Consider the following 55,049-nt stretch of genomic DNA (forward strand, 5'->3'; position numbering starts at 1 on the left):
TATTTTATGAATACTTTTGCGATATTGAAGATAGCAACTTGATATTTGGCATGCATGTGTATCTCATGGAGCTGCACATTTTGAGTGCTGAAAGGTCAAGGTCATCCTTCAAGGTCAAATATATGGGTCAAAATTGATCATGTAATGTCACTTCTGCAATATTGAAGCTAGCAATTTTATATTTGAAATGCGTGTGTATCTCAAGGAGCTGCACATTTTGAGTGGTGATGGGTCAAGGTCAAGGCCATCCTTCAAGGTCAAACGTCATATAGGGGGACATTGTGTTTCACAAACTCATTTTGTAAACTTTGTTTTTGCCCCCGAATAAATACGCAAACACAGCACATGTGCTGACTTTTCGGTTGAACGCTACAACGCTGTGAACAGAAAGTCAGCCAAGTTCCAATAATTACACGAGTTGAATATAAAATCCTGATTGGAATCCAGTTGTAAGTAAATATTTTATCGATTCATCTTGATTTTGAAACATAACTACGATGAAATACACTAGAATCGTATTAAACTAGAATACGGACTGAACAATGGTCGATCGATTTATCATACCACCACATTGATATCTTCCTGATCTATAGAGAATAACATGTTACTGTCTGATCTTTTTGTAATATATCAAGGCTTAGAATACTATAACGGCGAGGCTGGCCGAGCTGTTATTTTATTCGCGCCGAGCCTGATATATTACAAAAAGATCAGGCAGTAACCGTAGTTTCTGTTTATAGCGATTTTTTCATTATTTCTTAAAAATCGGGGACGTAGAGGTATGAAAAACAGAAAAACAGGCTAGTGCCTGATCTTTTAGTAATATATCAGGTTAAAAAGCTAAATGCCGACTTGTCTTCCATATTTTAACGCGTGACCTCATTTAGTTTTTAAAGTATAAAAATAAACAATGGAAATTAACTATTATGTGTGGATCAGAAAGTGTGGTTCTTGTGAAATGCACATCCCCTCAATGGAATCTACATCCTGAACTGGTTCACATATCAGGAAAATTAAAGAACGCAAATTAACAAAAGGGAATAGTTTAAGGGTCATTACTTCAGGAAGCCTGATGGGATTTGGTTTGGCCTGTAATATTGTAATTAACATTAACAGGAAATTTGGCGAGGATCCAATAAAAAATGGACGTTCAGACAGTGCAAAAACTAAAGCTCCCCTGGGAGCATACAAAATCATCCCACAGCACCAACACAGTTGAATTGAAGAGCACGCCTTTGATATATCATAGCAACATTTCAATTGCATGGTCATAACGTTTTGGTTAAAACGAAACCTAACAATGAATCAGTAGCCTATTTACCGTAGCAACCATGCCAATACAGAACAACTTGATTCCAGGCTTTCCCCATAATTTTAAGCACAGTGGAATCCTTTTGCCTAAATTTTGAAATCAGGGCCTGAATATCAAAAAATGGTACCTCTGTCCATGAATATTCAATAGAAGAACATCTCTTAACCCACATTTCAAATAAATTGTGTGTGATTGATTAAGCTCTGAAGTTATTTAGAAATTAATAGAAGACCCATCAAGAACAAGCGATGTGTTTGTGAAACACCAAGTCCCCATATATGTGACCTTTGATCTTGAAGGATGACATTGACCTTTCACCACTGACAATGTGCAGCTCCATTACATACACATGCATACAAAATATCAAGTTGCTATCTTTAATATTGCAAAAGTGTACATTAAATTAGCGATTTTGACCCATACATTTGACCTTTGACCTTGAAGGATGACCTTGACCCTTCACCACTCAAAATGGGCAGCTCTATGAGATACACATGCATGTCAAATATGAAGTTGCTATCTTCAATATTGCAAAAGTAATTTCAAATGTTAAAGTTTGCACAAACAAACCAACACACAAACCAACCAACAGACAGGGCAAAAACAATATGTCCCCCACTATACATGTAGTGGTGTGGGACATAAAAAATCCAAGCAATTGCCAACTATGTGTCTATTTTCCTTCACGCAATCAATTGGAAAGGCCTGGACATGTTTTTGTATTGATTAAACCACCTGTGGGAACTTTAGTGTAAACAGAATAATATTGTCGGAGATTAACATGCAATGACAATATAGCAGATCATATTATGTCGCAAGAAAGCATGCCATAACAATTGCAACAGTGAAAAATAGCATTTCTAATCATTATTTTTTATTGATCTATATATATCAATACATTTTGTACATACATGTAAACAAGCAAATTTGATTCATTGATATCCCCTGCCAAATAAATTGTGTTTATGAATTGGCGCAAATCAATTAATACAATGTATAATCCTTAAACAAAGTAAGGTGTAGGTTAAGTATTGATAATGCATAGCAATTTCTGATTGATATTTTTACACCCATGAAATTTCACAAGGAAAGCGTGTAGCCTGTCTCAGATATAGCCCTGAAAAGTTACATCGTATAAAAACAACAAAGGTCAATATGAATAACCCTTCTTTAAGAAAGTTTAGGGTTATGGTTGTTGTGCATGCACTTCTTCCCAATGATTTCTTCACTCAATGGAGTTTCATGTTGAAATCTTGTATCATATCAGAGGAACATGTGTATATCCCTGAAAAGTTACATCATACACAAACAAAAGGGTGCAATAACTCTTATTTTAAAAAGGTGTTGGATTATGGTAATTAAGCATGGCACTTTTCCTAATTTATATCAATACATCCATAAAGTTTCATGTTGCAATCTTGTATGGCATCGGAGATATAGCACTGAAAACTTTCATCATACAACAAAGGACAATAACTCTTATTTAAGAATCTTAACAAAACATAGGGCACTTATTAAAGAAAGTGAAGGGCTATGGTTCTTATGCATGACACTCCTAATCTTTGATATCTATACACGGATGAAGTTCCATGTTAATATCTTAAATAGTTTCTGAGACATAGCCTTGTAAATTTGTGACAGACAGACAAACCAACAAACAATGCCAATTCCATATCCCTCTGCCTTAGGCGGGGGATAAAATATTAGATCAACTGTATTTGTACAAACATTGGAGGACGCAGGGCCACGACACCCAAAAAAATCCCAACCTACCCCCCTTGCCCCCCTACCCATGACCATTTGTTCATCGGATCACATCATAATACAGCTAATTGTATTTGAAATTCAATAAATTAACTTGATTAAAAAAATGAAAATAGTTTTATTTATTTAAGATCAATATTGTTTATGAAAATACATGTAATGCGAAATATATAAACATGCTTATTTGAAAATCTGGCACAAGGATCTGATATAATAACTGGGTGCACTAAAGAGCCCTTTTTACACAACAACACCGTACTTGTTTCTAATCCTAGCTGGAGCACTGTTATAGTGTTAACATCGTTAGAAAACTCAAATGAAATTTACTTTAAAATGCTCTTAAAATGTTTCACTTTAGAGCTTTATATACAGTATTCCTTCACAAAATTCTTCTTTGTAACTGCTGTTTGAAATTCGCTCCAAACTTCGCAGGAACGTAAATAATAAATTACATAGGTGGTACATTTTTGCAGAATGTTGACACTTTGTAAATGGTGACACTATGTTAATGTCAATGTTCTACTTTATAATATCTGTTCCAAACATAACTCCTCTGCACCTGCAATGGTCTGCTACAGTCCATATTTTCTTGCTGTACCCATTTAATTTTTTAATATATATTTTATCATCAGTTAATGCTTTTGTGGGGTAATTATTTAAACATGCACATATTTCATAATCCTTGATAAATTAGTCATTGTCAAACACTGCACAAAAAAAGTTCAAATATTTGACAATTGTTAAATTGTCTAACGGATACAATTTTGTAGAATGATGTTGAGTTTTGAAACATTCACAATTTTTAGCTCATTTCCTCTTTTGGGTTACTTATTTTGACATGAGGTATGCAGCTTCGCCACACACTCCTAAAGGAGCCTATGCCAAGTACTCTGCGCTTGGATTCCTGACATGCCTTTTCATATTCCCGATGAACGATGACCTTGGTAAGGCCTGCAGGCAACAATATCGGTATCTCTTTCTCTTGGCTCTTTGGTTCTGCAGTCATCGGTTGTCCATGTGACTCGACATAACGTATTAGAAAGTCTACGCAATATTCAATATCGTTATATTGCAGGGCATTATGAGGCTTTCGTCCCCTATTTCCATGGACGCGTGGCACAAACCCATTCTTATTAACATGTGCCTGTATGGATGATAAGGATTTCTTTCCAATGCCATTCAAATAGCAGAATATTGGACGACATACTACTTTGCCATCAAACATAAATCTATATCTTATTCTTTTTCGTATTCCTGTTCTTGTTCTAGTAGGTGTTGACTGTTCCATTGATTCAAGAATGAACATTTCTTTTTCATGTTTGTCCAAATCTTGCATGGACAAAATATGATCTTCGATTTCAGATTTGGTGAATTGTTCCAAACAGTGTCTCTTGCAAGAACATTTAGTCATGTCATCAGATTCAGACTCGGTTTCAGATGACGACTCTTCTTTTACAGATGAAATCTTCCTCTTAGTTGACCTCTTGCCCTTCACAGATAACCTTTTGTCCTTTTCATCTGAAATCTTGCCGTTTTCAGATGACATGTCCTTCTCAGATGAAATCTGGCCATTTTCAGATGACACCATGTCATCAGATGAAATCTTCTCCTTCTCAGATGAAATCTTGTCCTTCCCAGATGAAATCTTGCCGTTTTCAGATGACATGTCCTTCTCAGATGAAATTTTGTCCTTCACAGATGACCTCTTGTCCTTCACAGATGACCTCTTGTCCTTCGCAGATGAAATCTTGCCAATTTCAGATGACATCATGTCCTCAGATGAAATCTTGTCATCCTCAGATGACACCTCTTCTTTCAAAGATGAAATCGTGTCGTTTTCATATGAAATCTCGGTGTTCTCAGATGACACCTCTTGTTTCACAGATGAAATCGTGCCGTTTTCACATGACACCATGTCGTTCTCAGATGAAATCTTGTCGTTCTCAGTTGACATCTCTTCTTTCACAGATGAAATCATGTCGTTTTCAGATGACATCTTGTCGTTTTCAGCGGACATCTTGGATGTTATATTGTTTTCAACAAAACCAGCCACTGCTCTTCTGCCGGCCCAGCGGTTAAAAGTCTAAGAAACCTGTTAATGGATAAAACACACGTGATTAATACGTCAATGTATGTACATGTAGGGTATTCCTGGACTTTAAAACCAAACAAGTGTATGTTCTTTAGATTAAGCTCCCTCAATGCCATGTACATTATTTCCCATCGGTCTGTCCCTTCTTATTGGCTGAGAAGGTTTGATTCTACGCGCATGCTAAGTTTATAAATAGTTTCTGAACGGAAATTTTAAACTTATTAATAATATAACTGAACTATTTAAATAAATTATTAACAGATAATTGACTCATCATACGTTAATTTTATAAAAACTACTTATAAACGGTAAAACCTTAAAAAATATTAAATGCGGTCTGAAAATAATAGCAAAACCAGTCTCTAGTTAACATGCCCAGCTTTCCATTGAAAACCATAAAACATGTGAATGATCATTGTAATAATTGTACATCAACATTAAATTTCCAAAAATTGTAAGATTTCAACTGATGTGCATTTTTGTGGTTATTTCAAGTGGACACTGCAACCCTGATTGGAAGGTATGGATCCATCATAAGATGAGAATAAGTGATCATAAGACATATGATTTTGGTACCTAATTCGGGATTTTCGAAACTACATAAGTTGTCTCCCATTCGGGTGTATTTTTCATTAAACATTGAAATAAACATTGCAGAAAAAGTGTCGATATTGCTTATATTCGTCCTTATCCGCACTTTTCGGTCATATCCGCGGATATGAGTCATATACGCATTTTAGACGGACCGCTTTTTACCCGGGATACTTGTGATACCTAAATGTACCCGAATGGGAGACAACTTTTGTAGTTTTGAAAAGACCGAATTGACCAAACCATACTTTGAATGTCAGTATTTGTTTGATATGATCAAAAGCAGTGAGGTATTTGTTAAATGAATTCGTATTTCTGGCATTTTTCCACCCATTTTGAGAAAGAAGACTGGTCAAATTGGGATTTTTTAAATCGATTATAGTGGCAACTTTTGGATTTTTTTACCGACAAAAAGGACCAACATGGGATTTTTTTTATACACAACAGGTATTTTCAAGGCCATTTTGGATCAAAATCATGTAAATTATGGTTATATATTTTGTTGGTTGTTTAAAGAAAATGTGAGATATAGATTCTATAATCATATTAAGTTATAAGACACTTAAATTCTTTGTATTCAAATATTATTTTATTTTTTTTGGGGGGGGGATTTTTTTATTTCGGTTTGGAATCGGGTCTATTTGCTTTGAAATCTGGTCCGTTTTACGGCCTTTTTACCATAGCAGAAAAAATCCTGTACTTATACAATCTTATAGTAAAAGGTTACTTGAAATAAACTTTGCCCTAACTAGTTTAAATGATATATCACAGAAACAGAGACACAGATACGGATCATTTGCTTGTTATTGCGTTTTGCTTTTGAACAAATAATTGAAACAAAATGTGTTAGTGAAACACTATGTCCCTCTATATTTGACCTTGAAGGATGACCTAACCCCTGACCTTTCACCACTCAAAATGTGAAGATCCATGAGATACACATTCATGCCAAATATCAAGTCGCTATCTTTAATATTGCAAGTGTACATTAAATGAGCGATTTTGACCAATAATTTATATTTGACATTTGACCTTGAAGGATGAACTTGACCTTTCACCACTCAAAATGTGCAGCTCCATGAGATACACATGCATGCCAAATATGAAGTTGCTATCTTCAATATTGCATAAGTTATGAAAAATGTTAAAGTTTGACGCAAACATTCAAAGCAACAAACCAACAGACAGGGCAAAAACAATTTGTACCCCACTATAGTGGTCTGGTGGGGGATATAATAAAACAAGAGATGTGTTTGTTAGAAACACAATGCCCCCAACAGCGCCGCTTTGCTTTACTAATGTTTGTTTTATCATTTGGCAGGTACAGATAATTATCTCCTTTTGAAGCTTATTACTTCCCTTCGATTTTTTTACCTTTGACCTTGACCTTCCACCACTCAAAATGTGCAGCTCCATTAGATGCACATGCATGCCAAATATCAAGTTGCTATTTGAAGCGACATAGAAGTTATGAGCATTTTAGAAAACTTAACGCAATGTGTGAAGGAGAGACAGACAGGCAGATGGACAGACGGACGCTCCGATCACTACATGCCCTTCTTCGTGGGCATAAAAATCAATCATAAATAAAACTATCATGAAAATGGAATTGCAACTGATAGGTGTTGTTTTAGGTGTACTGTTAAGGACGTATGCTGCAATTTTAATGCAAATTTTGCTTCACCTAGAATTTGATATTTTTTGTTATTTAGGTAGAATAATTTATATTTGACATTTGACCTTGAAGGATGAACTTGACCTTTCACCACTCAAAATGTGCAGTTTCATGAGATACACATGCATTCCAAATATCAAGTTGCTATCTTCAATATTGCAAAAGTTATGGGCAACGTTAAAGTTTTCGGACGGACGGACAGACTGACTGACGGTCAGTTCAACTGCTATATGCTACCCTACCGGGGGCATAAAAAGAAATCAGTAGGTCATCGGGGTCGTTTGTTCACAAATGCAATTTTACTGCTTGTATTAATATACAGTTGGAAAACACAGTGAAAACCATGTACATATACGTGGTATAAGTCAAAACACATACTAGTACATGTATTGCTGTATGCCAATGAAAAAAAAAATAGATTTCAATGTAAATGAGAACACACGTTATTTGTAACAAGATCAGTAAAAGTAGTTAAATGCAGCATCCAACTTAATTTGTTTTTATACAAAACTTTTAAAGGGACATATCGACGGGATTAGTTGTAATTATTGACATGACTTGACCAATGTTTTTTATGTATTCCAATGCAAAAGAGGATTTTAATTTAAGTGAAAACACAAATTATGGGTAGCAAGATCAAACAAATATAAATTTATACTGAACCAAACAAAAAACACACAAGATAATTGAAAACATTCGAAGGAGAATACCACTTGTTTTTGCAATTCTTACCGATTTAGTGTTGTATGCAAATGTAGATTCGAATACAATGAAAATACAAATGATAAATGATGTATATCGAGATCATTACATTAGGTTAATTAAGTAATCAATTAAAACCAATACGTATACAATACACTTAAAGGGGCATATCAACGGTATTAATTCTAATTCTTGATATGACTTCACCAATTCACGGCATATCATTTGTATGAATTAATGTATATAAACGCAGTACTATATTATTGGAATTGCTAGGAAAATATATATGAAAAACTATTTTATCTTAACAGTTCGTGTACGATAAAAATCTAATCCAACACAAGTATTGCATTTTTAGGAAAACGTTTACATACTACTAAAAAGTTCGCATGTGAATACAGATACTACAGAAGGCAATTATGGCGTATGTGTAAAGCAATTATTCACTACATACACGAGCTTCGTTATATGTAATGAGTTTTTTAATATTACAATCAGTGTTTTTTTTCATTCAAAATCGGGTCCGGTAACCGGACCCATTCCCAATGGGAAAAAGTATATATTTTTCCCAAATGGGAGCTAAAAATTCCCAATGAAAGGTTTCAAAAAAAATAAAAAAAATTAGCTCTCAATATTTTGTTCATCTACCATCCATATATAAGTTCAACATTATTAAATATAATACTGGACACACTTGTATCCTCAATTTTGAAGCATTTTTTAGCAAAACAACAACAACACTAATTTACCAACTTTAGTCAAAACGACGCGAATTTTCCCAATCCAAAGTAACCCGGCCCCATTCCCAAAACGGTGAGAAAAAACTGATAATAATCTATTACTTGTTGATACGCAACTGTAATGTAATAATACTGAAATCGGTATTTTAGTTTTCAATTTACAATGACTCAGATATTTTAAAGTACAGAATACATTTTAAGAACGTACGCGGTAGTTTTAATTATTTTTTATTACATATAGCATAATGTTTGATAGATACATCTTTTGCTGATATTAAAAAAATCGAGCATGACGGGTGTTCTTATTTGTTTTATTGACCTTCGAATTGACTATTTCAACGTGTGAGTTCATCTCGCAAAAATGCCTTAAAAACAAAACTGAGCACACAAGTGAAAAAACTGTTGAACATAATTTAATTCTCTGCGTCGATTTATAATTATTATTACAATTTCGTTTAATATCATTAAACATCAAATGGATATCAAAAAAGTTAATCGTAAAGGTAAAAAATATATAATTGCTTACCACCAACTTTTAATACCTTCCCGCATAAAGATTTCATTCCAATTTACCCAAATGGCTCAAGCAAATTCGTTAAATTGATATCCCCCGCAACATTTTTTGTGACAGACGGGCGGACGAACTGACGAACGGACGGACAAGGCCAATTCTATATCCCTCCGCCTTTAGAAGGGGATATTTACTAAGTCACCAGACTCTTGTTCACAATTACAATTCAAAATACAACTCGCATTCAAACCATAAATGCTAAGTTACAACGCATCACGACTTAAAATGTGTTTAAGCGTGTCACAAAAAAGGATGTCACTAAATTTAGGTAGAAAGATTTAGGCTGGTATTTCATCTGTCCGTATCCGCATCCGCAAAAAAATAGAACAAGTTGAAATGCACTGCGCTTATTCCATTCATCCGCATATCCGCACGCGCAATAGGCGTCCGCTAAAGCGGGCATTCTAATGCGGTTAAGATACGGACGGCATTCAGCATGATGAGGGGGCTGTCATCTAAAAAATCAACTGAAAAACTAATCGAATTCGTGAAAAATAACCCGGAATTATACAACCAACTCAGGTCTGCATATCGGGACTCTGATTTCACTTCAAATTTTTGGAAAAGCATAGCCAAGGCACTAGAAGATGTTTCAGGTATGTACCATTTGTATTCTTTTACGGACATAATGATGATTTGTACCTTATATCTACTTAAATTCACGCTTGTCCTTCACAATAATTATCTCCTTTATAATTTTCAGTTTTATCCATATAATAAGAGAAAGATAGTGATACGTTCGACGTATGCGAATAAATGGAATATAGCGTCCGTGTTATGATTTTGCGGATACGGATAGATTGAATACTTAAAAGCCTTAGATTGCATTGCAATCCTGTAATAAGACGTTATGAGTGTACATGTATTATAAATGGGTTGCGGGTGCGGTACCAGCGTACGTTCAAATACAACAATGTGTTTTAATCAATTGCTTACCAAAAATAAATACAGTGTTAGTTTTTTTTCGAATCATATTGTTCAGAGAGAAATAAATTAAGCGAAAAATATGCAAGTATTATATACACGTGCGGCAAGATGCACCAACATCCGCACATGGTTCAGAAGTATCAGAGCGTCGTTGATGAACATTTTAAATTCATCAGATATTCTATGTAGTAAATTATCTCAGACAACACTAGATAAAAGTTGATATCGTAAGCCGTTGTTTGAGAAATTAAAGTGTTCCGAAGTATTTTAAGCATAATAACATGAAACGTTCATAACGATTTTTATTATATTTTATATATAACACATATACTTTGATGGCATGTTTAAATATATGGTGATTCAATGACAAATTGCTTATTTTGAAGGAAAGCTATCCGTTTTATGTCGTACTTGCGACAAAACATTTTCAGTTATTAGGAAGTATTGACTGTTTTCTGTAAAGAGATTCTTGGTTGTTGTTACAAACACGCGATAAAAGTTTTTTTGTAGTCGCAGGAATGATGGTCGATTCTTACTGTGTTATTTAGGGGCTACAAATTGTTTATCAATCTTCTAAACTTCATAATCTTTTTCTTGGTATCATTCCATTATTGAATATGCAATGCATCCCGTTTTTATTCGAATATCCGAAAAAGCATACACTTATTGCGCAACCGGTGTTACACTCAAAACCAATTTGCATAAAACTAACCCTCCGCGTACGTCCTTTAATAACAGTTAAGGTTGCCAACATCATGCAGATGTAATTGTAACAAACACTGGTCCACTATTTTTTCAACCAAGTATACAGTTAATAAATTCGCAAAAGCAAACTTTAACCCAATGCCAAAGTAATTTAGTGCAATAGTTGTTGAAAGTACTAGTATATATAACAAGAGTTGTCTCAATCGGAAGTCATATACCCCCGAAAAACGCTTTTTCGAAACCTAAACGCAGATTTTGAATTCTAAACGCGGACCCTTAATTCAATGTCAATTTGTGTGCGTATGGAAAGTCCTTGCCCATATACACATGCATACCAAATATGAAGGTTACATCTGAAGCGACATAGAAGTTATATGCATGCCAAATATGAAGGTTACATCTGAAGCGACATAGAAGTTATGAGCATTTTTCGAAACCTAGACGCAAAAGTGTGACGGAAAGACAGACGGGCAGTGCGATCACTATTTACCCTCTTTCGGGGGCATAAAAACCGGTTTGGCTGCTTAACACTGCGAGGTTAGGAAACTTTCATCAGACGCGTGCGCGCCCAGTAGGTTACAATTCATTACGTGACCAAAACCGTCAATAAACAATAATTGTTACAAGCAACCATTGACAGTGTGAATTTAAAACTAGAGCTTTGTCACAGACGTGAGGTGTACCCCCACATGACGCATTGACAGACTATTTTGCATGCTGTCTTCACAAAACAAGAAATCTAAATGGTGATTTTTAAGAATTATTATGCCGTTATTATTTATGGCCATTTTGACCTTTGAACTCTTGAATTCTTTCGCATGACACGCCGTCCAATAACTGTGAACAAAATTTATGTACAGTCATTTTAAAATATCACAATGAATGACATAGTTATGGCCCGGACAAGCTCATTAATGGCTATTTTTCACTTTTGAACTCCAAGTGTGACCTTGACCTTGAAGATATCGACGTAATTCTTTCGCATGACACATTGTCCAATGACTGTGTTAACCAAGTAATTTTAAAATCTAACAATGAATGGCATAGTTATGGCCCGGACAAAATCATTTATGGCCATTTTTGACCTTTAAACTCATAGTGTGACCTTGGAGATATTGACGTAATTCTTACGCGCAACACACCGTCCAATAATGGTGAACAAATGTGCCAAATGATTTTTAAATCTCACAATGAATGACATAGTTATGGCCCGAACAAGCTCATGTATGACCATTTTTGACCTTTGAACTCAAAGTGTGACCTTGACCGTAGAGATATCAACGCAATTCTTTCGCGCGACACACCGGCCAATGATGGTGAACAAATGTGCCAAATGATTTTAAAATCTCACAATGAACAACATAGTTATGGCCCGGACAAATTTATGGCCGTTTTTTATATTTGAACTTAAAGTGTGACCTTGGAGATATGGACGTAATTCTTTCGCGTGACACACCGTCCAATGATGGTGAGCAAATGTGCTAAATGATTTTAATATCTCACCATGTTATTGCCCTTATTAGCTAATTTATGGCCATTTTTGATCTTTGAACTCAAAGTGTGACCTTGACCTTGGAGATATTGTTGTCTTCACAAAAAACAGCGGACACCATGCTCAATGTTTAAAACGCATTAAGTGACCCCGTGACCTGGTTTTTTACCCTGCATGGCCCATGTTTGAACTTGACCTACACATCATCTAGATACAACGTCTGACCAAGTGTGGTGAAGATCTGATGAAAACTACTTGATTTACACAGCAGACACCATGCTGAATATGTAAAACGTTCTAAGTGACCCAGTGACCTAGTTTTTGACCCGGCATGACCCATATTCGAACTTGACCTAGACACCATCTAGATACAACTTCTGACCAAATTTGGTGAAGATCTGATAAAAACTACTTGAATAAGAGAGCGGACACCATGCTGAATGTTTAAAATGCACTAAGTGACCCCGTGACCTAGTTTTTTACCTGCCATGACCCACGTTCGAACTTGGCATAGACATCATCTAGATACACTTTCTGACCAAGTTTGGTGAAGCTCTGATGAAAACTTCTTGAATTAAAGAGCGGACAATATGCTGAATGTTTAAAACGCACTAAGTGACCCAGTGACCTGATTATTGACCCGGCAAGGCCCATGTTCGAACTTGGCCTAGACATGATGGAGATACAACTTCTGACCAAGTTTGGTAAAGATCGGATGAAAACTACTTGAATTAGAGAGCGTTCACAGACCAACCGACAGAAAAACTCACTCCTAGTCCTACATACCCCCCTAAACTTTTAGTGGGGGTATAACGAGGTATCTTGTGTCTCTGAGAATGCCTCAAAAACAAAAAGAAAGTTTCAAGGCTAGTTAGAATTTACCAAATTACAAATGAATACTCAAATTTCACTTTATGGAGTCTCTTAACCTATATTTTCCTATTAATTGTGTGTGCTTAATTAAGCTCTGAAGTAATGTAGAAATTAATAAAAGGCCCATCAAGAAAACATTAAGCAATTGCCAACTATGGGTCTATGCCCCTGTTCCTTCACAAAATCCAATTGGAAAGGCCTGGATTTTACAGGTTTTTGTATTTTAAACTACCTGTGGGGGGTAAAAGTGTAAACTGAATAACATTGTTGGAGATAAACATGTAATGACAATGTAGCAGATCATTTATGTCTCAAGAAAGCATGCCACAACCAATGCAACAGTGGAAAATCACATTTGTAATCATTATTTTTATTGATCTATATACATAATTACATTTTGTACATACATGTAAACAAGCAATTTTGATTCATTGATATCCCCTGCCAAATTAATTTTATGAATTGGCGCAAATCAATTAATACAAGGTGTAATCCTTAAACAAAGTCCATGTAAAGTGTAGGGTAAGTGTTGATATTGCATTGCAATTTTCCTGATTGATATCTTTACACCCATGAAGTTTCACATGAAAATATTGTACTTAGCCTGTCTCAGATATAGACCTCAAAAGTTACATCATATAAAAACAAAGGTCAATAACCCTTATTTAAGAAAGTTTAGGGTTTCGGTTATTGTGCATGCACTTCTTCCCAATGATTTCTTTACATCAATTGATTTCATGTTGAAATCTTGTATCATATCAGAGGTAAAGCCCTGAAAAGTTACATCATACAAAAACAACAAGGGGCAATAACTTTTATTTTAAAGTGTTGGGTTATGGTTTATGGTTATTAAGCATGGCACTTTTCCTCATTTATATTGATACATCCATAAAAATTCATGTTGCAATCGTGTATGGTATTGGAGATATAGTACTGAAAACTTACATCATACCACAAAAGGCAATAACTCATGTTTAAGAATCTTAAAAAACATAGTGCACTTATTCAAGAAAGTGAAGGGTTATGGTTCTTAAGCATGACACTCCTCTTAGATATCTACATGTATACACCCATGAAGTTTCATGTTGATATCTTAAATAGTTTGAGATATAGACTCGAGAATTTGTGACAGACAGACAAACAATGCCAATTCCATACACCTCTGCCAATGGCGGGAGATTAAATATTAGATCAACTGTACAAACATAGTGCTCCAGCTATGCCTAAATTGGAAGATGCAGGGCCATGACACCCCCAAAAAATCCCAACCAACCCCCCTTGCACCCCACCCATGCCCTTTTTTATCTGATCCCATAATAATACTGCTGATTTTATTTGAAATTAAATAAATTAACTTGATTCAAAGAATGAAAATAGTTTAATTAATAACAGATTACTATTGTTTATAAAAACACATGTAAGACAAACTATATAAACATGCTATTTGAAAATTTGATGGCACAGGGATCTGATATAATCACTGGGTGCACTAAAGAGCCCTCTTTACACAACAGCACCGTACTTGTTTCTAGTCCTAGCTGGAGCACTGTTATAGTGTTAACATCGTAAGAAAACTCAAATGAAATTTACTTTAAAATTCATTTTAAATGTTTCAATTTAGAGCATTATATACAGTATTCCTTCACAAAATTACTTATTTGTAACTGCTGTTTGAAGTTTGCTCCAAAATTCGCAGTGGAAAAAAGGAATGTAAATAAGAAAATATATACAATGTATACAATGTATTTTTGCAGAATGGTGACTCTTTGTCAAATGTTTCACTTTATAATGCATGTATGTGTTCCAAACACAGCTCTTCTGCACCTGCAATGGTCAGCTTCAATCAAACTTTTCTTGCTGGACCCATATTTTTTATATATATTTCATCATCAGTTAATGCTTTTGTGGCATAATTATTTAAACATGCACGTATTTCATAATCCTTGACAATTGTTAAATTGTCTAATGAATACAATTTTGTAGAATGTTGAGTTTTGAAACATTCACAATTTTTAGCTCTTTTCCTCTTTTGGGTGACTTATTTTGACATGTGGTATGCAGCTTCGCCACACACTCCTAAAGGAGCCTATGCCAAGTACTCTGCGCTTGGATTCCTGACATGCCTTTTCATATTCCCGATGAACGATGACCTTGGTAAGGCCTGCAGGCAACAATATCGGTATCTCTTTCTCTTGGCCCTTTGGTTCTGCAGTCATCGGTTGTCCATGTGACTCGACATAACGGATTAGAAAGTCTACGCAATATTCAATATCGTTATATTGCAGGGCATGAGGGGGCTTTCTTCCAATATTTCCATGGACACGTGGCACAAACCCATTCTTATTAACATGTGCCTGTATGGAATATAAGGATTTCTTCCCAATGCCATTCAAATAGCAGAATATTGGACGACATACTACATTGCCATCAAACATAAATCTATATCTTATTCTCTTTCGTATTCCTGTTCTTGTTTTAGCAGGTGTTGACTGTTCAATTGATTCAAGGATGAACATTTCTTTTTCATGTTTGTCCAAATCTTGCATGGACAAAATATGATCTTCGATGTCAGATTTGGTGAATTGTTCCAAACAGTGTCTCTTGCAAGAACATTTAGTCATGTCATCAGATTCAGACTCGGTTTCAGATGACGACTCTTCTTTTACAGATGAAATCTTCCTCTTAGTTGACCTCTTGCCCTTCACAGATAACCTTTTGCCCTTTTCATCTGAAATCTTGCCGTTTTCAGATGCCATGTCCTTCCCAGATGAAATCTTGCCATTTCCAGATGACCTCTTGTCCTTCGCAGATGACCTCTTGCCCTTCACAGATGACCTCTTGCCCTTCACAGATGACCTCTTGTTCTTCGCAGATGAAATCTTGCCATTTTCAGATGACATCATGTCCTCAGATGAAATCTTATCATTCTCAGATGACACCTCTTCTTTCACATATGAAATCGTGTCGTTTTCAGATGCAATCTTGTCGTTCTCAGATGACACCTCTTCTTTCACAGATGAAATCTTGTCGTTTTCAGATGCAATCTTGTCGTTCTCAGTTGACACCTTTTCTTTCGCAGATGTAATCGTGTCGCTTTCAAATGACATTGTGTCATTTTCAGATGAAATCTTGTAGTTCTTAGATGACAACTCTTCTTTCACAGAAGAAATCATGTAATTTTCAGAAACCATCTTTTCGCTTCCAAACGACATCTTGATGTTTTATTGTTGTTAACAAAACCAGCCACTGCTCTCCAGACGGGCCCAGTTGTTAAAGTCTACACAATCTGTTAAAGGATAAAAACACACGTGATTAAGATGTTCATACATGTATGTAGTGTACTCCTGGACTTTAAAACCTAACAATTATATGTTAATCAGCAATACTTTCAGGCTTGAATCCTGTAGATTATGATCCCTCAATGCCATGTACATTTTTACAATCGGTCTGGCCCTTTTGATTGGTTGAAAAGGTTTGATACTACTGTACAGTATGTGCATGCAAAATTTATAGTTTCTGGAAGGAAATTAAAAAATTATTAATCAATACGTATACCTGTATTATTTAAATAAATAATTAACAAATAATTGACTCATCATACATTAATTTTGTTAAATCTACTTATAAACGGGAAAACCTTTAAAAAATGTATAATGTGGTGTAAAAATATTAGCAAAACCAATCTCTAGTTAACATGCCCAACTTTCCATTGAAAACCAGAAAACATGTGAATGATCGTTGTAATAAATGTACATCAACAGCAAAAATTTAAAATTTCACAAATTGCAATACATGTATATATTAACTGAAGTGCATGTTTTTACTTTAATTTGAAGTGGACTTATTTTACTGCAACCCTGATTGGAAAGGTTGAGCCCATAATTAGATGAGAATAAGGTACAAAATGTATCATAAGTACCTAATTGACCAAATCATACTTTGAATGTCAGAACTTGTTTGATATGATATGATCAAAAGCAGTCAAGTATTTGTTAAATGAATTCATTTTTATACATGTACAATCTACTAGTAAAATGGAACTTAAAAACAAATAAGGATCAGTTGATTGATATTTACGTTTTCCTTTTGACAGATTAAATCGAAACAAGAACACCGCATACCGGTAGTGGGTGCCAACGCTCGGCTGTGGGTGCATTTTTGAATAAGTGAAAGCTTGTCAAAAGAAAAGGAAACAAGAGGGCCTGAAAGGCGCAAAGTTGTTCACCTGAGATTATAAGATGTTCTTTGCAGCCCAAGATATAAATGGAACAAAATTAATGTTCTAACCAAGTATCACGAAGAATGAACAACAAATGGCCCCTTGGCAGCCATGTTTTTTTAACAGACCTGAACCATTTTTTAACTCTTCCAAGCTATGTCCAAATTTCATGAAGACTGGGAAAAAAATGTGTCTTCTAGACTGTTCACATGTTGTCACTATTTACATATAAAGAAAACTGCCCCACTCCCTGGCGGCCATGTTTTTTCACTGATCACGACCATTCTCAAACTCGTCCGAGACATCCACATAACTAATGTTTTGACAAAATTTCATGATGATTAGGCAAAACATGTGACTACTAGAGTGTTCACAAGCTTTTTTACTTAATAAATATAAGGAAAAAAAACCTGGCGGCCATGTTTTATTACCAATCCAAACCATTATCGAACTCAACTGTCCTATCCAGATGTGGTAGTGCGGTCTCCTTTGCTACGCAAATAAACCGGTCACAGGACGGTTTCAAGTTATGTAATGTTGTAAGCACTTATGTAATGCGGAAATATTTATTTGACTAACTCTTATTTCCGGTCAGGATGAATATACTGACTGGTTGTAATTCAATTAACTAAAGGCGTTCAGTAAGGGACGCCTAAACACACTCAAAGAATTTATTTATAAGTGAAAACCAAGGCAGCTTTAACAAAAACAACTAATTTTTATTCCAAGAACTCGGAAAATGAAGAACAATATCAGAAAATGAAGAACAGGTACAAGCCAAGTCTAAATAAAGAGCTGCGCCATGAGCGCATGATACGCCCGTCGTTCGCCAATGAAGTAGTAAGGTAATAAATAACCCTTTGAATCATTTTTTTACTTCAGTTTATTTGTATTTGAATACATGGTTTATTTTATAAGTACATGAGCATGGAGCGCCGTCTCCTTGACATTCAACAAAGTCCCATAACTCTGGAACAACAATTCAGAATTCCGTCAAAAACGAAAGGGGATCAGGGTTTATCAATATTAAGATTGTGTTGAAATTTGAAAAAAATCCATCGAAGGATATTTGAGCTACGGTAGGACATTCAATGAAATCACGAAATTTTGACGAACAAAGTCCCATAACTCTGGAACGACAATTCAGAATTCCGTCAAAAACGAAAGGGGATCAGGGTTTATCAATATTAAGATTGTGTTGAAATTTGAAAAAAATCCATCGAAGGATATTTGAGCTACAGTAGGACATTCAATGAAATCACGAAATTTTGACGAACAAAGTCCCATAACTCTGGAACGACAATTCAGAATTCCGTCAAAAACGAAAGGGGATCAGGGTTTATCAATATTAAGATTGTGTTGAAATTTGAAAAAAATCCATCGAAGGATATTTGAGCTACAGTAGGACATTCAATGAAATCACGAAATTTTGACGAACAAAGTCCCATAACTCTGGAACGACAATTCAGAATTCCGTCAAAAACGAAAGGGGATCAGGGTTTATCAATATTAAGATTGTGTTAAAATTTGAAGAAAATCTGTCAAAGGATATTTGACGTAGCGTACTACATTAACAGACGGACGGACGGACGCGGGGTATACCATAATACGTCCCGTCATAGACGGGCGTATAAAAATCTAAGAATCGTTACAAAAATGAACAACATACATGTACAGCAAATACAATGTACCTTAATGAATGTAAAAAGAAGCTCAAAATCTGACAAAAAAACTTATATAAATATAAGTTACTGTAAGACTAGAAAGTGCTTCAAAAATCTAGTTTACAAAATAGGTCTAATTTAATCTAAAGAACAATATTTATGGAGATAAAGAAACTTCAGTGAATCTAATGTAAAAATAATAACAAGAGTTCCGCGGTCGGAGATGACCGCATTGAAGCCGGATTTTTTATTTAAATGACAGGAAAGTACCTTTCGTGTTTTTGTCAATGCAATACTTAAATTACTGAAATATTGTTCAAAGGTCAAAATGAAATGTAAGTACTTTTCAAGGCATGAGCAAACCTTGTGTTATGTTTTGAATGCATGCATATACATGAACAACAATAACATTTAAGGTCACAAATATGAACTTGAATTGACAATTAGGAAAGTTTGATCTCAATTTTTTTATTAGCAAATTAGTAACATATTGTTTGAAGTTTCCATCAATTTCATTATCAAATGTACATGGAATAAGAACTTTAACATTTTTACCTACCAAAGTTATAAGAACTTTAACATTTTTACATTCAAGGTCACAGTGACCTTGACCTTAGAATGAATGACCTTGAAATGACCAGTGGTCATCTAAGTGTGCTTGCAAACCTTCATGTCAAGTTTGAAAACTCTATGTCCAAGCATACCAAAGTTATAACAATTTTAACATTTTAACATTTAAGGTCACAGTGACCTTGACCTTCAAATGAATGACATTGAAATGACCAGTGGTCATCTTCTAGTACTGGCCAATCTTTATTTCAAGTTTGAAGACTCTAGGTACAAGCATACCAAAGTTATAACATGAAATAAGAACTTTAACATTTTTACATTCAAGGTCACAGTGACCTTGACCTTCAAATGAATGACCTTGAAATGTCCAGTGGTTACTTACTAGTTCTGGCCAACCTTCATGTCAAGTTTCAAGACTCTAGGTCCAAGCATACCAAAGTTATAACAACTTTAACATTTTTACATTCAAGGTCACAGTGACCTTGACCTTCAAATGAATGACCTTGAAATGACCAGTGGTCATCTGTTAATCCTGGCCAACCTTCATGTCAAGTTTGAAGACTCTAGGTCCAAGCATACCAAAGTTATACCATGAAATAAGAACTTTAACATTTTTACATTCAAGGTCACAGTGACCTTGACCTTCAAATGAATGACCTTGAAATGACCAGTGGTTACTAACTAGTTATGGCCAACCTTCATGTCAAGTTTCAAGACTCTAGGTCCAATCATACCAAAGTTATAACAACTTTAACATTTTTTATATTGAAGGTCACAGTGACCTTGACCTTCAAATGAATGACCTTGAAATGACCAGTGGTCATCTGTTAATCCTGGCCAACCTTCATGTCAAGTTTGAAGACTCTAGGTCCAAGCATACCAAAGTTATACCATGAAATAAGAACTTTAACATTTTTACATTCAAGGTCACAGTGACCTTGACCTTCAAATGAATGACCTTGAAATGACCAGTGGTTACTAACTAGTTATGGCCAACCTTCATGTCAAGTTTCAAGACTCTAGGTCCAAGCATACCAAAGTTATAACAACTTTAACATTTTTTATATTGAAGGTCACAGTGACCTTGACCTTCAAATGAATGACCTTGAAATGACCAGTGGTCATCTGTTAATCCTGGCCAACCTTCATGTCAAGTTTGAAGACTCTAGGTCCAAGCATACCAAAGTTATACCATGAAATAAGAACTTTAACATTTTCGAGCACGCCGCCCGCCCCCCCCGCCCGCCCCCCCCCGCCCCCCCGCCCGCCCGACAACATCAATCTATAAGCCGAGATTTTTTCGAAAAAAATCCGGCTAAAAAATTTACTACAGTTATTGAAATATAATAGTCTTTCTAATTTAGAAAATGCCAAATAAAAATAATCTAAATAATAAGAATAATTTAGAAAATAATGCCAAAATGTCTTGATGCTGGTGTTGAAAATAATTAAGAGTTTAATTATTTCAAAATTCCAACCTTTTTCAAGAGCTGTTAACTTTTCAAGAAAGCATCAAGAGGTGTTTAAATCAGCCAAAACAGCTTATTGTGTACAGTTCAGAAGAGATCAATGGCAGAGTAGTCAATTTTCCCTCAGAACAGTGCATTCATCAATGATCAATAGCTTCCCAAATTCCAGAGCAGAACTAAAAATAGATTACTGAACCAGGTTAAACAAGGGAGATAAATACTGCAGTCTGCAACATCATGTACATGTTGTCTTTCTTTCTGTTATCTCTTAGTTGAAAGGCTTATCATATGTGTAAATGACTATTGAAACCAATCTTCTGACCAAATTTCATGAATAGACAATAAATGTGGCCTCTAGAGAGTGAACAAAGCAAATGTTGACGTTGCACAACGCACGACTGACGGACGTTGTGCTCAGGTGAGCTAAAAAAGCAAGTGTTTAATTTTTTTATTTTTGTTTAGAGGTCACAGTGACCTTTACCGTTGACAAATTGACCCAAAAAAGGCAGGGCCCTCAATCTATTAAATCTGCCGCCGAAATTCGGCGGCAGTCCCCCACCTGAAAAGTATACTTTTTTCCCCTTTTGGAGAGAAAAATCCCCCCCCCAAATTTTTTTTTTTTTTTGAACGATGTGTCTCATGATTATTATACCTCAATTCTATTTCATTTTTATCTTTGCAAACATACTAAATTATGGAAAATGCAATGAATATAGTGCAAACATGTACAAATGTAATAATGAGAGAGTACCGTAAATTTGCGGCCATAAGTCGACCTAAAAACGCTCCCAAAATTGACTTCAAAAGTCAACTCGACTTATGGATGAGGTACTAAATAAAAATAAAAAATAAACATATTTCTGTGCCTTTTTTTTAAAGTAATAAATCTCCAAAGCGGAAGAATAATGACTGTTTACGGTAAGGCCGACTCGTCTTTTACTTAAATGTCCGCCGATAATAAAATACTCATGTTTACATTGGTTTTTAATGCAATAATCTTCGTAATAAGTCCAAATAAAAACATGTAAAAATAACTTCGAAAATATTAAACATTATAAGTAAAAAAAATCCCCCAAAAAGGAAAATGCGAAAATTCCCTCTCCTAAGGGCTGCGGACCCCTTCCCCCAAAGTAGAGTGAGGGCGCTGAAAGGGTATGGTGTGTAGAACCAGCAATTTTTTTGTCCAATTGGGAGAAGTACCCGTACCTGTCCAATTGGGAAAAATTGAGTCGTGAAAACCTGAAAATTGGGGAAAATCGCGTCGTGAAAGCCTCAAAATGGGAAATTGGTGTATTTGATTTTATGCTCACAAATACTTTAAAATTGATAACTAAGTTTTTTCAAGCTGTCAATATTATATTTACCTAGGTTCAGGCCATAGAGCTGCATAGGGAAACTAATTAAATGTTGCATTTTCAATTATTTTTTTTACCTTAAATTGAGAATTTTTTGGACAGCAATTGGGAATTTTGTAGTTTTTTCGTAATTGGGAAAGAGTGCAGTTTACCGGTACTTTATAAAGAAGGAAAAAAATCGCTGGTAGAACTCATCAAGATGCAGCTACATATGAAGTTGCAAAGATGTAGTTGGAAGCACTTCGATTTTAGAGCCAATGTTAAGATTTTAGCACGACGCGGACGGTGGACAAGCTGACTATGACAATACCCCGGGTTTTCTCCGAAAACAGTCGAGCTAATAAAAAAATCAATCATAGATAAAAACTATTATGAAAATGGAAAACGAATTGCAAATGATACATAGTTGTTTTAAGTGTACTGTTAATAACAGTTTTTAGTGACAACAGTATCCAGAATGCAAGTTCAGGGCTTTTCATCAGGAAATTGGGAATAGGCCCTAGCCTTTCAAATTGGGAATTTCATGCACGATAACTGCTCATTTTGGGAAGATTATGTTTTTAAGTTTTTGGAACAGGGTCTTTTTCATTGTGCAGAAGTATTAAAAGACACATTGTGGTGCATTTTTAACCATATTAGAGCTAATTGCTTTCAATTTGGAAGATGCCCAATATGTCTAACTAAAAAAAAAATTTATATATATTTTTTTACAATTTGGGAAATTCCTCTATCAATTTTGGGAAAAAATGACCTTATTTTCAAATGGGAAGTAGCCAAATTTCGGCCTCTGTTATATAAGGGTGAAAAGTCCTGAAGTTTAACAAACATCGGTCCACTATTTTTTTTGAGTATATGGTTCATAAATGCACAAAAGCCAACTTTTACCCAGTGTGGAAGTAATTTTAGTTTAATAGTTGTTGTACATGTAAGTATATAAAGAAACCGGTTTGACTGCTAAAAACCGATGCGTAAGGAAACTTTCATCAAATGCATGCTCGCCAGTACGTTACAATTCATTTTGTGACCAGAGCTGTTAATAAACAATTTATAGTTACAAGCAATCATTGACAGTGTGAATTTATAATAACTTTATCAACTGGAATCAGAATTGCTGAGAATTATCAATTTCAAAAATAAAGAACATTTCTCATCCATATACATGTATATCCCAGAGTTCCCAGCTTTTGGTATGAACAAATTTCCCTGATTTTTCCCTGATGGAAAATAAAAATTCCAGGATCATAATTTTGACCTATTTCTTGTTTTAAACACCCTCAATAAATATATATAGGTGCATCACAGCTACTATATAAACAGAGAGAAAGAAGTAGGTAGTTACTAACACATGTAGTACACTAAGCTACATGTACATGTATACTACAAAGCCACTATAGTCAAACAGATGAATTATTGCTGTTTTAAAAATATGGACTTTTCGACACAAGTACAATATAGGAAAAGTCTGAAGAAACATTTTAGGAACTTTTGTCAATTTCCCTGACTTTTCCCTGACTGGAAAAAATGAAAGTCTTTTTCCAGGTTTTCCCTGATTTCCAGGTTGGCTGGGAACCCTGGATAATACATCAGGTTTTTTTGGGGGTTGTGGGGGATGGGGCCTTAAGCCCTTATGTGGGGGAAATTTTACACGTGATTTTCGACTTTGTGGGAAAAATTGTGCGTTTTTTTTCTTAATTTGGGAAAATGTTAAGAGTCTTACTTTTACTGCAAAATTGGTTAAGAAAAAAAAGTGTTATTTTCTTCCTAGACCATCTTAACTGGGATTGACTATGGCTGACTGTGGCAGACTGAGATCTTCTTGACAGGGACTGACTATTTTCGCGGCGTTTCCCATTTTGGGGGATTTGGTTACTTACTCTCTCATTATTACATTTGTACATGTTTGCTCTATATTCATTGCATTTTTCATAATTTATTACGTTTGACAAGATTAAATTGAAATAGAATTGAGATATTATAATCATGAGACACATCTTTCTACAAAAAAACTTTTTTTTTTTTTTTTTTTTTTTTGGGGGGGGGGGGGAATTTTTTGGTCCAGAAAGGGGAAAAAACCAGCCTAGTTTCGTGGGGTAGGACGCCGATATTCGGCGTCTTATATATAAGGTAAACAAACCATGTACATGAATATGCAAGAATTAACCAAATTGTCAAAAACTAATTGACACATTGTTTTGAGGGAAAAAAACTACTTGTTACAAAAAGCTTGTAAAGAAAACTAATTGACATGAAATCTTATCGGTTGCCATTCTAAGAACTTGAAGGATGACCTTGACCTTGAACTTCTACCACTCAAAATGTGCAGCATCATGAAATACGTATGCATGCAAAATATCCAGATGCTATCTTCAATATTGAAAAAGTTATGGCCACTGTTTAATTTTTTCGGACGGACAGACGTCATATATTTGACATTTGACCTTGAAGGATAACCTTGACCTTCACCTTTCACCACTAAAAATGTTCAGCTTCATGAGATACACATGCATGCCAAATATCAAATTGCTTTCTTCAAATCAATAGTGCAAAAGTTATGGCAAATGTAAAGTTTTTGGACGGACGGACAGAAGCCATCTATTAGACATTTGACCTTGCAGGATGACCTTGACCTTAACCTTTCACCACTCAAATAGGCTTCTCCGTGAGATGCACATGCATGCCAAATATCAAGTTGCTAACTCCAATATTGAAAAAGTTATGGCCAATGTTAAAGTTATCGGACAGACAGACGCCATATATTTGACATTTGACCTTGAAGGATGACCTTGACCTTCACCTTTCACCACTCAAAATGTTCAGCTCCATGAGATACACATGAATGCCAAATATCAAGTTGCTATCTTCAAATCAATAGTGCAAAAGTTATGGCAAATGTTAAAGTTTTTGGACGGATGGACAGAAGCCATTTATTAGACATTTGACCTTGAAGGATGACCTTGACCTTGACCTTTCACCACTCAAAATGTGCAGCTCCATGAGATACACATGCATGCCAAATATCATGTTGCTATCTTCAATATTGCAAAAATTATGGGCAATGTTAAAGTTTTCAGACGGACACACAGACGTCACAGACAGACAGACGAACTGACGGACAGTTCAACTATAATATGCCACCCTACTGGGGCATAAAAATGTCGGGACACTTGACCAAAAAATTGGGACACCTAAGTAAGACATCAATTGTTCAACCTTAAATGCAGTCCATTATTAGTATATAACTTACAAAACATCATTATTTTTGGCCAATACTGACAATAAATCATGTGTTCACGAATTTCATCAGGCCTTTTCCGCTCAATTTTGGGAAAACACCACACTGGAGTTTTGAGAATTTCGCGTCCTGAAAAATCCCATTTTGGGAAAAAAAATAATCACAAAACTGGCTCAATTGGGAACAAGAGATGTGTTTGTCAAAAACACAATGCCCCCTACTGCGCTGCTTTGATTTATTAATTGTTTTTTCAGACATTCCCAAAAGTATTTTGAGTCCACAGGACATTCGGTCCTTTGGACTTAAAAATCTTGCAGGACCGAACTGGGATTCATAGGACCAAAACATCACGTCACCGACTCAAATTTATTGACATAAAGATAATTGGGAAAATGTAATGGAAAATAAGCAACACAACACTGAACACTAACAAATCGCAAAACACTTGCAGTATTCTAAAGAAAAATATTTAAACAAAAAAGTAGTTAAAAACAAAACAATTTCTCAATTTAAAATACAACAAGGGACAAAATTGTCACAAAACCAGGTTTTCATTGTGAAAAAAATCTGATAAAGGGAGAAAACTCAAACTGAACTTTTGAAATGAACAAACAAAATTAACCCCCTTTGTAAGTTTGTTTAAAAAAAATAATCTATTTTTAGTCGTGGCGACCTTGACATTGGAGATATTGACGTGATTCTTTCGTGCGACACACCGTCCCATGATGGTGAACAAATGTGCCAAATGATTTTAAAATCTCACAATGAATGACATAGTTATGGCCAGGACAAGCTCATTTATGGCCATTTTTGACCTTTGAACTCAAAGTGTGACCTTGACCTTGGAGATATCGACGTAATTATTTCGCGAGACACACCGTCCAATGATGGTGAACAAATGTGCAAAATGATTTTAAAATCTGACAATGAACGACATAGTTATGGCCCGGACAAGCTTGTTCCGCCCGCCCGCCAGCCCGCCCGCATTCGCCAATCTAATAACCAGTTTTTTCCTTCGGAAAACCTGGTTAATAAGTGTATACCTGCATGCATATTGCTGTTTAAACAAAAGTTTTCAGATACTGATCAGCAGAGCTCCAGATAAGGTTTTGTGAAATTCTTAACGTTACTACCAGATTTTCAAAAATAATTCTTAACTCTGAAATTTTATCTTTAACATTACTACTAAGTTTTGGAAAATAATTCTTTACTTTTCTAAATGACCTAAAAATAAATAATAATGGTTATTTCATGCAAAAAATCAAAATAAACATACTAGCAACTTAATTTAAAGGAGTTCAACAGTGTCTATTCAGTATTATACAATTTTATTTTTCAAATACCTTCATATGCCCAAACTGTGCTTAGATTGCATGCCTTCGATCAATTTTTACATATTTCACAATTAAAACGGGTCTCCCCTTCAATCTTTTCAACGATTGGCCACAGGCATTGTCCCTTCCACTCGTTCAATGTTTTTTTGTTTAAGTTTGGACCCGTCGTGTCACGTTTTTTTAGCTTTTCCGACTGTTTCGGCAACTGAACATACAACATCGTATAAGATCTTTTCTATAATGTCTTTCTTAACATTCAACTTCGGCTCACTTTGCGTACAATATGTTAAAAGCGTGTTTTTGTACGCTTTGCAGTTTTTTAGGACGCTCTTTCAGGGCTCGGCCGTGAGGGCGACATCTTCGCCCGGGACATAATAATGTCGCCCTTAAATAACATGAAGGAGAAGTTGACTTCGCCTTCTTTTTTACAATTTCGATGTTTTTTTCTCTCAACTTTTTCATCTAAAAATTCTCTATTTTTACATGTCATAAAGTCACCGATGACGCTTGTTATGTTATCAGTTTATTATCACAGCAAAAGATCGACTGCTGTGAAAGCTTATCCAGGCAACTAGCATTCATGGGCATTCACTCCAAACAATAGCGGTTTCGATCAAAAGATCATAGCGAGTGTCATTTCGCCGACAGTTTGGATAGTTCTCTGTTCTGCAAGCCCAATTAGTACACGCCTTGCAGGCGGAGTTAAGCGGTACATTAACATCGATAGTTACCAATGAGAACGCGCGCATTGTGTATACATATGCAATAGTTTACCTAAGCGATGAAATGACGTCGTTATAGACATGTATTTACGCTCAAAAAAGTTTACACGTGCAACACATTCCCAACAGTAAATATGAATACGATTTATTCTAGTATGTTCTACTGTTAACTTGTTTCGTGTTTCAAAACTCTTAAACACTAATTATCCAGTCGATGTGCAATTTATTTTGTCAGACAATAATTCATAACCATATAAACGAAAACTAACAACCCACCCGTGCAAACTGTAGTGCTAATTTCCATAGTTTTATCTACCGTATCCATACGTAAACAACTTTATTTTATATCCCGCAACCTCTTTGCGCGTGCTGTAAGTTGTCTAATGATAACGTGATAATTGATTGACCATTCGATAATTACATGTTTTTGGCAGACGGCACGGTTAAAGAAAGTCGGAAAAATTATTTAAGAAAAACAAAATTGGTCAAAGGTCTATTAATTACGTAGATCCACTACTGTAAAAGTCCAGCGAGTTTTGTCAATTTGTTAATCCACCGATAATTACGAGTAACACCCATCTTATATAAACTGGAATCACAGTTCATGTTTATACTAACAAGTCCTAATACTACACAATAGACATTGAGAAAACACATTTCCTCGATTAGATATAAATTATCCGAGTAGAATAAAATTGGTACGTCATGACTCATGACCTTCGACATTGCACATGGCAGAGGTATTGTAACATTAAACCCGCATTCAATTCAAAGCTGGCCTGTTTTTGGGCGCCGCCATTGTTTTTTGACAGATAGACTGTACACGCCGCTTTTATTGGAAAAAATGGGCTTTGTTAAACAAACCCGATAACCATTTTATATAAGCACTGAAAAGATCTTTAATACGCGAAAAGAACTCAATAAAAATCGATACTAACTGATGTAAAAATAATATTTGTAACTTGATTTTGTAATTCTTAATGGTACGACAAGATTGTAAAATAAATACGTAACGGACTTGAAAATAATTCGTAATTACCAAAATACGACCCTTATTTGGAGCTCTGGATCAGGGCTTTTTTCCTTCTTTAGCAGGGACCTTATAAAGACCCCTTCGCCACAAGAGAAAGGCGCCTTCCACCAACTTAATGTCTTTAAAATCAAATCATGCATATTTCCCAAAATGTAAAGTTCACCTTGGATTTTTTTCCCACTTTCTTAGTTTTGCGGATATTCCCCCCCCCCCCCCCCCCCCCAAACTTGAAGGCAAGGCCTTTTGCTAACATTAAGAAAAAAGCATTGCTGATAGTGAAATGACTGTCAGTGACTGAAAGTCGGTGAAGAGTGTAAAAAAATTATTTTTACACACAAAAAAAACATTTATATTTGTTAGGAATCAATGAAGTACCTAAAACAACAGAACACATGTGGGATATCAAAAACATACGTAAACAGACTAAGTTTTAAAAGCAAAAAGCAATAACCAGTATAACGAAAATTTCATTGACAACTTATTAATTTCCTGGTCGCAAAATTATATTACAACTTAGAATTTTACTACACAAAGTCAATAAATTGGCCACAAAGATAAACAAATCAATGAAAATGCACTGTAAAGCGCCAATATGAACCAGAACAAACTGCTTATGCCCGGATTACAACGATCTGAGTTGCAGAACTTATTTTCGTACAACCGTAAACACTTTTGACATATTTACTCGGAAGTGTTTTTTGCGCATGTGCAGGAACATTTCATGAATGTTAACAAAAATAAGACACAATTTTTACTGCTCATATTTCTTTTAAGCTTTCTTTTATTTTCAGATTTAAATTAAATGAAATAAATAAATTTCTGCTGTTTTATTATTTACCGGACATTTGCGCCGGCAACATAGCATTTTCAATTGGACCTGTCTTAAAAACGTCGGTCAGGTCCGAAGGTCCGGCACTTTTGGGAATGTCTGATTTTTTTATCATTTGGCAGGTAAAGATAATTATCTCCCTTTGAAGCTTATGACTTCCCTTGGATTTGTTTTTTTGAACTTGAAGGATGACCTTGACCTTTCACCACTCAAAATGTGCAGCTCCATGAGATACACGTTCATGCCAAATATCAAGTTGCTATCTGAAAGGACATAGAAGTTATGAGCATTTTTTGAAACCTAAACACAGAAACCTAAACGCAAAGTGTGACGGAAAGACTGATGTATGGACGGTCCGATCACTATATGCCCTCCTTCGGGGACATAAAAATAATCGCATGTAAATAGTGTTTCTTATATTTCAAAGAAGTTGTTAACTGTTAAATAACAAATAACAAATCTGCCTCTTGTGGGGATGAGATCACTTCAACTGGCTGCTGAAATGAAAGCATTTCACTGCCTAAAAGCTGGTATTATTTATAAGACACTACTGCACAAACAAATAGTTACCTTTTACATGTATATTGGGCATAATGCATGCATGTTAAAGATTTTAGGACTGCTTTAATGCCTTAAAATAAGAAGAATATCAAAGTTATTTTATAACACAATTACTAACAAATGAATTGATCTACATGTATAATCAATTTCAGATAAAAAAAAATGTTATGTCACATCTTGTTGTTGAATTTTGGAAATCATTTTTAACAATCTTTATTATTAGAAATTTATCTGTGTATTCTTATACTTACCTAACCCGATGTTGTTTGTTTTTCTTTTTGCTTGTTGAAAAGGAACAAAATTGTTGGCGTATTTTTCGAATCATTTTTTTATATATCTTGTCCACGTAATATTTGCTGTTGTGAGACGCCATTTTGATGATCAAGGATTACCTGCACAGTGCGGGCTGTATAAATCGATACGAAGGCTAAAAACAAGTGGGTTTTTCCCAATGTTTAGTTTGCGGATTAAGGTAACGATATTTTGCACATTTTTTAGCGGCCGAAAAAATAAACTTTGCAATCGTTGCAAGTTGGATTTTTTTTCAATTGGGCAATAAAACACAACCAGATTTGCATTGGGAATAGGGCCGATATTTGGACCGTGGCACAGGGCGGAAAAGGCCTGTAAATTATAATATAACAATCATGAACACAAACATTTTCTATGTTCCGCAAGAACACACACATGTGCACTATGCAGATGACTCCATAAAGCAAAATGTGAGTATTCATTAATAATTTTGTAAATTCTTACTACATGTATAGCCTTGAAACTTGTCTGAAAATAGGCTATGGAATTCCATATTTCGCATAATTTTATAACCGGAAATGAGGTCCTACAATATTATAATTATTTCCAGATTTTCCAAATTATTATCAGAAAAATCCGAGGACCGACAGTATTTGGCCATTTGGAAAGACTGTGAATGCCTGATAAATTCAAAAAATTGCTGATATGGTGTCAAAAACGATGGTGAACTCCATTTATAGATATGGTTTGTTTAAAAGGGGATATAAAGGGATTACCGATGGTAAATTTAAGCAAAACAGAACTTGAATAGCTTATTTTACTGTTAACTTATAGAATGCATGTTGTATTTTCCAAATGTGTCTCTTATCGGGACACATATCCCAACTAGCAGGTCTGCCCAGCCAAGATCAGGACGTCTGACAAGTATGCAAATGACAATCAAATTAATAACATTATAAAGTTAGAAGGGAAAGCATGTGTCTGTTATATACACAATCAACACATTTTTATTACAAAAAAATGCAGATATGCAGCTTATATGGGGCTCTGTGGAAGCACTTTGATTTTAAGAGCAAAATGTCAAGGTTTTAGCATGAGGCAGATGGCGGACAACACAACAAGCTGGCCATGACAATACTTTGGGTTTTCTCCGAAAACAGCCGAGCTAAAAAATCACCTTAAGTCCTAAGAATTTTAATGATTGTAACATGCAGCCATTCATAGACATTTACGTTTGCTGAAGTTATAATCAATTAAGACTTATCTTTGTGATTTGCAATATTAACAAAAGAGGATGTCACCTTTTATGTACCAGTCCCCTTATGTACCACCCCTTTATGTACCACTATCTGACCCTTTATGTACCATATATATAATATGTAGAGACTAGATGGTTTAATATGAAGGTGTGTTAATAATGAAATGTATTTTGTGACATATTATTTATGAATTTAGACTAATATGCCAGCTTGTGTGTCAGTGACTGTCTTAGTATAATTTATTAGCCCCAGTAGTAATAAATGATTCTTATTCTTACCTGAAATGACAATCTTTACGAAATCTGGGACAGATATGAGAATGAGGATGAGTACACCACCTCGAGGCTCTGAGGAAGTCAAACAACCTGGTTGGAACAGGACCTATTCCGGCCAACATTGAAGGCCACGGCGAGGATGAAGAGTAAAGGTGAAGAGTAAAGAAGTGTGACATGTACTATGTATATTGGAGTGTTTGTACTGTTGGTGAATAAATAAATAAAATGTTCTTTGCTTCCCATGTGCTATGATGTATGTTTGTTTTTGTCCTGTTGTTTAAAGAAAAAATAAAATAAACTCCCTTATTTTATGAACTTTTTATTTGTTATTTTTTGTACTATGATGTATGCTTGTATTTGTACTGTTTGCCAATAAATAAAATAAAAAAAAACTCTATGTAAAATTAAATAAAAGTATAAATGTTGTTGTTAATTGGTCTAATTATTTGAGGAATGTGTCACTTGTGAAGAAGGACCCATTTGGTTTGGGATGTTTACTCAAAAAACATGACATTTCACACCTGGCATAGGTGAGGAATTTAGAGCTGTTGAGCACCAGACAGTGTCATTAGTCTTCATTAGAGATACTGTTACCAGTGCATAAGGTTCATTTCATTTTAGCTTTATCATTTTATTTTTATTATTGGAAATAAAACATTTTATAAATGTGACAAAAAATTCAATTATAATTCTTATTGAGTTTTTTTTAATTATGTACATGTAATTTAGATTAAGTTACTGAGTTTTATTTAACTTTTTTTTTGGTTCTTAACATAACATGAATTGCAATAACAAAATAGATATAACATATAATTCAGCACTATTTTACTTAGTAAGAACTGAGTTACTAAGTAAATCAGTTTTATTGAACTTTTTTTTCCTAATTGTCAAAACTTTTTTGATAGCAAGAAATAAATTATTCAGTACCATGAATTGCAATGTTATAGTAGACAATATTTTATTATCTCAAATTTGACTCGATCAACACGGTATCCGGAGAAGCGCCCCCCCCCCCCCCCGGAGAACTGCCCCCCCGGAGAACTGCCCCCTTATTTTAAAGGTGGCGGAGAGGTGCCCCCCCATCAAATCGGTAGGGGCCGAGAACTGCCCCCCTGTCAGAATTTAGTAGGCGGATATCTGCCCCCCATCAAATCTGTCGGGGCGGAGAACTGCCCCCCCCCCCCGGTGTCATATTAGTTATTAGTTACGTAGTGAAAACAATACTTAAGGGTAATTTTACGTTATCGCCGTACACATTTTATCCGGTAACAATTTAATTTCAGTACAAGTATATTACCATTTATCGAACTAAATAACACAAATTGTCTAGAGGCATGTGATAATACTGTTTAAGGCCCTTGGTACGCATCTGCACCACTCACTATACATGAATGCCATGTAAAAGTCGTGTTTTAATAAGAGCGCGAAACATAGTCGAGATCCACACAGGAAACGCGTGCGTGTTAATACTGGCCATGTGTCGCAACTAAATATAGACGTGCAACTCAGTACTTATTGAGAAAAAGTTACATCGGAATTAAAGGGGCCTTTTCACAGATTTTGGCATTTTTTTAACTTATTCATTAAATGCTTTATATTGATAAATGTAAACATTGGATCGTAAAAGCTCCAGTAAAAAATCAAGAAAAAAATTAAAAAAAGGAAAAGAACATTGCCCGGAGCAGGTTACGAACCAGTGACCCCTGGAGTCCTGCCAGAGTCCTGAAGTAAAAACGCTTTAGCCTACTGAGCTATTCCGCCGAGTACACATGTTTGACGTATTTTATACCTTATATAAGCAATCTTCGTAGTTTCACAAAATTTAACGACAAAAACAGAACTCTCCAAATTATTCAATCGTTTCGCGTTGCAACGCTTTATATTTTTTAGGTTTTAAAATCGTCAAAAGATGCATATAATGGCTATATTAGAGCATGGTTAATGTTCAGTATAACTGTTTCCTCACAAATATCATAACTAAAACGAAAACTTACGAATCTGAAACAACTTTTTTCAATTTTGTCAATTTACCAAAGCGTGAAAAGATCTCTTTAATTTACATTATAAAGATAGTATTGACCCATGGAAAAAAAACGTAAATTTACGTATAAAAAAGTAAATTAATAGGCAAAGCAAAGGCAATTATTTAGCTGACTTGAAGAAAAAAGTGAAGTGAAGTCGAATTCATAATCAATTTATTTATGTTGTTTAGTAAATTCATGTGACATACAAAATAACATACATAAATACACACATTACGGCAACAGTTTGCATTTTGAGCAGATCATGTCGACATGCCAAACAAACAAAATCGGTAACAGTTGCTTTAATTAGCAGCTAATAAGGCAGGCAGAGAACTTGTTACCGTTAACGATAAGCACCGCGATCTTTTAATTGGTAGACCGGACCGACCTTAATTGTTAAGAACTTGTTAGCTTTGAATAAAGCCGCATATTGAATAAAGCCGCATATTGAATAAAGCCGCATACAGGTTTATTATATTGAACCGTCCAAATCCGTAATTGGCGAAAACAAACAAATAAATTATTGTTTTCAGCTTGCATAAGGATGGATTAAATTGCATGCTAATTGTTTGTTTTAATTAAGGGGAAAATATCAAATAATTCAGCCGCGAAAACTTTTTATTAGCAAAAAGTGATTTGTTTTTCTTTGTTCACATAGATGAAAATCACGTGATTATCAAGATGGCGACGTCCATGCCGAGGCAGGTATTTTTTTTGCAGTTTTATAACTTTTATTACTTGTACAACTTTATATTATTTTTGAAATTTCACTCAATTTCCAGACATAATAGCAAGAAAGTTACTGGCGTTATTGTCATTTTAATACTCGCTTTATATATCGCCGCGAAACTTCTTTAATTAGGGGGCACTTCTCCGGGTCATCAATTCTGACAGGGGGGCAGTTCTCCGCCCCTTATTAATCAGCAGGGGGGGCAGTTCTCCGCCCTATAAAAAACAGTGAGGGGGCAGTTCTCCGCCCAGTGAAAAATCTTTGGGGGGGGGGCAGTTCTCCGGGGGGGCACTTCTCCTAGAGCCGATCAACACTTATCAATGCCAATTCACACTGCTATGAATGATTCAATCATACATGCCATACGTCCCGGATTGTCCGGGACAGTCCCGGAAATGAAGAACTTGTCCCGCTGTCCCGGAAATCTGTCAAATGTCCCGGAATTTACAAAATCCATATATACATGTACCTTATCTTAGGCTTAACTGCACCTCGAATCTGTGTATATCTGCAGCATCTCCATGAAAATGCCTACCCGAATAGGCAGACTACGCTACGTCTCAAAATAGATCAATTAACAGGGGTCCTGTTATCATATCGATTGTCTTACGTGAACTCGCAATCAAACCGAAAAGGCGGCATTGTTTAATGTGGTTGTTAATTGACTTTAATCTACTACGTCATTATTTCCCGCTGCGTAAGGGCAAAGGATAGTTGTTCACACATCTAAAGTCCAACATCTCTGAGTAAAAAATTAATGTGTGACTGTCCGGATTTTAAGTTGACAATCTACCTGTACTGTTTTGTTTGTATTTGTTTTATTGTGATTGGTTGTATGTATTGTGAATTGATTTGAGTTGACGATCTAACGGTACTGTATTGTTGTAATTTTTATTATATAAATGTTATAAATTAATAAAGGCGTATCAACCACTGCGCGTTACACACCGGTCTTAATAACAATAACGCAGTGACATCACCATCTATGTTTAGAACGCTTACACTGAAAACACGTGGCTTGTATCTAGTAACGGAAGTAGTAATGTTTAATTTGACGTTAATAGATCAAGTGTATTTCGGATAGGCTTTCAAACTTTTGCAATTAACGATGCAAAACATTAAAAACCGTACCAAAATGCATATGTCTATAAATATCGCTACATTTTATACATGTCCCGGAAAATCGGCAAAAGTCCCGGACAATTTAACTCAATGTCCCGGAATTGGTCTGAAAAATTATGGCATGTATGATTCAATGAATGGACAACACCTTCATAATATATAGGTGGTACATAAATTCTCAAAGTGGTACATAAAGGGAATGGTACATAAAGGGTCACACCCAACAAAAGATAACAATCCACGAAAATTTGGGTTATTTGGGCTTGTTTTATAATTAAAAACAATCTTATTGATGGCCAAAAAATAAACCGCGTGTCTGATGACGTAATTTTTCAAGATGGCCGCAAGTTTCATTTAAAAATCATAAATGATAACAAGATACGACATGTAAAACAAAATTTGTAATTGCAATTCTCGTGAAAAGGTAAACATGTTTTAATAGAATTGAAAGACACATTTTGGTAAGCTGCATTTCAATAACTACCAGTACCGCGAGTGAACAAATGCGCAGCACAGATTCAAATCAGCTCTGTGATATAGTTTTTCAATTTCACAATCAAATTCCTCGATTTAACAAATGAGCAATGCATTGCATATTTCTGTCTAGGATGTTAATCAATAAACAAAGTACACATTCATTACCTGCAAGGATTTATCTTAAACACATATAATAATTGTTATTGTTTTGTTACAAATCAATAATTATTGACAAGGAAGTTCATTTGCATATTTCTATGGTCAAAACGGTCATGACTTGAAACGGGTTTTAAGAGCTTTATCATAATTATATTCTGGTTCCCGAATTTTTTCATCAATAATAATTAGTTGGCGAACTGATAAAGTAAGCAAGTTTGACTTGACATGTTGCTGTGAACGATTCTCGACATAATAATATTAAATATTTGATGATAAATATAATTCAATAACATATAAAAAGTATCATTTGTCTTGATATAACTATACTATTTCATGCAAATTGCATGCAATAACAGGTCGCAGTGGTGTAGTGGATATGGTGTCCGTCTAGCGATCGGAAGTTCACCTGTTCGATCCCAATGTGGGAGCGTTCTCTAGATTTCCCCATAGACATCAAATACTGGTTCTAGTCCCAGGAAACGGACTCCAGAGCGTTTCAAATAAGCCTTAGGCTTTACATGCAATTAAGCTAAAATATATAGGTTTAAACGAAACTAAATTAATACTCCAATGTTATCTGCCATATAATAGTAATAATAATAATATAATAATTATAATCATAATTATAATCAACATCATTATCATCATCATCATCATCATCATCATCATCATCATCATCATCATCATCATCATCATCATCATCATCATCATCCTCCTCCTCCTCCTCCTCCTCCTCATCATCCTCATCCTCCTCCTCCTCCTCCTCCTCATCATCATCATCATCATCATCATCATCATCATCATCATCATCATCATCATCATCATCATCATCATCATTATCATCATCATTATCATCATCATTATCATCATCATCATCATCATCATCATCATCGTCGTTGTCGTCGTCGTCGTCGTTATCATCATCATCGTCGTCGTCGTTGTCGTCGTTATCATCATCATCATCATCATCGTCGTCGTCGTAATCATCATTATCAACATCATCATCATCATGATCATCATCATCATTGTCGTCGTAATCATCATCATCATTATTATTATTACTATTATTTATAAAATGTATAGTTTATAATTATGATAATTCTTAATTAATAATTGTATAATTTGTTAATTTTATGAATATAATTTATCGATTTCCAAGTGTTGATTTATAGCAATTAATCATGTGTATATGCTACTTTTTATTCGTACATGTCATTTAATAACATGAGTTGGATGTTTTTTTTTAATGTACTAAATTGTGACAACCTGTGATGAGCTTGGTCATCTCCCAAAAGATTCCACTTCTGGCTCTATCTCGGGACAAGACCATGATCTGAAAGAAACTTCAGTTTATAAACAGCACTATTGCAGTACTTTTAAAACGAGGGACTTATTAAAAAAAATAATTGAATGTGTTTCACTTTTCCAGTATAAATGTGAGAGTAAATTTCATTCAGTTTCCTAGAACTGTGACAATAATGATAATACTAGTGAACTATATCAAAAGGGGGAGATGAACTTTAACATAAAAGCAATAAGAAATCAATCCTTAGTTCCTTCTGCAAGCAAACTTTATAATAGTTAACATAACTAATAAGAAGAAACTGAGCATTAAAATCCCTTTGTCTATACATATTTAATTGGAGTTTATCAAGCTAGCAGTCGGATTAAATAGTATTATATGCGAGGAAATGCAATTCAATACTATAGTTATACAAAAAATCTTGTATATAAATTTCGTGTAAGAAATAATTTAAAGTTTTAATTGATTTTCTATGCTAAAATGACATTTGTACCATCAAGATGACAAAATAATTATTTCTGCTTGAAAAAGACCTGCTTTATTCAATAACATGTATGTTATTTGTTATATGTTCTATGATGGAATTACAGTAATGTAATACTTTTGTCTTATGATAATTAAAGTGACAAAAATGGTGTACACAGAGCTGAATGCTCAACCCAGCTCTTGTTAATCGCAAATTGCTGTCCCTGTGGAATGGGCAACACAAAAATTATTTATTTTGTGTCTTGGTCATGATTAATGCCATACATTGGGTCTGGCTATTGGAAAACATGCAAATTCAAAACTAAAGTTTGACCTGAACCATGATCCCAGATCTTGTTTTGTAAAGTCACAAACTGACATGCTTTTTTACGAAGGTAAATTGCAAACATTTATCAAATGGTTTTATTCAAATTTGTGGTTTGAACTGACACATGAAGGTCTTCCTAAGCGGATTTTTTAAATTAAAATGCTGTTGAGATTATGCATCTCGATTTAAGAAAAATGTTATCATAATAGCAAGTCTAAACACTCATCTGGTAATGAGTGTGGTCATGTCTTTCTGTTCGATGTGACATAATGTAGTAGCATACTTTCATAATGTTATTACATGAATTTGTAATTAATATTTTAAAAGTTATATCTATATTACATTTGAAAGCCTAAAATTTAACAACACTTTAAAATTTGATTTTAATTTAAAAATGCTTTTTTGGTGTTAAGCTAACCTTAATATTTCATTATTTGAAGGTAATATTCATATACATTTTTAAATCCGGTATTTGTTTATTTTTGGTAGAAAAAAATGCATTTCAGTAATTTCTGTTTTGTATGGGAGCGGCCGTATTTACAGTTATACAAAATGTCGCGCAATAAACGTACCAGAGATTGATTTATGCATATATATCATCTTATCTTCCAGAGTTCAGCGAAGTTCGCAGTTTGAATGAAATTCCAAGTTGTCTGTCTGTTCTATGATCTGATTTTCTTATATCTAATCAGGGCACCGCCCTTTAAAAGGAGGCACATTGGTTTTACAAGATGGCGGCAAATTGACAGCTGAGTTCCGTCGTGGACGAAACAATCTTACAGTTTTACTGTTAGAGACTTTAAATAAATAGAACGCGGAGTTACTACTGTATTCGTTTTGTTGAATCATATTATCAGTTATATCCATGGGCTGGAATGGAGATTATATTTTTTTCAGGTAAACTGATAAGATATAAAACCATTTTATTTTTAATGTGGATACTTACCAATCCGGAAGTAAGCTTTTGTAACACTTAACCGTGATTCGGGAAAAAGCCCGCCGCGTAGCGTTGACCGCTTTATGCATATGGAAATTTAGACATAACAATAGACGAGGGATGCATCTCAAAATTTTTCGTCACGCGACATATATTTTCGTGATGCTATTTATGACCTTAAAAAATAAAAAAACACTTTGACATATGCTAAATCGCTAAATATTCTCGCATTATATGTTTTTCTCCGCTACATATAGACCGTTCCAGAATTAAGTCATTACCCAATTATCTCCCCTAAATATTCATATTGTTTCCTTTTACCCGGTCTTCAGTGGGTATAAGCCATACTGGTTCACTGCAGATAGTGACAGTCTTTACCAAACATAACATTTGGTAAACATAACCCGTCTAAAATGTATTGCCCGAATCTCCGATTTCTTTCGAATTTATTTGCTTTGGTCTTTTCGATATCTTATTGTTATTATTATCCTGACAAATCACAAACGCTTGTTAATTTTTTTTATTTGTTTTACACATTATAGTTGGCATCTGTATTATCGCAGTATTCTCGCGGTATTTAAATAACGACACCCTACTGTTTACTTGTCAGAATTCGTGACGCGTTTTCCATTCGCTCTCAAAAAGCAGTGTTACGTGTGATCGATCATGAGCAATATTCTGGTAAGTTGTGGTTGTTATCCATCAGAAACACATTTTTTTCACAAAATTAAACGATATTCCGATTAAACTTTTAGCCTTTTAGCTTATTTTAAACGTATTTACACATCGTCTGCTCGCACTTTGCCGATACCCCGAAAGGTTACATATCACTATATAAAGTTTAAGCCCAAAACCACAAAATCTAATACCGTTGGATTTTCGTACCCGAATCTTTCGTAACAAATCTTCCAGATTCGAAATAAAAAACAACAGGACTTTTATAAATTGTCAGCATGATTTATCAAATGTTAAGATATTTGTTGGTTTTCCGTTTTTAGAAGCTATTTGCCAAGGTAAGAGCCGGGCATCACACAAGCCACTCTATCAAGCAAAACTGACAGTTTTGGTTTCCAGAAATCAACAAAGGAGGGATTCCTGAACTATCAAAGTTTCCAAACTATACACACATTTATTAGCTGTGGTGATCTTATTTATTGGTGCTGTTGGTTTACTTTGATGGAACACGTGTGAACTTTTATAGAACTTTGGAAAGTCTCTATCTGTCTATCTATAAACAAAAATCAGCTATTGCAGTATAAGATCAGATGTGCAAACATTGTCAAAGGGTTGTTAAATTAACAACTTAAGTCAATTATGCCGAAGAAATAAGGAGATTCCCATGCAAATTAAGTCGGTATATCGACAAGTGTGTGCCAATAAATGTCAAACTAGTAATGCAAAACTTACCACAAGTATGTAAAAGCACTAACCCGTTGTGATCATTTTTTGTAAGATAGTGTAATTCTAAACAGTAGCAAAAAGCTTGTTTAGTAAATGCATAATGCCATTAATATGATTTCCTTTCTATTGTGTAATTAATAAATTGGTTGTTACTTGTTGTTCCATGATAAATGTTTTATGCGCTAGTACAAAACCAGCATTGTTAAATTTGTAAAAGGTAATACAAGGTTACTTTATTGATTCCACCGTTTTTCAAAAGATAATATCTTTTGTAATTTCATATACGTAAATATTCTTGTAAGTTGATGACAGTGTTTTAGTATTACTTATTGTGTAACTATTATTTTATTATTTTATGTTCAAATTATAGGATGTGAACTTCATGTTTTTTATCTCCACACAATACCACATACCTTTTTATATATGTATATATATATATACTTACATCATTTACATGCTTCTGCTAGCGGCTTAGCCAAGATAGACAATGACTGACATATAAATAAGCTCATATGATTACTGAGAATCTATGTTTTATTGTATGTGTTATTTGAATGTTTAATTAAAAAAAATATGGATGTTTATTTGCATTCAAATTGTAACTATACAGCTACAAACTAAATATATGCAGTTTAGACTGTGATTTATGAATTGCTACAAAATGAATATATTTTTTTTAGTGGCGACACAATTTTGAAAACTTTTTGTCAATAGTTTGCGAAAGAAAATTAGAACCCAGCTGTCATTCTGTTCCACATAATTATAGATTGATAATAAAAAAATCCGGTCAATCAAAATTGATTTGACACATCACATTATTTTGAATATGTTAAATCATTGTATGCTAAAATAAACTGCTTAAGCAAACTTAAGTTGAATTTAGACATTTAATGAAACAAACTGTTTCCTGGGTAGGACCAGTACTTAGTGTCTTTAGGGTGATATTAAGAACGCCCGCACTTCAGGGATCAATACAGAGACCTCCCAGTGACTAAGCAGACCCCATATCCACTATACCGCAGCCACCGAACCAGCTTTAAATTCACGCGGCTAGAAACACACACAATTAAAAGATGCTTGATCTTAAAGCTAGAAACATGCGACTCGTTTGAAGATTGAATTTTTCGGAAACAATAATGATACTTTGAACACAATAATGTCCATATATTTATTAAAAATACATGGTTATCAAAAATGCTTTTGCCCGTAAATTAGGTAGCACTTAGATAATCATATTATCATTAAGTCAAACTGTTTTAATGTGTAAGCTATACACTGATGCATTTTACAAATTAAAATATTGTTATATGTCAGGTATTTCTCAGTATACAGCCACACAGGTTCAGGTGTCTTCGGGTTTGTATCAACAATCAGTTTTTAAGCACTGCCGTCTCCAAAAAACACCTTTCAGCACCTGATTACTTTGTAGATTCATAAAAGTAGCTTTTAGTGCATATATTGTATGTAGGTTTGGTTGACACGATATACCCCAGATCGAGTATTTAATTGCAATAAATTCATTGTAAATCCCTGTGGAGTGTTCTTAAATTTCCGTTGAATCAACGTATCAAATATGCTGATTTTATTATTATTCATCCTTTTAGCGATCCCGAGGATATATAATATATCCAAGCATATTTTCGCACATGATATTTTGTTACATGTTTGCATAATTCATATACTTAAAAGTTATTTAGGTCACATTCTGTTGCAAAATTTTAGAACAGTATTTTCAGTGCGACATTAATGCGAACTATCAAATTTATTTGATTTACATTTTAAAAACATATTCTTGTCGACTTATTTTAATAACAGTAAGTATTTTTTCGTTTCAAAACGGGTACTACTCCCCCGTACCCCCTAAGGTGGCTTTTTAAAACAGAAAATAAGGTTATATTGATCGTGTTTGTGCATTTGATTTAATTGTTTTTTAGTTTTAAGGATTATAATTTAATCATTCCTCAAGTAATTTTTATACAATTTGCCACTTATTATCTGATAATGGTAGACCATGTCAGTAAAATTAACAGATATACTTTTATAACTGTAACTGTATGGTCATTAGTGTGTTGTTTTTGCACAATACTTAGTCAGTCTAATGTAAATGTTCAGTTATTTTTGTCAGATTAAAATGTGTTATTATTGTTGAAATTTACTAGTTAGGAAGTTCTGGATGTAGTCTTCTATAACATTAGGAAAGTTGAAAACAGACAAAGAAAATTATTGCAACTATAGTTTCTATTAGGCATGACAGCTTACAATGGCAATGAACCAGCAGGCATTTAGTTTAATTAATGTACTTGCAACAGATATTCTGTTTTATTATTCTGCTAACCGCCTGTGTGCGCCTTGGTTGTGAGCTTTATTAATCAATCGGATTCCTTTTACAACAACTTCAATGAATCATTGGGCTTATTTTTTTTAAAGTTCGCCAATTCAAATGTGTAATGATTAAAACGATCAGCGCCGATGTTTCTCGACTTCTTCGTTTACACTTATTATAAAGCTCTTGTTTATGAACAAATGAAAGCAATGATACACTATTTATCATTGTTATTTTTTTTTTAATTCAAACAGAAGGAAACAATGTGTTTACTAAGTCTGCCCGTACAGAAATGAAAAGGTAGCAAAAAGGTAGCCGAAATGGGTATCCTGGAGGTAGCGGAAGTCGGCCAATAGCGGCTAGGTTGCGGCTGAGTAGCCAAAACCTATAGGCGGTACTGGCTACCATAGCCGCTAGCGGCTACTGTAGCCAAAAGGTAGCCAGAAACAGAACACATGAAATATTTTTTATTAATTTGACATATTGTCAGCCGCTAGCGGAAGCTGTAGCCAAAAAAGTAGCCGAAAACAAAACTTTGGTAAATTAACCTAAATTAAATGAACAAATTGTCAGCCGCTAGCGAAAAATGTAGCCAAAAAGTAGCCGAAAACGAGTGTAAAATAATTATATTAAATGAACAAAGTGTCAGACACTGGCGGCAACTGTAGTTAAGAAGTAGTAGTGACACTGCATTATACATCTATTTACACTTATTTTTTAATTCATCCATTAATTGATCTTATTTTTTGCAAATTTTGCTCCTTTTTAGTATAATATTTCATTATTGCAAACTGACTGTAAGGTTTTATAAATAACAAGATTTGGTTGTTTCATCATTTTACAGGTTTCCTTTTAAAATTCACAAGCATTATTTTATTTTTATTTTTTATATCATCAATTATCAAGTTTCTCTGCATTCTGGACTTAAATAAAATTTCATTTTAGCAGTTGTAATTTCTGGAAAAAAGACACAACGTCAAAATATAATCTATGGTGAAAAAAAGACCAAGGGCCATAATTATGCCAGAAATGTGTACAACTAAAATTCCTTTCTTTATAACTATCTACACATCAAGGTTGTTACGATTTCATAACTTTGAAAGAGGTAGTTAAAGGGGAATTACAAACAAAGAAGTTTGGAACTTAAAATATATTGGAATACCAGACAAAAGGCTTTAAATCTGCCAAAAATTGTAGCAAATGCACGTTTCTTTCTTTACAATCATCTTCACATTGAGGACATTCAACTGTGAACGTTTGAGCGAGATCCACCTAGTCAAGGAGTTGAAACAACAGCTTCATAGAACTCTGTATTATAAGTTGGAAAAACAGACAAAGGACCATAACTCTGCAAAAAGTAGTCTCAGCCCAAAATGCTTTCTTTATGATCATCTAAAAATTAATTGTAACTACACCCAGTGGGCATCAAACGTTTTACGAACGTTGCTGAAACGTTATATTTAGGTCGCAACGTCGGCAACAATTACTGAAGGTTTCCATAACGTTGCATACAAAACATTACCAGAACGTTTCATCATAACATTGCAAGGACGTTTCAGAAACGCTGCATTCTTGTCGCGACCTTAGTAATCACGTCCGAACGTTTCTGCAACGTTAAAAGCGAAACGTCGGTCGAACGTTTGAGAAGGATGTTGAAACAACGTTGCTTCTAGGTAATTGTGCACTCTTAGCGTCTGCAGTTTTCTTCTGCAGTTTTTTCCCTTGAATTCAGTATCGCCGCTAGTTTTTTCCCTTGAATTCAGTATCGCCGCTAGGTGGAATGTATACTTTTTTCCAATAATTATTTTGCTTGTTGGATAAAATAAACATTTGTTTACTATCGATCTGTGAATTTTTAACGACATAATATTAAAATGAAATGAAAAATTCAATTCTTCAATGTATAAAAAAAAATTCTTGCCTATTTTGTGTAATTGTAACATATTTGTATCAACGTATTACATTTTAACACATATACTAATCGTATAATCTCGCTTCAAACCTAAAGATGCTTAAGATGAACTTTTACTCAAAATCGCTGGATTAAATAAATGCCCAAACTTTTAACTGGCACGGTGGTGTAGTGGATGAGATGCCAGCCCAGCGATCGGGAGTTGGGGGGTTCGATTCCTACTGGGGGAGCATTCTCATTATCTCATCAATAGACACTTCATACTAGCCCTTCTCAGATAACGGACGCGACAGTGTCCATATCTGCATATAAAACTCGAAAGAGCGGTTGGCAGTGACAATGTGTTTTGTTTTTACATAAATATTCGTAAAATATATTAAAATTTTGCAACGTTTAAACATAGCAAGAAAATATAGCCGCTACGTAGCCGCTACTAGGTAGCCAGAAAAGGTAGCCGCTACGTAGCCGGAACAGGTAGCCGAAAGGTAGCCAGAAAAGGTAGCCGCTACTAAGTAGCCAGAAAACTAATTTGCATTCGAAATACTACCCAGCCGCTACAGGTAGCGGCTGAGTAGCCACTAGGTTGCAGCTAGGTAGCCGCTTTAGGTAGCCAGAGGCCTTATATTTCTGTACGAGTGATCAATATAACGAATTTCTTTACGATTATATGTATTTGAAAGCAGTGACTTAATGATTATATTATCTGAAGCTCACAGCTTTGTGTAGTATGTGCACATGTTGAGCATAGTAATGCTCTCAGGTAAGTATGTCGTTGGTATGTTGTCTGTTACCCAATGGGGATTCCGGCACCGCAATACATTCGCGTTCAGTGTTTGTATGTCAGAGTTTATTTACAGGTCATCGCTGAGTCTTCACGACTACCTTATATGCTGACCTGTCGTCGCGTTCAGTGAAATTCTGTTGATATTTAACTACGCGCCAGACGTCATCAAAGTCATGTGTGTACTTGAGGCGTCGGCCTACATTGCCGTCGCTTCTGAACACAGCGCCATGCTGTGACATGTGCGACATCAAATTTTAAGCATAATTCGTCTGATTTCATACCAAACTTTTGAAATGTTGGACGACACTATTTTACAATTGAATGTTAAAGTGCATCTTCTTCGTTGTCTGTTCTTTCCTAAGTTTGCATTTTTTTCCCATTTTCCGGACATTAACAATATGTCCATACATTTAGTTTCTTTACACAGTCATATCTGCAACCACACACATCAGTTAGTACATAACTGTTTAACTTGATTCAAAACTTCATTATCGTTCGAAGCTGAATACCTTACTAAAGCCCATCATGACTCCTCCTCATCTTCTACATCAACGTCCATGCGACACACGTAATATCGAACCCGTCATTCGATTATTGCACTGATGCCGTCTGCAATCACATTTATTTCAATTTCCTTTTCGTGTGCTGACAACTCGTCAATCTCTCACGAAGCCCATGGTATAGTTATATGGGTCTTCGCAAAAAGTTGAGAGAGTACATTCTCCAATTCCTAAATTAACAAAAGTCCATTTCAGTCTTAAATTAAATATACATGTATGTACACGCATGACATACAATATTCTTGCTCAATCTAATTCTGCAATTCTAATATAATCTTATTTTCATATTAGCTCAAATCACTTTAATTGTTTTTTTTTATATTAAATATCATATGTACTGCTCGTTTGTGAAACATGAAGCGCTGAAATCGAATAACATGGCATGTGCTAAAGTTTTGTACTTGAAAAGGAATAAATATAAGTTCGATTAGAAAGTGTGTGTAAATAGCTGGAAATATCAAATATACAAAGAATACGAACGTTCCTGGTGGGAATCCGATTCCCTAATTCGGAGCGCACTATGTATAACTAACGCCACAGACTCAGCTGTTATGAAATGGAGCGAAATATGCAGATATATTCACCTTACTTATTAAATCACAAAATTGAAATGTCCACATACATAATATTTTTTTCAAATGTTTACTTAACTTTACTTAACAATACAGGTAAAGCAGTAGGCTATATTTAGCAAACCTGCGAAATTTTGTTTTACTGTCACTTCAAAAGATTAATGTTATTAAGGCTTTGGAAATTTACGCATTTTAAACACAAACATTCATAATACTACAATAATGAATAAACTTATATTTTTCTCCATTCCTGCAAGTCCGTAGAAATAGTGTAGCCGGAGCTGATTAAAATGAGTATTATTATAAATAATGAAGTTGTTTATTTTGATGCTAATGGAGATGATACTATGCTTAACTGTTATGTTTATAACCATGATAATGACGATGATCTTGAAGAGGTATATAATGATGATGATGGTATTCATTAAAAAAAGGCCGCTTACAAAGTCAGTCATTTTGAATGATCGGTATATGTTTATTATACTGGAAACGTGGAAAAATAAGGAGACAGTTTTCTAGTGTTGATTTACTTCAAAGTTGTTTTTATAAAATTACCGAAAACTTTAAAATGAACTGAGTTACATTTTAATGTCAGGCAAAGTAACTTTTATTGCCAGGAAAATGAAAATTGTCATAAGTGGGACTGCACAACAGTTAATAAACATTTTTAACAGTTAACAGTTAATCGCAAGCTTTATTAGTGGGTAACCTTAATGAAAATAATTAAATACAACTCAGTCTTCATTTAATTGAGGAACAAATAATGCTTAGTGTTATTTGCCAAGCATAAACACAGGTTTCAGAATATGCCAATAACTATCAAGTGAAGGTAACGTCAGCACTCAGCACTCAAACATCTCTTTAGGACTCATTTATGAACTGATATATATAGTATCTATGCAATCTTTGACAATGATAATAAGAGAAGCGCTATTGAAGTTGACTATGTTAACAGCATAACAGAACAACATTGATAACTATCCCTTCAAGTAGGTTTGTCTAAATATAAGCAAATACAGTGTTCCTTCTAAATTTCGTATGAGCTGTGAGGCCCGATTTATTAATTCTTTAATCGACTTATGTTAAATATAATAAACGTTTTGTGATTTTCCATTAGGACGTTAAATACACATATAAGTGTTTACTGAAACCATTTATTGATTGCATTATGTATTGCATTGTTGTGTGATTCAAGTAGTTACGTTTATAAATAAGATATGTGGTTGGTTGTACCTTCATATTAGTTGAAGTGTTTGTCATATAAAATTTACAATTTTTAGATTGCAACTATCTGTGTTGATCACCATAAATACATGTCAAAAATGCCCTTGCTTATGCACAGTCAGAAATACCAATGTAAAAGTGTGCCCCACCAGCTTTGCACTATCTCTTTTATTTTTGGACGAGGAAATGTGGATATGTTCCCATAGAACAAACAAAATGCAACGATGTGTTATTATCATACAACCGAAGCTTCATGCTGTGGAAGTAGTTCAGGAAATTCCAAGAAGTTTTGTTGTAAAATGCACATGCTAATACGCGCAATTTAGCAAATTTCTGCATTAGCTGTTTTTTTTTTTTTTTTTTTTTTTTTTTTTATTGATTTTCAACATACATCTCAATTACAACAAGTTGATACATATGAAGTTACATAGTTATACATACCAAAGTATCGTATATATTTACGATTTATGTACAAGCACATGTTTTTGGTATATACTAACAATAACACGTTATAAATGCATTAATTTGCTAATTTGCTTATTGTTCCCAGAAAATACATTTTGAGACGATGCTATATTATTTTGTTGAAGAGTGAAAGAGAGAGGGGAGAAATGTTTAATCATGAGAGAGAGGTAAAATTTATACACATTAACACACATAATCAAAAAGCAATAGGTGTTTTCTAATTTCTGTTATCATCGTGACAATAACAATCGAAACCGCTTGTGTGTATAATAATACCTTGCCAAAATAGATCCTAAACATAATACTGGCAGAGCCTTTGAAAACGGGTATTTAAGCTTGCATTTTAACAGAGCAGTTTCTTTGAATGTCTGGAACTGTTTTTCTCTAGGTTTTCTCAGGTTCTAGGCACAGGAAACGGACTCGAGAACGTTATAGTAAGCCTTAGGCTTTCGATGATATCGAGCTAAAATAAAAAGGTTTGAACGAAACAAATTACAACAAACACCCTTGTTTTTAAATATATCCAATGGCGATTGAAATTAAAACAACAACAACAAAAACAAAACATAACAAACGATGAATTTTGTTGATGTGCTGTTTTACTGTTTTACGGCGGACGATATTGCTCGTCCGAAATTGATTCATGCAGCGGTGTAATATATTGATGGGAAAGTTGTTAATTTGGCACATTTCTATAAAATAAATATGCTATCGTGCATTTTATGTGCATTTCAAGCTTACTGTTCAGTGAATTTATACATAGAATTTTAATGAAGAAAAAGGTACACAAATATACTAAGAGTATTTAACAATACCGTTGCGTTTAATGTACATTTAATGCGCATTAAACTAACTTTTACTAAAAGGAAACTTACCTTATGTAGAGAAAAACAGTTCCGGGCATTCAAAGAAACTGCTCTGTTAAAATGCAAGATTAAATACCCGTTTTCAAAGGCTCTGCCAATATTATGTTTAGGATCATTTTTGGCAAAGTATTGATTATGCACTCAAGCGGTTTCGATTGTTATTGTCACGATGGTAACACCTAATGCAGATATTTGCTAGATCGCGCGTATTAGCATGTGCATTTTACAACAAAACTTCTTGGAATTTCTGGAACTTCTTCCACAACATGAAGCGTAGGTTGTATGATAATAACATATAGTTGCATTTCTTTTTTTTCTATTAGAAAATGTCCACATTTTCTCGTCCAATAGTAAAAAGAGATAGTGCAAAGCTGGCGCGGCACATTGTTTCATTTGTATTTCTGATTGTGCATAAGCAAGGGCATTTTTCTGACTTTTATTTATGGTGATTAGCCAGGGAGCTGCAATCTAAAAATTGTAAATTTTAGATGACGAACACTTCAACTAATATGAAGTTACAACCAACCACATATCTTATTGATAAACGTAACTACTTGAATCACACAAAAAGGCAATAAATAATGCAATCTATACATGGTTTCAGTAAACACTTATTTATGTACTTAAAGTCCTAATGGAAAATCACAAAACCTTTATTATATTTAACATCGATAAAAGAATGAATACACCAGGCCTCACAGCCAACATGAAATTTAGAAGGAACAAGTTATTTATATATATTTAGACAAACTAACTTGACGAGGACAGTTAGCAATGTTGTTACGTTTTGCTGTTTAAACAGTCAACTTCAATAGCACTCCCCTAGTCATCATTGTCAGAGATTGCATAGCGACTACAAATTATTTCATAAATCACTTCCTATGAGATGTGTGAGGGCTAAATGTTGACGTTACCTTCACTTGATAGTTATTGGCATGTTCTGAAACCTGTGTTTATGCTTGGCAAATTGCACTTAGTATTATTTGTTCCTAAATTAAATGAAGACTAAATTTTTTTTATCATTTGCATTTAGGTTACCCACTAATAAAGGCTTGCGATTAACTGTTAAATCAAGTTGGGGTCCCACTTGTAACCATTCCTTTTTCCTGACCATAAATGTACTTGGCCTGACATTAAAATGTTACTCAGTTAATGTTTATCTTTCAGTTATTTTACAAACACTTTAAAACAAAACAAAACTAGATAACTGTCGCCTTATTTTTTCCCTTTTCCCAGAATAATTAACATATACTTATCGTGCAAAATGACTGACCTTTAAAGCGATCACTGTACTTATTATAGATCACAATAATGCAATAATGTATAAAGAAGCATTAACAGTTTAACAACCAAATAGTATGCATATCAAATATATTTATTATAACTATTAAAATTGGTTTATAATAAGAGTTAACACTATTTAAAAGAAAGTATCATCAAGATTGGGTCATAATTTTGGCACATAGTGTTATAATATTTGTTTTCCAATGTATGACTTGTTGACTACATATTTGGAAACTCTTTGCCTAAATTCAAAATTAGTCTAGACATTATAGCGATAAACATCTGATACAGTTGCATCGCGTTTTTGTTATAAATATGGCCTTTAAAGTGATAATATGTGTTTCTAAACGTTTTTCCGGTTGACCTTTGTTTTTGAACGTACATGACGAAGATTCAAATTTAGCCTCGATATCATCAATATTAACCAATCTACATAGTTTCATGAACATTGAGTCATAAATATGGCGTTTAAAGTTGCTTCAATATTTTTCAAATCTGACAGTTTTCCTATAGAATCTACCTAGATGCAAATCTTGCATATACATTGCTACAATAAACGTGTCAATAGGTTTGATTAAAGCTGAGTCAAAATATGGCCTATACAGTGGCTACAAGGGATTTTTTAAACATTACTTTACTTGAAGACCTAGATTTTATTGCGCGATACATATGTTAAAACTGGGCCAAGATACTGTGAAGATAAACATTCTGACCAAGTTTCATCATGATTTAGTCATATAGAAAGGTAACAAGATTGACCTGATGAACAAGGTGTTCAATGCACATCAATTGTGAGTTCTACAAGTAATACGGATTTTAAAAGACAATTACATAGAGGATATTTGTTGGATTCGGTGGATTATCGATTGCGCCACTCGTGAAAATATTATTATGCCCCCCTTCGAAGAAGAGGGGGTATATTGCTTTGCACATGTCGGTCGGTCTGTCGGTCGGTCTGTCGGTCGGTCGGTCGGTCCGTCCACTAGGTGGTTTCCGGATGATAACTCAAGAACGCTTAGGCCTAGGATCATGAAACTTCATAGGTACATTGATCATGACTCGCAGATGACCCCTATTGATTTTGAGGTCACTAGGTCAAAGGTCAAGGTCATTGTGACCCGATATAGTAAAATGGTTTCCGGATGATAATTCAAGAACGCTCATGTCTAGGATCATGAAACTTGATAATTAGATTGATCATGACTCGCAGATGACCCCTATTGATTTTCAGGTCACTAGGTCAAAGGTCAAGGTCACGGTGACCCGAAATAGTAAAATGATTTCCGGATGATACCTCAAGAACGCTTATGACTAGGATCATGAGACTTGATAGGTAGATTGACCATGACTCGCAGATGACCCCTATTGATTTTCAGGTTACTAGGTCAAAGGTCAAGGTCACGGTGACTTGAAATAGTAAAATGGTTTCCGGATGATAACTCAAGAACGCTTATGCCTAGGATCATGAAACTTGATAAGTAGATTGATCATGACTCGCAGATGACCCCTATTGATTTTCAGGTCACAAGATCAAAGGTCAAGGTCACGGTGACCCGAAATAGTAAAATGGTTTCCGGATTACTCAAGAACGCTTGTGCCTAGGATCATGAAACTTGATAGGTACATTGATCATGACTGGCAGATGACCCCTATTGATTTTCAGGTCACTAGGTCAAAGGTCAAGGTCACAGTGACCCGAAATAGTAAAATGGTTTCCCGATGATAACTCAAGAAAGCTTATGGCTAGGATCATGAAACTTCATAGGTACATTGATCATGACTCGCAGATGACCCTTATTGATTTTCAGGTCACTAGGTCAAAGGTCAAGGTCACAGTGACAAAAAACATATTTACAAAATGGCTGTCACTACAACTGAGAGCCCATATGGGGGGCATGCATGTTTTACAAACAGCCCTTGTTTTCTATGATCACTCGTGAATTAAAATCGATATTCCACCGAATCCAACAAATTTTATTTTTATTTTATCCTTTTTTTCACAGTTTATATACATTGTTAAAGAGTTTAACTAAAATTTCGCTGGGATAATGTATCATTTCGTCAAAAAAATGACGTCATTCCACAGTAAACAGTGAAAATTATGTATAATGTTCACTGTTAATTTTCACTGTTTAAAACAGAGATATTATCAGTTTCAATTCACTTATATTTCTCTATAAACCACAGGAAAGCATAAAATAAAGACCAGTAACGGCAATGTGTATTAATGTAAATGCAAGATGTGTGGCTTCGGTGTATAATAAGAATGCAATACTGCTCCAGCAGCCTGAGTTTCACTTTTGAATGGTTAACATATTTTACCTGGTAACCTGGTTTCATATTATTATGTATAATAATTATGTCCCTTTAAAGCTTATTACTTCCAGTGGATTTGTATTTTCGACCTAAGACCTTGAAGGATGACCTTGACCTTGACCTTTTACCACAATTTGTTTGTCTGAAACACAATGCCCCCTACTGTGCCGCTTTGATTAAAAAAAATATTTTGGATCAGATAATTATCTCCATTTAAAGCTTATTACTTCCCTTGGATTGTATTTTTTTACTTTTGACCTTGAAGGATGACCTTGATCTTGACCTTTCACCACTCAAAATGTGCAGCTCCATGAGACACACACGAAAGCCAAATATCAAGTTGCTATCTGCAATATTGCATTTATGGTCAATGTTAAAGTTTTCGGAAGGACGCACAGACTGACAGACAGACTGACAGACGGACTGACGGACAGTTCAACTGCTTTATGCCACCCTACTGGGGGCATAAAAAATACACATCACATAATGGGCCTGATACCTAAGTGTGTAGGTCTTCAATAGATATTCACCGGTAGAATACGAAAATGACCTCGACAAAAACCTCGTCAAATATAACATGATACCAGTAAATATCATATTATTCAATGCCCCACTATTCAATACTTTTATAATTTTGGTTAAAACAATATGCTCAATGCTTGAAACTTGTCTAACATGTTAAGAATATTGCTGCGATCTGCTGGAAGCATGAGTAAGTAGCACCGTACTTTATTGTCAAATGAATGAGACTCCATGTGTGTGTCCGCATTTCCTATATTGTTTCAGGAAATTCCGGAAACTTGACTAAATATTAACGCCATTGAGACTAAGTGAAACATACACAAGTCAGTAACGCAAGATAAAAGGGCAAACGCTTTGTCTTTCATGGTCATATCCGATGAATATCACATAAACCCATTAAATGAATTTCATGAAACTTCGCTACAATGTTTATGCCATTAAGGGAATTTGCAGGAGGCATGGGTCAGTTTTAGCTTCCAATTTCGAATCTGCGGCAGGTAACAAAGCCTATGAATCATTTCCTACACTGTACATGTTATTGAGCCCAAGTAAAGAAGTCAAAGGTCACAATTTTAGGTCAATTAGTTGAGCTTAATTGTATCTGTATCTACTTCTTATATCGATGATCATTTGAGACTGTTAAGGAAATAAAAAAAACATCTAGAAGTCAATCATGCTAGCTCTAAATCAAGGTCATCGCGTCAAGGTGATAAAATAAATCTCGGTAGGGGGTATAGGTTTCTATTCCACTGCCTGCTTATATGGTATCTTCATCTTTTGTAGAAGCACCTACCAGAATCTACCAGGTGTCCATCAGTTTTAAAACGAGAAATTAAAATGATTCGAGATCATATATAGTCAAATTCTGAATGAAGTTTCTATACAGAACAACATGTATCCGTCATATAATTTCTCGCGATGTTATTAAACGTGAAGTCTCCATACACTTATAATCGGTTTATGTATTTGAACATATGTCATAAGCAATTGCCAAGCTATTCATTGTATATTAGACATCGCGAGAAATCATATTTTCACCGATTGCATTTTTTTTCAG

General features: G+C 34.6%; 1 protein-coding gene across 5 annotated transcripts; it reads right to left on the reverse strand.

The window, feature by feature from the left end:
• Positions 1-2,169: 2,169 nt before the first annotated feature.
• LOC127861965 (flagellar attachment zone protein 1-like) lies at positions 2,170-36,855 on the reverse strand. Of its 5 annotated transcripts, none has more exons than XM_052400759.1 (3): positions 36,737-36,855; positions 16,447-16,730; positions 2,170-4,883 (listed from the first exon to the last, which is right to left on the reverse strand). In XM_052400759.1, the coding sequence occupies exons 2-3, from the start codon at positions 16,654-16,656 to the stop codon at positions 3,879-3,881; spliced, it is 1,215 nt and encodes a 404-aa protein (XP_052256719.1). In that variant the 5' UTR covers positions 16,657-16,730; positions 36,737-36,855; the 3' UTR covers positions 2,170-3,878. The 5 variants fall into 5 exon arrangements, with proteins under 5 accessions (XP_052256719.1, XP_052256716.1, XP_052256720.1 ...); XM_052400756.1 differs by having other exon boundaries at positions 2,170-4,800; positions 16,280-16,730; XM_052400760.1 differs by having other exon boundaries at positions 2,170-4,348; positions 15,927-16,730.
• Positions 36,856-55,049: the final 18,194 nt, after the last annotated feature.

Source organism: Dreissena polymorpha, chromosome 16 (assembly GCF_020536995.1).
Source record: "Dreissena polymorpha isolate Duluth1 chromosome 16, UMN_Dpol_1.0, whole genome shotgun sequence".
Taxonomy (NCBI): Eukaryota; Metazoa; Mollusca; class Bivalvia; order Myida; family Dreissenidae; genus Dreissena; species Dreissena polymorpha.

Excerpts from the sequence above, each read along its gene's own strand:
- LOC127861965 (XM_052400756.1), bottom strand. The coding sequence starts at position 16,656 with ATGTCGTTTGGAAGCGAAAAGATGGTTTCTGAAAATTACATGATTTCT. Across the intron at positions 4,801-16,279 it reads TCATCTGTGAAGGGCAAGAG|GTCATCTGTGAAGGACAAGA; the intron begins GTCATCTGTGAA and ends GAAGGACAAGAG.